Raw genomic sequence first — 72,089 nt, 5'->3', positions numbered from 1 at the left:
ACCCAAATAAAAACTATTGAAATAAAAACCATCATTGATAATAGCATCGTTATCGAAATAATTTGCAAAGTTTCAATCGTTATAAATGCAGAACCCTACAATTGGGCTCAATGCTGCATTCCGGCCTTGCACTGGTGACCCAAAAACACGGGTTCACGGCTACACACCACTCCAGGCCTCGCAGGCAAGTGCAAGCTTTATCGACAGGCATCCCTGTTTGGATGTGAGTGTAGACGACACATAAATAAGGTCGAATTTTCTTTGAACGGTAGATTATTTGCATAAGTTTATTTCAGCCGTTACGAAGCCACTGACAATGCCGTAAGCGTGGTCAGCAAAAATTTAGTTTCGATCGCTATCGACTCGCTAAGAAGAAGAATCCGTTCGAAAAGGTATATATAAAGGTACTATTTCAATTATAAATAATTTACAAAAAAAACATTTCCCAATATCACGCACTTCTTCTGCTATCGTTTATATTGTGAGGTAGAATACCAGCCTCCTCAACCGTCAGGGTTACTATTGAGCCGCCGAAGGCCCCTGACATGGCTCATGTAACGACTACTTACTTACATTAGTAAGTAGTAACCGGGACCAACGGCTTAACGTGTCTTCCGAAGCACGGATCATCTTACTTTCGAACAATCAGGTGATCAGCCTGTAATGTCCTAACCAAACTAGGGCACAAAGTAATTTTTGTGATATGTCCCCACCGGGAATCGAACCCGGGACCTCCGTATCGTGAGCCGAACGCTTAACCACTGGACCATGGAGGCCGTTCGTATTGCCGTAGGGAGAGGTGCTATATCGCAAGATGAACTTAATATACACACTTTTCCTACGAATAAATAATTATTTATAAATAAATAAAAAATAAAAAAAATAATAATTTATAAATAATTATTTATTCGTAGCACTTTTCCGAGTTTTCCGACCGTGTTTCTGTGATCTAGGACTATTTTTTTTTGACGTGACTTATTGTAGATTTGCCGCATATGGCATTCATTACTTGGCCGGACAAATAGGGGGCGCTGAGGGCTCTCACCTGGAACAATATTCTTTATGTTAGTCTCTACTAAGATATACCTAAAAATAGAAATTAATATGAAGGCTCACAAGGGTGTCCACAAAATGATAAAGCCATACGTACAATAGTAATCGTTTTGAGGGAAATAGCATCCAACGGATCTCGAGGAAGATAAACCAGGATTCTGGATGCCTCAATACTAAATTCTTGTAATCCGTTATGAAACCGACGACACGATACGATACGTTACGATACGAGTGACAGGTCATTGCCCTTGGTGCTGGAGCTCCGGCTATGAAGTTAATGCCATTTGCAACAATATACACCTATTAAAGAGCGAAATCAAAGATGACCAACTGTTCTCAGTATTAACGTATAATAAAGAGTAAAAAAACACTTTTTTTTGACGTGATTTATTGTAGGTTTGCTGCAGATTGCATTAGGTCTTAGGTAGGTCTTCGCGGACCCTGTGAGAAACGGGATGATGCTAGGGAGATGATCATGAGGTATCTTGGTAGGTACAAATTGGTCTTATGAAGTAAGTTTTGGATTTTATTGATAACAAGATTGTATTTTTCTTATTCTTAAAAAATAGGATTCAAATATAACTTGGGGTAGGCTCGCCTCCTTTTATCATGTGCTCAGCAGTGAAGGAAAACATCCTGCAATAATCCACATTCCCGAAATATGCGGTTCGGAGGTACGAGTCATTTGTATAAAAATCGTAAGCGGACTCTGTGAAAAACGGAATAACGCTAGGGAAATGATGATAACGATAGCGGTTTAGGCACGAAAGTAATATTCGTGCAAATTAAGTAGACGTTTTAGCTAGTGTAATCCCTTTGACGTGACATGTACATTTTACTCGCACGAGTTACTCTGTTGTTTACATAAAATAGGAATTGGTCGTATAAAAAGTAATGAAATGGCAATATGTAGATTTTATTATTTTATTTGCCGGACGAAGAGGATTCGACTTTATGAGTTCGGATTTCAGTTTGAAACATACATAATTGATATAAACATAACTGAGACGAGTCGGAGTATATACCTCTGTTTACTTCTTCGAGACTACAGGCGTGATGTTATGATACTAAGAAGAAGAAAAAATACATGAAATGCGAAACCCAATGCGAAATACTCGAGGTTTTATATAGGTATACTTAAATCTTTGTAGCTGGCAGTCAACATCATCAGCCTATTAACGTCCCCACTGCTGGGGCACGGGCCTTCCCTATGGATGGATAGGGAGATCGGGCCTTAAACCACCACGCGGGCCCAGTGCGGATTGATGGTTATTAACGACTGCTAATGCAGCCGGGACCAAAAGCTTAACGTGCCTTCCGAACCACGTAGGAGCTCGAGATGAAAACTTTTTTTTGTGGTCACTCATCCTATGACCGGCCTTTGCGAAAGTTGCTTAACTTCAACAATCGCAGACCGAGCGCGTTTACCGCTGCGCCACCGGGCTCCTCAGTAATTCGGGTAAAAAAATCAGCGTCCCTTTATGGTTAAAATTAAATTACCCATATACGAATAGCGTATTAGTTCCACTCATTAATATTGTATACGTTCTTCTTGCTGAATGGGCATGTGTAACTGTCAATCAAGCCCGTTGACGCATGTTAGCATTACATTTATCATTATAAGATTCTCAAGCTCCTGAAAAAACTAAAAAGCAATCAATCACTTCTGCACAATTGCTCGGTAGCTTAGTACAGGCGTCTAGAAGTATCTTTAGATAACTGTTATATGAAGAATCAATTATGAATCGCCTTTGTGCTAGGGGTTTGTCGCCCAGTACATATCAAAACAGAATAATAATCCCCCGGTTCAACGCTTGATAGTTTATCGTCCTGTTTAATACAGATAGCAGAAAAAAATCACTATACATTTTCTTTATGTATTCGCATTACTTAAACGATTACTATTCCTATATCGAGTTATTACAAGACGAAGATTAAAGATACTAGATAGTTCACGCCACGAAAGAAGTGCTGCTGTCGCGGCGCTAGTGTCGCAGATTCTGCATAGAATTTACATAAACAGCCTATATACGTCTCACTGCTGGGCACAGGCCTCCCCTCAATCAACCGGAGGGGGTATGGAGCATACTCCACCACGCTGCTCCAATGCGGGTTGGTGGAGGTGTTTTCACGGCTAATAGCCGGGACCAACGGCTTAACGTGCCTTCCGAAGCACGGAATCATCTTATTTTTTCGGACAATCAGGTGATTCAAGCCTGAAAAGTCCTTACAAACAAAGGACAGTCTCACAAAGTGATTTCGACAATGTCCCCATCGGGAATCGAACCCGGACCTCCAGATCGTGAGCCTAACGCTTTAACCACTAGACCACGGAGGCTATTCTGCATAGAATTTATGACTTGTCAATTAGTTCCATTAAAATTCGTGAATTTTTTATCATTGTAGGCTTTAGCTGAACGTTTCCTTTGTTTTTATTCCCTAGTAATAGTAATATATAAAGCGAAAGTTGATGGTAAGGCTGGCAGAGGAAGACCTAGAAGAACTTAGATTGACCAAATTGGAGAAGTTCTTAGAAAAGGTTTAGTACGATCTACTCTGAACCGGCGTGCGTGTATGAAGCGATTGATGAATGTGGAGGAAGCAAGAGAAGTGTGTCAGGATCGAAGCAAATGGAATTCCATGGTCTATTCTTAGCCCGCTGGGAAATAGGGGTGAGTTTATGTATGTATGTATGTATGTATGTATAGTAGTACAGCAAAGAAGCAAGTTTGTCGTCTAGTCAAGTCAAGGAATAGTCTTACACTATTTTAGTCATCACTAGAGACGCGCCGAGTAACACTTTTGCCGAGTTTTACTCGGCTCAATTTTTTTTCAACCGAGTACTCGGCGGAGTAACTCGGTTCAATCAAATTCGCATTTCGCGCACGTATACAAGTACAAACAGGTTTGCGCCGGTCAAGACGTCGGCTCGCGTTGATACACCCCTCACCCCGCCCACGCCTTTCAACTACTAGTCACTTGATTGTTTGTAAACAAACACATCATGTTGCGCGTTATTTACCAATGGCTGTATACTCGTTACTCGTTATCAAATAACCGAGTTATTCGGCCGAGTACGAGTATCAAAAAACCCGCCGAGTACCGAGTATCAAACGAGTACTCGGCCCATCTCTAGTCATCACTAATTTAAGAGCCACGCTCTAGTCGGTGTAGCATTCTCCATTCTTGACATTATTTTGGTATCGGTACCAAAATAATAATAACAATAGTCAGGACCTTGACATTGGAACACGATCCGGAATTATTAGGGCTGCGCAAACACACATGTTTATGAAGCATGTTGACGCCCCTGATTATTGACTCTGACTTTATAAAAGACTCTCCAGAACATAATAGCCTTAAAGTAAATTGAGAAAGGTAACATAAGGGGCCTTTGGTGGCTCAATAACCCTGACACCAGAGTTGATACCTGGTCATCTTACTTTCGGACAATCAGGTGATCACCTTGTAATGTCCTAACCAAACTAGAGATCACAATGTAATTTTTGTGATATTTCCCCACCGGGATTCGAACCCGGGACCTCCGGATCGTGAGTCAAACGCTCAACCACTGGACCACGGTGGTGTTGAAGGAGGAAGAGAGAGAGAGGGAGAGAGCGAGCTTAAAATTTCCATAATAATAAAAAATATTATTTTATTGTTCGTGTTGCCAACACTCTGCCTACCCTAAATAGACTTATCTAATCTTATGTACGGTCACGAGTCGACGAGTACGGTCGAAGTTGTAGACCAGTACATTTACCTAGGACAAATAATCCAGTTAGGTAAGTCCAACTTCGAGAAAGAGATCTCTCGTCGGATCCAACTCGGATGGGCAGCGTTCGGGAAGCTGCGGAATATCTTCTCGTCCAGAATACCTCAGTGTCTCAAGACGAAAGTCTTTGACCAGTGCGTGTTGCCAGTGATGACCTACGGCAGTGAGACGTGGCCGCTTACTATGGGTCTCGTGAGGAGGCTCGGTGTCGCTCAGCGGGCAATGGAGAGAGCTATGCTCGGTATTTCCCTGCTGGATCGAATCAGAAATGAGGAGATCCGCAGGAGAACTAAAGTCACCGACATAGCTCGGAGAATTGCAAAGCTGAAGTGGCAGTGGGCAGGACACATAGCGAGGAGAACCGATGGCCGATGGGGCGGAAAGGTTCTGGAGTGGCGACCACGTGTCGGACGACGCTCAGTGGGTAGGCCCGCTACAAGGTGGACCGACGATCTGGTGAAGGTCGCGGGAAGCCGCTGGATGCGGGCAGCGCAGGACCGATCGTCGTGGAGATCCTTGGGGGAGGCCTATGCCCAGCAGTGGGCGTCATACGGCTGATGATGATGATGTACGGTCACGAGCATTAATATTGTATACACTTTGGTACCATGTCACATTAACTTTTTTGACAAATTGAACTGTAAGTCTCACTAAATGTCAAATATGTTAGTGCGACAGAGTCCTAAAGTGGGTACATTATATTGCTCATGACTGTATGTATGACACATTAGGCTTTCGACTATTGCGACGCGTTTCGCGTTTCCATTGCTCAGCTAAGGCAAATATTATTGTTTACATTAGGGACAAAAGGTATAGTTTGGTGTACTTTATTTGTTAATAGTTTACTTTATACTCGCATGTGAATGTTGATGAAGGGAGATACAGATTATTCCGAAGCGTACGACGCACTATCAGCACTTACAGTTTAGACTGGGATTATCTAGGCAGCATAATAAAGAATGACTCAAGATATACTTTAGACGTTAAAACCAGAATAGCAATAGAAAAACACGCCTGCCATGACAAGGGGTGCATATTCAAGGCTTATTCTTCTTTTCTGTGGGTTGTGAGGTGAATTACTAACCTCATTAACCCTTACGGGTTATTATTGAGCCGCCAAAGGCCCCTGACATGACCCATATAACGGTTACTTACTTGTATCAGTAAGTAATAACCGGAACCAGCGGATTGACTCGGATTTTACTTTTTAGATAATCAGGTGATCAGCCTGTAATATCTTATCCAAACTAGGGATCACAAAGTGATTTTTGTGATATGTCCCCACCAGGATTCAAAGCCCGGGACCTCCGGAACGCGAGCCCAACGCTCAACCGCGGAGCCCGTTGCTTTTATGAAAATAATAATTTAAATAGGAAGCAAAGTTAACAAATAAAATATCAGTGATGAAGCGATACTAAATCTTGATTTCTTCATTAATTATAGGAAAAGGCTAGGGGAGTAATTAAACGGGGAACAAATGGAACAATAAATATCCTCCGGCGATCTGTGAAATGATTGAGAAAGCAATATTACGTCATCACTTGGGATTCGTAAGCTGCGCTTATGTAAGCTGGACGTACAGTCATGAGCAATATAATGTACCCACTTTAGGACTCCGTCGCACTAACATATTTGACATTTAGTGAGACTTACAGTTCAATTTGTCAAAAAAGTTAATGTGACATGGTACCAAAGTGTATACATATTAATGCTCGTGACCGTACAAGAAGGTCGAGAGTTACTTTGATTTGGAATTGTGAGAAAATCTATTTTATTTTTAACGTGACTTAATGTAGATTTGCCGCAGGTGGCATTAACTACTTGGCCGGACAAATGGGGAGCACTGAAGGCTCTCACCCGGTACAATGTTTTAAGACAACAGGCTTGAGGGTGCCCAGTTGGGCGCGAACCTCGGCTCAGGGCGTCGTCTGAGAGGAAAAATATTTGAAAGAATTAATCGACCCTAGGGGGTCGATAGCGATAAGTGCTGATTGAGTGATGACAGCCTCCTTGGTCTAGTGGTTAGAGCGTTAGGCTCACGACCTGGAGGTCCGGGTTCGATTCCCGATGGGGACATTGTCGAAAACACTTTGTGAGACTGTCCTTTGTTTGGTAAGGATTTTCAGGCTTGAATCACCTGATTGTCGGAAAAAGTAAGAAGATTCCGTGCTTCGGAGGGCACGTTAAGCTGTTAGTCCCGGCTATTAGCCGTAAACACCTCCACCAACCAGCAGTGGAGCAGTGTGGTGGAGTATGCCCAGAGTGGTATGTATATAGGCTGTTTATATACATACATAGTCACACCACCATACCAGGATGGACTGAGCCGAGCACTACCAAGAAGACCAACTGCAGCCTCTTGTGATGGACATAATGACCAGAGTGGTGACAGATAAGCAACCCATCACAAATATAAATATTTATTTTTTCTGTGCAAGTTTTCGATGGGGACATTGGCAATATCACTTTGTGTAACTGCACTTTGCTTGACTCGGACGTTGTAGTCTATATCACCTGATTGTCTGAAAAAGTACAGGATGATTTCGTGCTTCGGATTGGTCCCGGGCTAGTAGCTCGAACAACTTCACCAACCACAGTGAAGCAACCACAGACATACATACATTACATTACAGGTACATGCCTAACATACACGTACACATAAACACAACACATCAACATGACATGACATGTAAACCTAAAGTGCTTAGTGGAATACCCGTGCCCATCGGTGGGACGTATATAGACTGATTGTCTTATAAAGTAAGGGTAAGGATAACAGTAATAAAACGTGAAATATATAAATTTTACATTCATTTAATTTATTTTAAGTACAAGAGTATCTGCATCGTTAGGAAGTGGGTAGCGGCAACTTAATTAGTACGATTTAATTTATTTTCCTACTTTGCACACGTAAACTTCCAAAAATATGTATTTGATACAATATAATGTTGTAAAACTTAATAATTATAAAATAAATCATGTAAAAACAATAACAAATAAATAAAGTCATTAGAATTTATTTTGTAAAATTAAATAAATTCCTTTTTTGTCTAATTTATTTTACATTAGGGAGTTTGCACATTAATGGGACGCCCACGATCCTAAATTATTTGTAAATTTCACGTTTGACCATTTTAACCATTCACTAGCCTTTTATACAGGTTTGTAACATCTGACTGCTGAATATCAAGTGTTGTATATTGGACATTATTTAATAATATCTGGGAAATGTGCAAATCCTCTAACAACAAAATGATAACGAAATTGTAAACATCTGGTACAACAAGATATTTAAAGAACTGAAGTGACTTTGAAAGTAAATAAATAGTTGCTTATAAATTATCATAAACCGTCTGTCTAGTCATGGAATTAAGGAAACATGTAAAATAGTGGTATAAATTAGAGAGCTTAACATTTTCAATGCTGTTTTCTTTTGAATTATGGTGTCACTAAAGTATTTTTGTTTACTTTTCCTAAAAACTGTATACCGTTGTTGTTTTAAATATTTTATTTCTTTACTACCTATACAGGTTAGTTTGGGAAATTAAAAAGACATAATTAGAGTTTCTGAAAAATACATCAAAACGTTGTTGTGACATTTAAACTACAAAATCCATATTTTTTGGTAATTACCATAAGTGTAATTGCGTCTATATGAAGCGAGACACCGCAACAGTGGGACCAGAAATAAAAATGGCAAAGCTTGTATCTTTTTCTTTTATAAAACTTCTGTCTTCTGTAGAAAAATCCAAAAAGTCCATCACAAAACGTACGGGGGCTACTCGTTGATATGTCAGGATGTAGGACATAAAAATTGGGATTGCTTTGTATAATATGTCTGGTCTGAATATTGCAAGGTTGATCTTTGACTGATTCGATTGTGGATAACCGGCCCATGATCCTTAATTTGACAATTTATCTGCTTAATTTCTAAGATCTTTTATCTCGAACCGAAGAGTTTACGGTCTATTACTTCAAATATTTCGAGGAGCATTTTTATTGATTACTGTCTATTTATGTGTAGAGTTTTTAAATTACATTTTTATTCATTGTAGTTTTCTTTTTATTATTGATTAATTATTATTTAAATAAGGAATGAGATGATGAGACCCACAATCGTGCCAGTCAGCCACTAAAAAGCTCACTAAAATTTATTTATTTTTAAATTCCTAGGAATCACCTAACATTGCTTGAAACATTGCACTACTGTATATCGTACATTATAAATGTATAGTACAATTTTTACAGAGTTCACTAACAACCAGAGGGCGACCATGAAGCTATCTGAATATACGACAAGATATCTATACAAATATTGCTTTATTGTGAGGTTTTTCATTCGTGCAAAGGGCAGTGATCGCCAACGCTCAAGAGTCAAGAGTCCTTACTTAAATATACAAATAATAAAATGTGTTATAAAGTGCCGCATACGCAGATCGCTTCATGATTTATTTCAGCTATACTACAAGCATAGACTTAGGTACGTATATTTTACATGTTAGGAAACCTAGACAAGGTAACATGAAACAATAATTATACAGGGTGTAAGGCAAAAGGGCTTTCACTTCAAAAACTTTCATTTCAAAAGGGTTTATTTTCTTTCTTCATGCCGTAAACCCTGTATATCTTCATAGTTGGATTACACGAAGAATAATCTTTGTTAATAATTTTAAAAATGTATTATTAATATCGATTAAAATCAGGTCTCACATTACTGTCACGATTATTATAAATGTAAACATTATCCTAGAACACCAAACACGGCAAATCAAAAACAGCAATATAGTACACAGATGCATTTATATTTAAAATAAAAACTAATGTTAAAACCACTAATTTATTGTTCTATTTAAAATATAGGTTATTTACAAAATGTAATAATATTACAAGTAGAACGTTCCAATTATTATTTTTTGTATAAATATAGAACTTTATATGTATTCCTACAAAACGACTAACTATAAAACCGAAAACGGCATGAATGATTATCATTATAGTAATTATTAAATATTTTTAGTTTGTAATGTATAAAATGACAATGTTAGTCGATACTTCCGTAAACATTCAAATAAGTAAAATAAAAATGGGAAATGTACGATTATAATGTATCAAAATGCTACGTAAAGGGTCATTTTGTACACAAAATAATTTTGCTATTTTACATGTAGTAGTGGACCAAATTCTATGCGACTTCTACTTTCATAGCTAGAAGTAAGTTTCAAATATTGCCTAAATATTGGAAACTCTTATTGCATTTTGCGATAACAAACGAATCATTACTTCTACTTAAATATAATTATTTGCCTTCAAACACTCGTCAACTCTAAAACGCTATACATTATTTCAATATACACAAATATTTGTATTATATACGTATTTTAAGTACAATATTATATTATATATCATCTAAAGCGATTTATACAAGACGATTTTTAGTCAACTAAACAAACGTGGATTCATTTAGTATCTAATTTCTACATCCCTTTAGGGACGAAAAATTTTGGCCATTAATTTTTCTAAGCTGAAAAAATATCACCTTGTATAAAACTCACAACTCAAGTGGTGAAATAAAATACATATTATATTATAATAATGTGCGATGGGATAAGCTTCCTTTGAAAGCCTTAAAGCGTTATGCGCACTTAGGGACGTGATAATTTGGAATTTATTAAGATGATAGAAAAACTCTTTACAAGTGAAGGTGAAAGCACATAGACTCTTCCGCTTAGTGTTTTGTCATAGTGAATCTAATTCCATACAAAATTCTGACAGCGCGTACGTAGCGGAAGAATGGAATGCGCTTTAACCACTGCGCGTCCATTAGAGTGGAATCAGAGTTAAGGATTCAGACTATATCGTTCCGATTCCAATCAAGTGGACGAGAAGTTTTAGTTGCCGATTAAAGATACAAAAAATAAAAAGAAACAAAAATCGAAAACCAAACGCAATCAATGAAATTATCGATTGCAATTTGTGCATTATTTTTCAAGACCTTACCTTGTAATTAATTACTACTTATATAAGTAGGTACGCGTTCTTTTTGTTTATTATTGATCTGTGTCAAACACAAAGTGCGCATAGCCATTTAGAAATATAAAAATAGCTGAATTCAAAATCCACTCGTTTTTAATATCACACAATCCTTTAGAAGGAGACACACTCAGTCTTCCAGGCTTCGACTTTGTCTTCTGATACCACACACATTCCAAAATATGAAAAAGTTGATAGAACCACAGTGAAAAAGATAAAGAGTGAAAGTTGACAAATAATTGGAGGCACTCATAAAGTTATGAAAATACTTACCTACTTAAGAGCCACATGTAATGGCCATATTATATTGTATTTTATATTTTATATTTTAATTTTTTTTATTCATTATTTTGAAAGTTACACCTATGCTATTTAGATATTTACTAAAAAACCTTTTATTTCTGAAGGTCGTGGCTACGATTACTTCTTTATTTTTTTGATATATTTGCGATTACAAAATCATAAAAAAATGCATTTTTGATTTTTAATTTGTCTATAAAATTCACTGTGGTTTATTCTCAGCTTTGTTTTTAAATATTATTAAAAAGCATACTATGTTTGCGCATTTTTTAATATATTAAACTTGCAATAATTGTCTAAAGGTGAGCATAAGATTATATAACACAAAAGAGAGCGGAGCGTAAAATTTTTTGTAGAATAAATATTTATAATATTCAAGTATTCGGTTATTTGTAATCATTTGTACCATTTTTCTGCAAAAACTCCTTGGTTTTTGTAACGTATTCAATATTTAGTTACGAATTATGACTTCTATAGTAGAAAAATATTCACCTCTTTTATTTTTATTCGTTTAAAAACATTTTATTTTAGTTCTAAGAGCGTGTTTAAATTAGCCGCGTTAAATTAGCGCGATTAATTTGAAGGCGCCCTTTGTTCAATTGAGTATAATTGTATCTACAGTAGGATCATCAAATGTTACTATGAATTATTTGGAATAATGACATCACAAAGACTTCAACTTTAGAAAGTTAAGCTTATTTTTAATCTCACTAGGTGGTAGGACATATAAGGTTATACAATACATAACATTGTTACTTTTAAATATTTTAACAGAATTTATTGATTTAAACACTAAACAAAAATGACATACTCAATCAACAAATCAGGCTTCTTTGTATTAAAAATAAGTAGGGTCATGTTAATCGGTCATGTTAAGTTATATCATAATATACTATATTTTTATTTTTGTTAATTTGTATTTATTTACATTTAATTTAATATTTTTTGTGCATCCTAAGCGGCTTTAGCCCGTGCCAGCAGGCATGATGGAAGGACTATTGAAATGAAATGTTCATTTGATATGGCCTGATGTATTTATGTCACTAACAAATACTTTTCAAAATACTTACTTTTGTGAAATAATGTAATAGTGAGTTCGTAAAATGGGTAGAAATTAATAAGGTATTTCGAAAGCTTAAAGTACTTACAGTGTGTGTCTCAAAATTATCATTCAGGTTATTTTCGAATTGATTTTGTATGGGTTATAAAACCGAGTGAATAAGTAATAATATAGGTATCTGTCGACCATTTTAATTATGCATAGTAGAGAATGGCATAATTTTTAAAGGGGGTGTTTTAAAAAAAGACACGTGAAATGCCGAATTCAAACATGAAACAGTTTCATTTCAATGTCCTTCAAATGTTTAAAATTAATCTTAAGTAATCCTAATTTAATTAATCTACTATTATCTAAATAAACAGCTTTTAAGCAAGACGAGGTAGCGGATACAATTGGATAAAATCATTATTAATTTGGGGTAAATTAAAAAATAATTGATTATTTAATTTCAGATACAGTTATTTTGTAAGATCTAAAGTATGATTTGTATTTTTTTTTTGAGAATTATTTATTATATAATAATTTATGAAATATATAATCGTATTATTATGTAGACAACTTTTTTTTAGTTTATTTCTTTTTTTATCTCAAATACAATTGCGAAATACGGTTTAATAATTTTATGATATTAAAATTTAAAAAATCTTATTATCTACAAAATATTTGTTTGTACTGTTATATTTTACTGTTTTTGGTTTCATTATTTTTTATTTATAAAAATACGATCAAATCTTAAAAAAATAATGAAATGAAAATTATTATGAAGCTTATTTTAAATGTATAAATACTTTAAGTAATATTTATGCCAATGATGTTATTAAATAACAAGCGAAATTAATTTAATTATTTAAAGAAATTAATTAATATTATTAAATAAATTCGTTATTTTGAAACACTTAAAAGTTCTTCCGTAAAAACATTTGTGCTTAGTGTGCGCTTCGCTTCGCTATCAAATATTACGTCAGTGAAAAAATAAAATCTCCTTACAACATTAAACGACTTACGTATAAAAGTTACTGTACTAAAAACATTCATTGATTATGTTCACTTATTATGCTAGTTTATTGGTTAATGTAACTCTGCACGAGACAACATCAAACGGTCGAACTAAAAAATGTACTTAGCGTAGAAATTGCCGTGTGTCGATATGCTGAGTCGCGTCAGCCACCCGCGCGAGCGCCGGTGACGTCATTGACAGCCATTGGCTGCGAGAGAACAAGACCACACTAGCCACATAGTTTCTTTAGACCCCCGTATGGTTGAAGATAAAGGATACGGCGTTCTTGTCCATAGGAGGGGATCGGCGCGTGATCGAGGCGTGGTTGTTATTGTTGTAATGCCAGGACTTTCTTGTCGACGTGCTCGATGACTGCAGCGCGATGGTCTCGTAGTAACGAAGCCTCCCGCAGCACTTCCTGCTCTTGATAATCGCGACGAAGCCCTTCCTATACTTCTTGTTGAAGAACGCGTACAGGATTGGATTAATGCAGGAGTTAGACGCCCCTAACCACTGCGCTAGAGGTGTCACCACGGGGAAGATGTTCTCCTCCCATTTCTGAATGGGGCCTCCCAGCTTTATCCTCGCGAAGATGAGGTACAGCGGGAACCAGGACAGGACGAACAAGATGACAACAGCAACAAGCATCTTCATGACCTTGACCTTGGATTTCTGTTGCATCCTCTCCATCTGGGCATCCTGGGTATCTGTGGGGATGCTTCTCCTCCAGACTTTGATCCAAATGAGGATATAGCACATGGTGATGAGGACCATGGGCAGGATGTAGCAAAATATGAGGTTGCCGACGACGAAGTAAAGAATTTCGCTGAGAGGATTGGGCCAGACGTCAAGGCAAAGGCGGATATGAGGGTTGTCTTCGAAAACGACAACCAGGTCGAAAAAGAAGACCCAGGGCGTGGTGACAACTATAGCGAAGATCCAGATGAACACGATCATCATCCTGGCACGGCGCTTTGTAATCTGACATTTCAGCGGCCACCAGATCGCGAGGAATCTGAAACAAGAGAAACTTATATGAATTATTTGATTCAAAGAGGGTTCAATTATTATTTAATACATTCTTGAGGGCAAAATAATTGCTTAGTAAATTCTTAGGAAAAGAAAAAATATCCATTTGTGTTTTAAATGTGTAATAAAATGAAAGTTTAAAATACATTGTTGGACCAGCTGACACACAAAGAGTTTTCTGCCTATCCCTTCAAACACCTCTCTAGGGTATCATTCATTGGAAACAACCTGTCAGTCGACGGTATCGATGTAATCGTAGATTGTTTGTTAGTACTAGAGCACGTGATTCCATTCTCACTATTCCGTTGCTAGGGATTCTCCAATTTATAGGTAGCTTGTTACACTATCACAATTAGATTGTACATTGAGTATTGAGAAACGTGGTTTAGAAACGGGTCTGTTTACGCCCTTCAATAATTAGGTACCTTGAAATATTCACACTGCTATAACATCGGGAGACAATTGGCGATTGTTTCCGGGAAACTTTATTAAGCCGAGCTATTGTCTGGGGGATATAAAGCCTTCGTAAAGCTCACTCAAGCGGTCTCTGGTTATCCGGTCTGCTGGATTGATTGCGAGAAAAAACGACGAAAACAACGGATCCATTCAAGGCATGTAAATAATCTTACAAGATGACGGAATTGCCTCTCTGGGTATAGAGCAAAATAAGAGTGAAACCTGAGGATGTGACAAATTTAGACAAAGGATGGTTGGTGTTGGACCTCAGAAACGTGATTTACGTACAAATGGAGAAATCTGTTTGAAGAGCGGTTTGTTTCTAGGCAAGTATTGGCTTAATATTCATAATCCACACTTAGTCCGCTGTCATGTCAGTTTAGAGAACATTTTCTAAACTGACCTGGGCCTGTTTTTTTTTAACAACGCGCAGTGAAATAACTTGATCGAACATTATTTTTGTGTTTTTTTTTTCAGAATGCAGAATAATATTATATTCTTAGTTCTAAAAATGTTTCCGAGTTATACTGCCTGTTTACATTGTATACGTAGGTATCATAATATGAAGGTTCATTTTATACAGATTTTCAATTCTTTCCATACAATAACACATAGGCCTCTAACTTGCCAGAGACTCTATCTGGTTTCAAAATCATTTGGGTATGTAGTCTCTTTAGAAGAAGGCTTTTTTTACTCTATGTTGATAGCTTTACAAACCATCAATTTCCAGTCAATAAGTGACCGGATATTAAAAACATCAAATAGTATCAAGACTATAAAACATTTTCAACCTTAATAGTTGGGGCTATTTTTATGTAGGTTAGTGGGATTGAAATGGTCAATCCTAACAAACTACATAGAGCTCTCCTATCTCATAAGGCACGGTAATCCAAAAAAATGGGATGTTTCAAAAGTGTTTCAAGGATAGCTATAAAGTCAGACATAACATCATAACATATGAAATAAAAAGCTTCTGCAGCATATAAAATAAAAAAGTCAGTAAAGCATGTTGCTAAGAACTCTTTTAATGTCATTTTTGTCCTTATAGAGGTAGTTATTTTTCTTTGCTTGTTTTTCGCACCAGTCCTTAACTTAGTTTCTCTCCAAGGCCAAGGTCATTTGACAAGTTACTACGTGAGATAAAAAACACTAAAAATCAAATTGTAGATGTTTGGATAACTCTTTTTCCAATATAAGTTTTACCTAAAACTTTCTTGAATTATGATGGAAAATTGAACTAGAGCAGTTATATTATATGTTTTATGTCGTGACTTATTATAAATTTTCCTTATGGTATTATCTACTTGGCTAGACAAATGGGGCGCGATGACGGGTCTCAACCCATACACAAATTTAAGACAGGGTTTTTATTCGGAATCAGAATCATTTATTCAACGTAATTATCGTAGAAAAACTTGTTGAAGGTCAATTTAACACCTTTTTTGAATCTATGTCATTTCGCAAGGTGTTATGGCTGAAGAGAAAAAATAACAAGGAACTACAACAGCTACACATCTTTTGAATCAATGTAGGTATACATTACAAGTTATTTAATAACTAGAAAAACACATTTAATACCAGGCATTTTTATGATTTATGTGATCATTAATCATATAATAAGCTTTTTTACTTAAAGTAAGCATCACATGAGCTTTAAATTAATTTTCTGACAAATTCAAAATACTGTCTGGTTTTTTATTGTAAAAACGTATACATAACCTCAGAAAAGATGAATTTAATTTACTTAGCCTAGAATTGTGCATAGCAATTTTATTTTTGTATTGTACGTATGTTTTTCACAGATTCTCGGAAGGAGAGATACATTTTTACGGACATACATAATGTTCTCATAAATATTAATATTGACTTGCAAAAGTTGTAACGCCTGCCGCGTTTTACTACTGAGTGTAATTGCTCTTGTTTTTCTGTTAGGAACTATCAAAAAGTTATCATTGAAAACACTTAAAAACTACTGCTTAAAACTAAAATATTATTACATAAATAAACTTATACTAATTAATTTAACAAAACATAGCTATTTACAAAATAATTCCGTTAATATTGTACGACTTTAATAATTATCACATTGCGTAGGTAGCCGTACCTACATTCCACAGCCGAGCCGCTACTCTTCCGATCGGATGTTCGACACAATCCTTCTGCCTTTGTAGCGAGAACACCTCGATTACTCGTATATTTTTTAAATAGGTACTTTTTTTTACTAATTTTGTCTACGATATAATAATTTATAGTATTGTGTTATCCCCATTAATTGGGTAAGTGTAGCAATTACTATTTTTATTAGTTTAAATATCAACGTAGACTAGTACATGCTTTCTTTGTTCATTGCATGACTGTCATTTTTCATAATCATCGGGTAAATGTATTTTCACGCTTTAGTGCTTATTTTATATCATAATTAGCAATCTTTTATGTTCAAAACAACATTTAAATTGTCAATTTTTCTAAATTAATTCTACTTAACCAACGTAAAGTTATCTTTGTACCTAAGTACTTTCCTTGTTTAAATAATTCTTAAATGGAACAATAATAATGTACAAAATACGTTTAATATCGTTACTATTAAAATTATTCAGCTTAAAATATTCAATTTTACTATTTTGTTAGATAGTTTTTTAAAAACAACTACCTACCATAAATTTATCTTGTTCTTTGTTCTTTTTCTAAATTTATTTTGCTAAATTCACTTTTATTGTGTGTAATTTGCTGACAGCCACATCTTAGATTGCTAAGCTTGCTTGCTATCCACTTCCCATCTTCAATCAAGCTAAGGAATCGGCATGTGGCAGTCAGACGGGGAATTCGGACAATTCTTGAAATGACTAATTCCGGGTTCCAGGGTTCACCCTTCGAGTTCTACAACCGCAGGACCCACTACCGGTCCTGTACTTACCTCTACCGCTTCACCTTTCGGGTTCTACAACCCGCTGGATCCACTTTCGGTCCTGTACTTACCCCACCGTTTCTGCTGCCCTGCTGCGCGCGCCGGTGTACCCCGTGTCGTCGTGGGAAGAGTTACAGGGAAGTGGTAGTTTTCCTACTGCACCAAGGGTGCTCAGCCAGTATCAAATTACCTGCGACCCAGAGATCCGATCTATGTACTTGCTAGGGATTTAATGTCAATAAACTTGGTTTTATTTCTATATACCGTTTTATTTACCCTAGTAAGTACAACCTATTTGATTCGCGTGATAAGAACGTGACAATGGCGCCCAACTAAGGAAATACTGAGCTGAGTATCCTTTTTGCTGGTTTTAGCATTTTTGGTCATCTTTGGTGTTGGTCTGATTATTTTGTCTAGCTTTAAGTGAATTGTAACTGCAACTTTTGTGTGCTGTGGTTGCTTTGTGGGAATACCTAACTAATTCTCTTTCAAGGTGATTGCATACAATTAAAAACTCAAAATCGAACCTACCACATCGCACAGAAGGAAATATTTGATTTTGCACTGCCAACCTCTGTCTATCCCTGTGTTTTAATTGTTGTGTACTTTTGATAGTAGCATTTGTTTTCTTGTTATTTTCCTTCTGCCGTTTCCTGTGTTTTAGTTATTAAGACTTCAGGTACTTGCAACACTTACTCAAAAAATAACTATAAAACTAAACTAATTACAATTTAAACATAAAGTAATAGAGATGTCTCGTCCAATTAAATATTTATCGCTTCAGAAAGATGAACTCCTTTATGAAGTTCAATTGCGCGGTAAGAGTGGCAGTTCGGTTGTTGAACTTCGCAGGCTAATCGTGGATTTGGCGAAGGAGCAGGCCGCCGAAGACATTTTGGAGTCTCATTTGGAAGCTCCAGAGGATTTGGCTGGTGTCAAGGCTTCTATGATAAAGTCGCAGACGTATTTGGCTAATCTGAAAGCTAAAATGGATAAAACATTATACCTACGAACAGAAAATCTGCTCAATCATATCTACCACCGTCTTAATAGAATTCAAAATGTGCCTGATGAAGTCGATAAAATATATAAATTATGTCACTCAAACCTTTTGGTCCAGTACTCGGAATTTAAAACTCTCGCATCTGCAACTACATCCGATGTATCTGAAATTAAATCCACATCTAGTGCAGTTGTGGTCACTTGTGATAAAACCACAAATGCAGAATTAGCAAATCTAAAATACTCTGGAAAAACCTGTGTCCGCTCCTTCATTCAAAAGGTTAACGAATTTATTCAGGTCAGAAATATTAGCAAAGAAAAATTACTGACATTTGCCTACGAGATTTTTACTGGAGATGCACTGCACTGGTTTCGTTGCGTAAAAGACCGTGTTGAGTCATGGGACGAACTTGTAGTTCTATTGAAAAATGACTTTGGTCAAAAAGATTACGATTACCGTCTTCTTGCTGAAATACGTGCTCGTACGCAAGGCGAACATGAAAATATCACAATTTACTTATCAATAATGCATGGATTATTCGCTAGATTGGATAAAGCGTTATCTCAACAGGACCAATTAGAAATAATTCGCCATAACATTCGTCCCTGTTACGCTAGCACGCTTGCTGCAGTTTCCAATATAACTGATTTGGAGACGTTAAAACAATGTTGTCGCAACTACGAAGACGTTCAATCTTGTTTGAAACAATTTCGTGAACCACCAAAACCAAATTCAAATACTTTAGCACCTGAGTTTGCTTATAATCAGCCTAATACTTCACCTGGGAGCTACATAAGGAATAATTATAATAATCAAAATAGGTACAATAATCAAAATCCACCAACAAACAACAACTACTATCGCAACTGTTATGCTACAAATAATAATAAACACGAAATAAACAAGCACAATGCAGTATCGGTTAACGCAGTTTCTATCGATGTTGACGCGGTGTCTCCCCGCAACGTGTTCTGTCCCAGGTGCCGTAAATCAACTCATAGTCTACGTCAATGTAAGGAACCGCATTTTCCAGTATGTTTTAAATGCGGCAAGAAAGATGTTAGATATCCCGAATGCCCTGTTTGCCACAAATATACCGGAAATTCAAAAAACTAAATACTTGGGATCGTAGTGACCGCGGAGCAACTTCGAAACAATCTAAAGAAGATTGGGATAAATGGTTGGACTACATTTCCAAATATTTTTCCTTCTGCACTGTCACTTCGATCCGAAATATGAATATCAACTCACGGCCTTATGCGACCGTAACTATATCTGATATTACTATAACTGGCTTACTGGATAGTGGATCGTGTGTTTCTATATTAGGACACGACTCCCACTTACATTTTCAGAAATTAGGCTTCAAATTAACTTTACACAATAATCCCTTACATTTTATCTCAGCAAGTGGACATAAACTGAATGCTATTGGCACCATGTATCTTCCTATTACTTTTCAAAACCAACTTCATACACTGCAAATCTACGTCGTTCCAAGCATTCAAAACACGCTTATTCTTGGAATGGACTTCTGGACTGTGTTCGGAATCTTCCCCAAACATCTACATTCTGTCATTCTATCTAAAGAATTGGACTTGACTTCTGCAAATGTGGCCGCTAACCAGGCACACATCTGCCCCTATGATAGTCTCACAGGCGCCCAGAGGGTTACTGCAGATAACATCATCTCTCAGTTTCAGAACATATCTTACGAGGAACGAGGACTAGGTCGTACTTCTTTAATTTGTCATACTATTGATACTGGGGATGCTGCCCCCATTCGTCAAAGATATTACCGTATGTCACCTGAGAAGCAAAAGCTCTTAACAGAGCAACTTGATGAAATGCTGAGGGAGGATGTTGTCGAGCCTTGTGAGAGCCCTTGGTCGTCTCCCGTTTTACTGACTCCTAAAAAGAATGGAGAGCTGCGTTTCTGTCTCGACAGTAGGAAATTAAACGCTGTCACCAAGAAAGACGCTTACAGACTTCCCTACATCTCCGAAATTTTGGACAACCTGCGTGATGCGAAGTATCTTACTAGTTTAGATTTGTCCAAGAGCTTTTGGCAAATTTTAATAAAGGAGGAAGATAGGTGTAAGACGGCATTCTACATACCATCCAGGGGAACCTTTCAATTTAAATCTATGCCATTCGGCCTAACAAATGCACCAGCTACCCAACAACGTTTGGTGGACGTACTCTTCTATGGCCCTGAATTTGAAAATATGGTCTTCGTTTTTGTAGATGACATCATTATTGTCTCACCAACCTTTGAGAAGCATATCTCTCTTCTGCTAAGAGTTCTCGAGAAACTTAAGTCAGCTAATCTGACGATAAATTTTAAGAAAAGCCAATTTTTCAGGAGCCAACTTAAGTACTTGGGCTACGTAGTGGACTCTAACGGCCTTCATCCTGACCCAGAAAAGGTCGAAGCCATTGTGAACCATCCAACACCTACTAATCGCAAGGAAGTTCGGCGATTTATAGGTGCTTCTTCTTGGTACAGGAGGTTCATCCCTGATTTCAGCACTCTCGCAGCCCCTCTTAATAAATTGACTTCGCAGGGAAAGAATGTCCCGCCCTTTGTTTGGTCTTCGGAGGCCAATACAGCTTTCACAAAACTAAAGGGTAGTTTAGTATCTGCCCCTATACTTACCTGCCCTGACTACTCCAAGCCATTCGAGGTCCATACTGACGCAAGCGACTTCGGCATTGGTGCTGTCTTGACTCAGAGACAAGATGGTGAGGAGAAAGTCATAGCTTATATGAGCAAATCCTTATCTAACCAGGAGCGCAACTATAGCGCGACTGAAAGAGAAGCGCTCGCTGTCTTGATAGCCATAGAACATTGGCGATGCTATCTGGAAAACGGAATGAAGTTTACTGTTTTCACAGACCATTCCGCCCTAAAATGGTTTTTAAATCTAAATAACCCTACCGGTAGACTAGCTCGCTGGGGCGTACGTTTATCGGCCTATAATTTTGAAATAAAGCATCGACGTGGCAAGGACAATGTCGTTCCAGATTTTCTTTCCCGTGCTGTACCCATTTCGGCGGTAACAACGGATCCTTCCAGCTCCAACGATCTTGTTCCTGCCACATCGGACAGTTGGTACTTAAATATCTTCAACGGTTGCATAAATACACCATCTTCTTATCTAAATTACAGAGTAACTGATAACAAGCTGTTTCGATTTGTCAAGAGTTTAAACCCTTTGACTAGAGAATTCGAGTGGAAGGAGGTTATTCCTCTGGAACAGCGTAAGGACATCATTAAAAAAAATCATAGCGAACCCACATCTGGACATTTCGGTATCTTCAAGACTAACAAACGTCTCTCGTTAAACTATTTCTGGCCAAATATGCACCGCGACGTCACCAACTTCGTTAACATGTGCGATACATGCAATTCTCACAAACATGCAAATCACGCAACCCTTGGTGTCATGGGTCGACCCAAAGATTGTTCCAGACCTTTTCAGATGATCAGCATGGATCTCGTTGGACCCCTACCCCCAACAAGACGTCAAAACTCTTACTTGTTTGTGGTAACGTGCTGCTTCTCTAAATATACACTCATTTTCCCCATACGTCGTGCTACTGCTGATATTATAACACGGATTCTCGAGGAGCAGGTCTTTCTGGTTCACGGAGTTCCAAGTACTGTCCTTATGGATAATGGTAAACAGTTTGTTAGCAATACTTTGAAACAACTGTTTACTAATTACAAGATACCAAACGTTCAGTACTGCCCTAAGTATACTGCTCAAGTTAATTCTGTCGAGCGGTACAATAAAACGATTATGGTTGCCGTATCAAGCTTTATTGAAAACGACCATCGATATTGGGACCTAAATATTGCAAAAATACAATTTGCCCTAAATAGTTCTGTGAATGAAGTTACCAGATTCACACCTGCATTTCTGGTATACGGGCGAGAACTCGTCACTTGCGGGTCTCATTACTTGGACACAGTCGTTGCGGAAGATTTGATTTTCAGCCCCAGAGACGAGTATGCCGAAAACATAGGTGCGCTTCGTAAAATATTTGAAAAAGTGCAAGCCTCTCTAATAAAAGCACACTCAAGAAATAGTGGCTACTATAATTTACGTCGTAAAAACGTAGAATTCAATGTGGGAGACACCGTATGGAAACGCACCTATTACCAGAGCGACAAGGACAATAGATTTTCCAAAAAACTAGCACCTAAATTCATAAAATGCAAAGTTGTTGCTAAAAGATCTCCGTTGGTCTATGATTTAGAGGACGAACGAGGAGTAAGTTGGGTACATGGCATGTCAAGGATATTAAACTTACAAACTATTCTAAATGATTATATCTAAACTTAATAAACAAAAAAATACCTAACTAAAATAAAACTTTCCATATTTACAAAACTTCCTTGCTGGGATGGAAGTGAGAGAAAAACATAGAATCCCCCAGCTGCTTACTAATTCTCGAGCAGACTGTAAGAGTCAGTCAAGAGATTGATGTGTAATACCATCAAACGCCTTAGGCCTGCCAAAAACTTAAATCTTGAGCATGGCATGCGTCTTCTAATATCTTCTAATATTCTCTAAAAATACCTTACATACTACCTTAAAAAAAAAAAAAAACTAAAACTACACTTACTAAAACTATACTAAAAAATCCAAAACTAGCCTAAAACAATGTCTTACTTACTAAAACTACCTACCGTCTTAAATATATTTACTTATATATAGTATTTCTAATTTTTTTTTTACAAAAAAAAAATATTGAATCTCCAGGCCCTACCCCTAGGACATTCTATTTATTTTATCTTCGGCCCTACCCCGAAGATAAGAAAATTATACTATAAAAAGAAAAAAAAAAAACGGTTACCTTAAATCTCCTATTGATTACGTGTGAGTACTAAGCTGCGGTTAAAAGTCTAGTACTCTTTTTGGAAAGGACGCAGTCACTTAAAACGAAATAAGATAACTGTTTGTGTGTGAAAGGGATGAAAGAAAGTAGGGGGGTGAATGGAAGGGTTGAAATGAATGTGTACCACGTAATTTTTAGAATGGTCAATAGTAAGAAGGACAGACTAGATTACATTTTAGTCAGCGGATTTTCTTAGCGAAAATCCTACCCAAAAAAGGGGGGTATGTAACGCCTGCCGCGTTTTACTACTGAGTGTAATTGCTCTTGTTTTTCTGTTAGGAACTATCAAAAAGTTATCATTGAAAACACTTAAAAACTACTGCTTAAAACTAAAATATTATTACATAAATAAACTTATACTAATTAATTTAACAAAACATAGCTATTTACAAAATAATTCCGTTAATATTGTACGACTTTAATAATTATCACATTGCGTAGGTAGCCGTACCTACATTCCACAGCCGAGCCGCTACTCTTCCGATCGGATGTTCGACACAATCCTTCTGCCTTTGTAGCGAGAACACCTCGATTACTCGTATATTTTTTAAATAGGTACTTTTTTTTACTAATTTTGTCTACGATATAATAATTTATAGTATTGTGTTATCCCCATTAATTGGGTAAGTGTAGCAATTACTATTTTTATTAGTTTAAATATCAACGTAGACTAGTACATGCTTTCTTTGTTCATTGCATGACTGTCATTTTTCATAATCATCGGGTAAATGTATTTTCACGCTTTAGTGCTTATTTTATATCATAATTAGCAATCTTTTATGTTCAAAACAACATTTAAATTGTCAATTTTTCTAAATTAATTCTACTTAACCAACGTAAAGTTATCTTTGTACCTAAGTACTTTCCTTGTTTAAATAATTCTTAAATGGAACAATAATAATGTACAAAATACGTTTAATATCGTTACTATTAAAATTATTCAGCTTAAAATATTCAATTTTACTATTTTGTTAGATAGTTTTTTAAAAACAACTACCTACCATAAATTTATCTTGTTCTTTGTTCTTTTTCTAAATTTATTTTGCTAAATTCACTTTTATTGTGTGTAATTTGCTGACAGCCACATCTTAGATTGCTAAGCTTGCTTGCTATCCACTTCCCATCTTCAATCAAGCTAAGGAATCGGCATGTGGCAGTCAGACGGGGAATTCGGACAATTCTTGAAATGACTAATTCCGGGTTCCAGGGTTCACCCTTCGAGTTCTACAACCGCAGGACCCACTACCGGTCCTGTACTTACCTCTACCGCTTCACCTTTCGGGTTCTACAACCCGCTGGATCCACTTTCGGTCCTGTACTTACCCCACCGTTTCTGCTGCCCTGCTGCGCGCGCCGGTGTACCCCGTGTCGTCGTGGGAAGAGTTACAGGGAAGTGGTAGTTTTCCTACTGCACCAAGGGTGCTCAGCCAGTATCAAATTACCTGCGACCCAGAGATCCGATCTATGTACTTGCTAGGGATTTAATGTCAATAAACTTGGTTTTATTTCTATATACCGTTTTATTTACCCTAGTAAGTACAACCTATTTGATTCGCGTGATAAGAACGTGACAAAGTCAGTATTAGTAGGTTGGGTTGGGTAGGTTGGCGGGTCAGAACCCTACAGGTAAAAAACCGGACCTGTCATGTATTTATATCTAGCGGGGCCCTAGGAGCTAGAGCGATGAAAGTGAGGAGAGCGGTCAGCTTGTTCAATGTACCTATCAAATATAATAAAGTGGTCCAATGTACCTCCGTTGTATCCACAGAAATGACCTCTGAATTCGATTTCCATCCAGCGGGGCCCTCCGTCGTTATCAGGCCGAGATACCTAAAAGTAGTGTCAAACGAAACTTGGCCCAATGTACCTTCCTATTCATTAATTTGTTCTTAAAATTTTTTGATGGTATACCAGAAATTAAGTTTCAAAGTTTTGTCTAGCCAGCGGGGCCCTTTGTTATTTGAATTAACACGTGCGGAAAATGCAGACCATTCTTATGTTTTCCCAATGTACCTCACAATTATTCACTATTTACCAAATTTTTTGTGGTTTTTCTGCCTTAACAAAAAAAAAACAACTTTTCATACAAAATAGTCTGTTTCATAATTAATTTTGTTTGAAAAGTACAATTATCTAAATACGGATTTCGAAGTAGTAAAAGTTGTGCATATTTTTGAGGTAGAAGTCTACCTCAAAAATCCTCTTAGAGGGAAAAGGTGAATTAAAAATAACCTGATAAGTACAGTCTGTCAAGAAAGTCATGACAAAAAATAAACATTAACCTGGTAACATTTTCCTTAAGTGTGAAAGAGACGTCGTTAGTAATGTCCTGCTTAAACTAATGCAAAATGTTACCAGGATAATGCTTATTTTTTGTCAAGACTTTCTTAACAGACTGTACTTATCAGGTTATTTTTAATTCACCTTTTCCCTCTAAGAGGATTTTTGAGGTAGACTTCTACCTCAAAAATATGCACAACTTTTACTACTTCGAAATCCGTATTTAGATAATTGTACTTTTCAAACAAAATTAATTATGAAACAGACTATTTTGTATGAAAAGTTGTTTTTTTTTGTTAAGGCAGAAAAACCACAAAAAATTTGGTAAATAGTGAATAATTGTGAGGTACATTGGGAAAACATAAGAATGGTCTGCATTTTCCGCACGTGTTAATTCAAATAAGAAAGGGCCCCGCTGGCTAGACAAAACTTTGAAACTTAATTTCTGGTATACCATCAAAAAATTTTAAGAACAAATTAATGAATAGGAAGGTACATTGGGCCAAGTTTCGTTTGACACTACTTTTAGGTATCTCGGCCTGATAACGACGGAGGGCCCCGCTGGATGGAAATCGAATTCAGAGGTCATTTCTGTGGATACAACGGAGGTACATTGGACCACTTTATTATATTTGATAGGTACATTGAACAAGCTGACCGCTCTCCTCACTTTCATCGCTCTAGCTCCGAGGGCCCCGCTAGATATAAATACATGGACCTGTCAAATCTTCAGGTTAGGTAAGCGGACCCTGTGAAAAATGGGATAATGCAAGGAGATGAACATCTAACATTACCATGTAACTCACAGACATGACATGATTACTGAATAATTTGCATAAATAGTCAATCAATTGATGTTTTAATGGCAAAATAATTGTTTCAAGCTTCAAGAATATCTTAATTCCCCAGCAGTGGGCGTGGGTAGACTAGCAGGACAAGATTCGGGTGGTCTCTGAACGATAAATAATGGTTTGAACTTGGAACCAAGTATTTTAGTGGAACAATTTGAATTGCTCTAGTTTTTGTAAGAAAACCACATGCGTTCAGTTCAGATCAGTCGCAGAGGGGTCAAGTGTATTATAATTTCAACTATAAGGCTGCGCGTTCACTGAACTGAAATCGGAGCGGACCGTACGGATTGCTATGACAAGGTTATGTGTTATTTATTATTAAAGCAGTTCCAAAATGTTAAACCATCTCTTTAGGAGATGGGCTGATAGTATCCATCGAGACGAGACGAATGGTAGGAGTAGCTGTGTTGTCTTGTTAATAACTTATGACTATGCCCACCTTGATAGAGACACGGACATGATTTTATCTGTATAATTATGTTTCTTTTTATCTTTACCCCGTAACATAACAAATACTTTATTGCAGACACAGGTAATATATGATATATAAATAAAAAGTAGAATATGTGGTCTTATTGCTAAGTAGCATTCTCAATTTTTTACATGACTTATTGTAATTTGCCTGGAATGGCATACACTTCTTGACTAGACAAAGCACAGGCTTAGGAGTTCTTATGCATTATATATACGTATGTGTGAAGGACAAAGCAGTACTGTAGTTATCAGCACCCCCTAAAGGTTGTCGGGAATTGCTACGTATCTACTTTAGTATTAAGGCGGTACCGTGTATTTGTTTGCAATTATTTATGTCATATTTCTGTCCGAGTCAAATTTTTTTCTTTGTGAGTTTCCCTAACCACGGGTAAGTGCTATAAAAACAAAAATCATTTATGTCATATGTTTTTTTTGTGTCTATGAAAGAGTGTATTTTAATTAATAAATCGGAATCGGAAGAATCTTGACGCTCCGATTAATCCGATTCCGGTTAGTGGACGCGCAGCTTAACTCGGAAGTACATAGCGAGCACGTGTGCTCATAATTGAAGGTCTTTGTAACACGGCGTAAATAGTTCAATAGAGTTCATTGATATTATAAAAAAAAAACAACTCGTAGCCTTGTTCACTGTTTAAAGTTAAGCAAATTATGTGAGGTAAGGAAGTGGATGGGTGATCGTTTTGAGTTTTCGGAGGTCATGGTTGGTTCCGGATACTATTGATTTTATTTCGGGATTCGAGTGGACACAAACTTAACGTAATTTTTGTTTGATAGGTCTTAAACTAGTGCCGTCCTTCACTTGCAATAGTTGCAAGAAAGGGTTAGAGCAGTTTTAGTCCTGGAAAATTAAGTAAAAATGAAGTTGATGGAAGTCCGAATTTTAGCTGGGCAGTATGGAGAACTGTCAAAATTGCCGCGTACATTTGAGCTTCTAGATCCTTATTGACATGTCTATATTTCCATGACACCCACTCACAACCCAGTCAAACTAATGAGAGATTAAAAAAAAAAAAAAAAAAACAAGTTCGCAAGAACAAGTTAGATGACGCTTAACCAACTACGTTACTGGGCCATTGCCAAGATGGAAAAAAGCTTTCATATAATTTAAGAAACGAGGCAAAGATTTATTTTCTTATTTTTATTCTCTCGGGACGTTCGACGATTCCGTTTTCTTTCTTTGTTATTTGTAAATTAATTTTATTTTAAAAATATAAAAATTTATGTTTTCCAAAAAGAAAACACAAATAATATAACGTTCCGTCAGCGCCATCTATCCAGCAGCTAGGATAAAAAATAAAAAGATAATGCCTCATTACAGGGCACTTGCAATATTTTATGTCACAATGACTGACTGTCACTATTAATGTCACAGATTAAAGTGCATATTTATGTTAAATGTTACGTCGTCTGTCTGTGCGATAGTTCGTCGACAGGTGACATGATTGATTAATCAGTTAAAAGATCTATACAAAGTACCGTGTGTGTTATAAAAAATGAAACTACTATTTCATTAACTAAAATACTAATTTGTATACCACTCACAGGTTAATCACGAAATTTCATAAACTATAACGGCTACAAACTTGAAATTTAACAGGTACCTTCCTTATAGGGTGTAGACATCTAAGAATTCGGCGGAATGCAGCTGAAATCGGGTCACAAAATGGTTGTTGGCCAATGGTATAGTGTTATTATTAAAGAACTTTTTTTCCTTTAACGGTTTGTACAGGAAAATTTTGTTATCGATTTCCGTCGAAATCGGGACATGACACTTTGACGAAGGATTTCTCAAAAACTATTTGAGTGAGCTGCCTGGGAGTTTTACTCTTGCGTTCAGAATAAAAAGCTTAATCTAATTCATACATAAAAAAGGGATGTCCATTTTTAGGGTCGAAAAAAACACAGTGGATGGTGAGGAGGTTTACTAATAATGTATCTTTAGAAATCAATCCCCTTTATGTGCAAATAATTAATTCCACGCGTGCAAAGTTGCAAACAGCTGGTAGTTACGTAAATAATAACTTAGAACGCTGACATTGAATATTTTCAAAAGTTATTTTTCTTTCATACGTCGAAGAAGCAAGGTTGTTGATCGTAATAATGAAATAATTAATATGCTTAAAAAGGAAGTGATGCAATTTGATTAGATTGTTACACATATGTTTTTATGTTTGAAAATAATAATAAAAAAAAACTGATATACTTATTCTTCAATTCTCTTGAGCAGTTTAAAGAGAAAATTCATAAATATAAAATAAGTGTCGTCCAGCATTTTTTTTTAATTTTTCGATTATCTATTAATTGTATTTGTATAATTTTGTTATGTATCTAAACGATTACATTGCAAAGGTTGTGTGCATCTATATAAATGGCTTGCGTAACAGTCCAAGTCCTGATGTAATTTTTATTTCATTTAATGTGTTATTATATAAGCTGTTGGCGTACCTTTTTTAAATAAATAAATATTTCAAAGCCAATTTGGCACACGGTATTAGATTTCTGTATGGAGTATCGGGGGTGTGTTTATACTAACCCAGCCTATCTATCTATGGTGAGGTCCACGAGTTATTCCCAGTTGGCAATATCTATAGTTCGCACGTCTCAGAGCCTCTGCCTCAATAGATTTCACTTGTTTTTGCGGAATTCCTCGCCTCTTCGTCCGGGCACGTACAACATTATACAAAGGTTTGTACTTATCGACCTTTGGACATAGAGTAAGGAATAATACTATGTACAGAAGGGCAACTCTCCGCCCACAGCGGCTGAGCTATGCAAAATTCAAATTTAAAATATCTTTATTCAGTAGGTAACATAGTTACACTATGCATTGTATTTTTTTACATAAATAACGTCTTGATCGCCTAAAACTATTGCAGCTTCTCACAACCTGTATAGAATTTGCAAGAAAAACCTCGGCACAGCGCCCTAGATATTTAAAAAAAAATACATTAAGTATACTGTTAATGCAGTTTAGTAATTTACTATAGAACAAAGATATTTTGGAATTTGAATGCCATATGCTGCTTTACAGTAAGTCACCTAAAAAGAAGTCAGACGGACATACGTTCTGTAAGTATGTATGTATTATGATTTTTATTTTAATAGCACTGAACACTGCTTAGGGAAACTCATCATCACCAGCCCATTAACGTCCCCACTGCTGGGGCACGGGCCTTCCCTATGGATGGATAGGGAGATCGGGCCTTAAACCACCACGCGGGCCCAGTGCGGATTGGTGGTTATTAACGACTGCTAAAGCAGCCGGGACCAACGGCTTAACGTGCTTTCCGAAGCACGGAGGAACTCGAGATGAAAACTTTTTTTTTGTGGTCACCCATCCTATGACCGGCCTTTGCGAAAGTTGCTTAACTTCAACAATCGCAGACCGAGCGCGTTAAACGCTGCGCCACCGAGCTAGGGAAACAGCAAACAGCGAATTAGGGAAACTCACAAAACAATATTATAGATAGATGGTGGTAGCCTCCGTGGTCTAGTGGTGAGAGCGTTAGGCTCACGATCTGGAGGTCCGGGTTCGATTCCCGATGGGGACATTGTCGAAATCACTTTGTGAGACTGTCCTTTGTTTGGTAAAGACTTTTCAGGCTTGAACCTGAATATTATATAGAAAAAGTAAGATGATTCCGTGCTTCAGAGGGCACGTTAAGCCGTTGGTCCCGGCTATTAGCCGTAAAAACACCTCCACCAACCCGCATTGGAGCAGCGTGGTGGAGTATGCTCCATACCCCCTCCGGTTGGTTGAGGGGAGGCCTGTGCCCAGTAGTAGGACGTATATAGGCTGTTTATGTTATGTGTTATGTATGTGTGGTAGGCTTAATGATGATACTTAGATCGAAAGAATTTCGCATGGACAGGAGGAGGACCCGGTGGTGTAGTGGTTAACACGCTCGTCCCGGCTTGACAAGAGCTGCGGGTTCAAGTCCCGTTCGAGTCAGAATTTCCTTTGATTTAAATGTTCTCAATAGCGTATCAGATAATCATAAAATTATGGCACGAGTTACACAAGCCTTTACAAGATTTTTCTTTTCAGTTATCCTTGTAGAGAATATTTCTCGTGAACATAAATCTTTACATATTAGCATGAATGTTTATGGATGACTTGCCAAAGTGATGTTTAAGTACCAACAGTAACTAACTTAGGTGATAGTGTTGTAACACTGTCGATAGTAGATCCTATTACATAACATAACATTAACAGCGTATATACGTCCTACTGTCGGGTGCAGGCCTCCCCTCAGTCTACTGGAGGAGGAAAAGAGCATGCTCCACCACGTTGCTCCACTGTGTTTTTACGGCTAATAGCCGGGACCAACTTTACGTGCCCTCCGAAGCACGGATCATCTTACTTCTGGACAATCAGGTGATCAGCCTGCAATGTCCTAACCAAACTAGGGATAACAAAGTGATTTTTATGATATGTCCCCACCGGGATTCGAACCCGGGACCTTCGGATCGTGAGCACGACAACCACTGGACTACGGAGGCCGTTAAAAAAACTAGACAGTAATATAGACTAACTAGACAATAATAACTATGTATTATTGTGGTTTTTTTGAGTAGTCTAAGCGGGTTCCAAATGGTGGGACGTGAATTTTTTTGGCGAGTTTGCTGTTCTCATCTCATATAGATATTAATTTGTTATAAAGTCACGCCTGTTCCCCACCGGGGTAAACACAGACTATGGCATTCCATTTGCTTCGGATTACACACACCACCATCGTCATCGATATAAACTGTCGACATGTTAACTATTCAGGCATACATGCAGATGAATATAGATAAATATGGACAAGTACATGTTTACGTAATTATGTTGTTGTTAGAGCGTAGAGCAAATAGTTATGATCATTAGCTTCTTTGATGGATGTAACTAGGTATGATTAAGTACACAAGCTCGATAGATAAATTAGGTGAAACATCCTTCGATCCATCCATCGAGATGCTCGGTGGCGCAGCGGTAAATGCGCTCGGTCTGCGATTGTCGAAGTTAAGCAACTTTCGCAAAGGCCGGTCATAGGATGGGTGACCACAAAAAAAAGTTTTCATCTCGAGCTCCTCCGTGCTTCGGAAGGCACGTTAAGCCGTTGGTCCCGGCTGCATTAGCAGTCGTTAATAACCATCAATCCGCACTGGGCCCGCGTGATGGTTTAAGGCCTGATCTCCCTATCCATCCATAGGGAAGGCCCGTGCCTCAGCAGTGGGGACGTTAATGGGCTGATGTGGATGAAATTTAGATTATAAAATCTTAATACTGTTAATACAAAAACAAACATATAATCCGACTAAAATCCCCGATAAGCTATATTCCAGGCCAGGTTCTCTAAAAAAATATACGGTTCTTGAAAGAGAAAAATTAAATCGAAAAAGTTTCTGACTCGGACTGGACTTGAACTCAGCTCTTGTCAAGACGGGTCGAGCGTGTTAACCATTACACCACCGGGTCCTCCTGTTGTCCATGCGAAATTTTTCGATATAAATTTTGTCTTTGTGGGTTACCGGTGCTTGGATGACATTGTGGGGTATGCCGGAAAGCAATGGATGAGACTTGCACAGGACCGGAAAGGATGGCGTGAAAGAGAGGAGGCCTATACCCAGCGGTGGGTGGATACAGGCTGAGTAGTAGTTTCCCATGGGGAAGTACTATAAAAACAGAAATCAGATGACTCTTCTTTTAGAAATCAAGAAGTTAGTCCAAACGAAAATCCTACACCAGGAACTACGCAGTAATGCTACTAAGCGATAATAATATTGTACTTAAGTAATCCTCTAGGAGTAATTCTAACGATTTGCGCCGACTCCGTTCATAAACGCGCAAAAGCCAGTCTCCAAATAGATGGTAACAAATTAGATTACAACGTGCCTTAACGTTCTTAAGGACATTTAAAACTTTGACTATGAATTTCTTGGAAATTCGATTTCAAGCATTGTTTCAAAGGTGTGAATGAATTTTCAAGACCTCTTGTTGTTTTTAAACTTTAAAAGAATGTTCTCGACTTGTTTTGATTGTAGAAGGTTGTAAATTTTAAATGACTATTTGTCTGTCGCGACAGCTGTTGTCAATAAGTTTAAAAAAATGTTTTTTTTTGACGTGACTTATTGTACCAGCCGCATGACTGAATGACGGAAATCGCCGCCCACGCCGGCACGGTCGGTATTGAGGGAAAAAATTTGGTTGATTTGATGATATTTTTGTACTTACCCAGTATAGAACACAAATGATTTTTTTTCTTTTAGATATTCTAATATTAATACAATTGTAATAGGTACAACAACCAAATCAACTATTTACACTACTCACAAACACATCTATACATACATCTTTTGTTAATCAAGGAACACAATACTATTACTTTTTTATTATTATTATTATATAAACTATATAAGTACCTTTTTGTTTGCATGCCTGCACATAGAATAAGGTTCAATGTTGCTGTTTTATTCCGGGGGAAGGCCTGATGACGTATATTACAAGATTTTAACTTAGTTTAGGCATCAGCCGTTTCACAAAATCTGTCAGTTTAAACTAGTAAATTGTCATGTACAATGTTTTTGTGTGGGGAAATAAATATTTTTCTTTCTTTCTTTCTTTCTGATTTGGGCGATCTGTTATGACTACGATAGTGAGAAATATGTACATACAAGTAAGATGCTACTTAAAAGGAACACATTCAATTACTTGCCTATCGGAATGCGATCTCGACCAGACAACGTAGGATCTATTGTGTCTGGTGTCCCGACAGACAGATGGCATTTATTATTCGGCCGGATAAATAAAGTACGTCTAGGGTTTTCCAAATATTTGTTCAGAAATAGAACAACTAAATATATCAGGTTTATATGGTTTTGGTTTATATCAGGTTTTATCAGATTACTTGTTTGAGGGAATACATAAACAGCTTATATACGTCCCACTGCTGGGCACAGGCCTCCCCTCAATCAACCGGAGGGGGTATGGAGCATACTCCACCACGCTGCTCCACTGCGGGTTGGTGGAGGTGTTTTTTTTACGGCTAATGGCCTAACATGCCCTCCGAAGCACGGAATCATCTTATTTTTTTTTTCAATCAGGTGATTCAGCCTGAAATATACTAGTACCTACACAAAGAATGTTCTCGCAAAGTGATTTTCAACAGTATCTCCGTCGGGAATCGTACTCTGACCTTCAGATCGTGAGCATAAGATTCTAACCATTAAACAAGGTTGTTAAAAGTGGGGGAGAAAAAACTTTTTTATCATTTTTTCTTTAATTAATGTAATATAAAAGCCGAAAAGACGACCTCTTAGCATTTGCACTTTTGACTTATCTCGCTCTTAAAAGCTTGCCAAAAATTATTGCTTACATTAATAAGAATTGCATTATTTCCCTCATTGACATTTACGTCAGCATAATAAGGCGATTCTTCGTTACATGGCCTTTTAAAACATGCCTGTTGCGAAATAAGCCATTTTTAAAATCACGCCTTATGCCAAATATGCATAATTTAATTCAACAGATGGGCAAAAGCATTGCACTGAAACACGAAAAAGTGTAATTTGTATCAATCGTAATTATGGTTTCTTCTGAATCTTGATATTTTAAGGGTATTATGGGTCTCTTGAATTGTGAATTATAGCGCGATAAAGAAAATTACGTCTTATTAATTTTGATCATTTCAAAATTTGCAATCCGATAAAGCAAATTAAAAAGTAGAGTAGCTTTTTTATCACAGCGAATTGTAAGTAGGTATTTACTTGTTTACTTACAATATATCGTTATGTACCGTTCTAGCTGCTTTTATTATTTTATTTTTTATCCTACCCTTTCAGTGATGACAATCATTTACTGGCGGGAACTTGTTATTAGCATCGTATCATGCATATTTAGTTAATTTAATGTATAATAAAATTGTGCGATTGTTGAAGTTAAGCAACTTTCGCAAAGGCCGGTCATAGGATGGGTGACCACAAAAAAAGTTTTCATCTCGAGCTCCTCCGTGTTTCGGAAGGCACGTTAAGGCGTTGGTCCCGGCTGCATTAGCAGTCGTCAATAACCATCAATCCACACTGGGCCCGCGTGATGGTTTAAGGCGCTATCTCCCTATCCATCCATAGGGAAGGCCCGTGCCCCAGCAGTGGGGACGTTAATGGGCTGATGATGATGATAATTAGTCTGTAAGTTCTCCAAATAAATAAAAAATAAAAAAATAAAATTAAAATCGCCGATTAGTCACGGTGATTCTGTGTGGCTTGCTTCTTAAACGGGGAGCGCCGGTTCAAACCCCGGTACCGAACTTGCACCAATGAGTTTTTAATTAATCTCAAGTGCAGTTTTCACTAACACAGTTGGCTCGACCATTAGACGGCGATACGTCTCACCACCTATCATGTTGGTCCAACAGAAAGCTTGGTGGGGTATCTCTGACTACCCCAATCAGGATATAATCGTGAGCTTATGTTATGTGGTAGCATTTTTTATCACGGTATATAATAATAATAATAAATTGATAAATAAATAATAATAAATAAATAATAAAAAATAAAAATAATAATATAAAATAATAATAATTAATAAATTAATATGTGTGTTGTAAGTCGGTATTTTTTTTGACGTAGTATCTTGACAAATTACTTGTCTACAAAATGTTGCCTTAAAATCGATTTTTAATTATACCATTGATGGTTGCTTCTAGATAAGTATATTTATTATAACCTAGTGTACCTTATAAAGTGTTAAAATCAGATATCGAAATTATACAGCCACTGCTTTCCAAGTTTGGAAAATAACCTAGTAATTAACAGCGGCGTCTGATATTTTTCTTGCAAATTGCGAAATATTTTAATAATAATATACTTATGATAAATGAGCTACTTAACTTATCATGTTATAAGTTAAATGAAGTTATTTAAATGAGAATATGACCATATTCTGTGTGTGTGAACTTATTAAAAACTGAAGGGTTCCGCTTATGGTTATTTCAAAGTTATCTTGACTTATGTAAAGTTGTGAAATTGGGGTTTTATCTAAAATTAATATTAACTACCAGGCACAATACACGCTTGTAACTCTATCGGCATGAACAGACCACATACAACCAGTGTAGCATATAAATATTTTTAGAAACTGAGTTTTTAAATGTTCATTTTTATTTCAAATTCTTTGAAAATATGAAATTAGGAAAAATGCGAAAAATCATAAATAGTTTATTTAAAAAGATTGAGATACTACAGAACCCCAAAAGAAATGATATCGTAATGGCCAATTAGCTTACACTCGCAGTGCGCAGGAGTTTTGGCGCCAACTCAGCTGTCACGGCGACAGGTGTCATTGTGACAGCTTTCCGGTGCGCACGTCGCATGCGCCGACGTCTGACATTGACATCAATATGGAACCAGAGCGGAGAGTAAACAAATAGTGGTTGATTGGGTGGTGAGGTGACATGTCACCTTTTGGCAGAACTTTATTTAATTTGCTAATTAAATAAACACGATCTCACACCAGCTATCCGTTGATATGCTTTAATAAGTTTCCTCACTTTATTACGGTTCCGTGGAAGAAAAGGAACAAGTGACAACAGGGTTGTCAATTCTTATTTATAATTATCATAGGGTTAAAAAGGCCACATAGAAGTAATGCATCTAAAAAAGCAATATTGCAATTTGATATTTGCGCATTTAAAAGCAAATGCGCAAAGCAAACCAATGGTAAATAACAATATTGCTTTTTTAGATTAAATACTTCGATGTGGCTTTTTAAACCCCCCCCCCAGCATTTCATATTATACGGCATTAAAAGACCAAATAAATACTTTAAAAACTGTGTTCCGAAATAAAAAGTACTAAGTAATTTGAACAGTCTTGTTTAGCAGACTAAGTTAGGTATTAACAGAAAACATTATAATATTACTGACTATAACACACGCACGCCTCACCGAATTTTCTGTTAGAAAGTTAGAATTCTTTTTGATCATGTGACTTTTTCATACACTTATATATATAAAGACGTCGATTTAGGTTTTTTTTTTAATTATATTGGTTTTTATTAACTGATCCCTTATCACCATAAGGTTCATCATATCCAGCTTACGACATCGTATCAACAGTGGCTGCAAGTTGTCTTTGATTATTTGTGGCTCTGCCCACCCCATTAGGGATTACGGGCGTGAGTTTATGTATGTATGTTTATTAACTGATAATATTTTTTTATTTTTTTTTATTAGGAATGAGTTTTGTTGCTTTTTATGAAACCTGCATTAGATTTTTGTTTTTATAACACTCATCCTACTCAGTGAAACTCACAAAGTTAAATAGAGAAAACATGTCTTAATGACGTTGGCTTAATAAAGATATTATTATAAAGTAAATCGAAAAATTTCGCATGTACTAGGAGGACTCGGTGGTGTAATAGTTAACACGCTCGTCCCGACATGACAAGAGCTGCGGGTTCAAATCCCGTCCGAGTCAGATTTTTTCGACTTAATTTCATTCTGAATTTGGTCGAGGTAATAATTACACGTAACCTTTATAATAACAAATAAATAAGAAGTGACGTTCCGAGAATCATTCTTAATCTCGGTTAACGAGCATAATGCTGTAGTTATTCACATTCATGTCGAAACTGATCTTAAATTATAACAATTACTTCGTTACTTATACAATTATATTCGTGACAAATGAGACATTTTCATGTGTTATTACCAAAGTTATATAATTATAAACTAAAGGAGCAGTCGTTCTTATTTCAAGACATAGTCAATAATAATATTTAGCAGACCACAGATTTTTATACTTATATATTGAACACGATGAGGGATAGTGTTGTAGAGCTAACGAAAGTTTCGATATCCATACTATGGTAGCTTATCATTTAATTATATAATACTTTTTTATTAAGATCATTTTTAAATATTTGACTTTTACAAAATAAGAATGCGTTTTTTTATCTGCGTATTACAAGACTCGAGACACGGGCGGCCATGATGGGCTTCGTGTGACGTCACATTTAAATTTCTTCTTCTTTTGTTAATTTCACAAAATAAACAAAAAATATTTGTCAACTTTTTAGTTATACTGTTTGACAGTTTCTTTGCTTATTGAAATGTGACGTCACTTGACAAAATGTCACGGATTTGAAATTGATGAAGAAAAATATGTTTTTATTTTCTATTAAATAAAGCTTTTTCGAGAAAATAAAATAAGTGTTTGTATTTTTTAAAATACTTATCCGATAACTGTCAAGTAGGCAATTACAACTGAAATTCGTGTAAGTATATAATACTCACATGTCGAATATAATTGACTACAATTACTCTGGAACCATAAACAATAATATTCTCTCTTTCTAATTCAAGTAATAACCTATATTAGTATTATAAAAAAAGTATTGTTTAAAAAGACGACATTTTTGTTTAAAGATACAAATGTCTGCCCGTAGAAAATTATGAATCTACCTACTCCACTCCAATCTCATCAGTCATCCCGTGATCATGGCACTTGCAACAGTGTCGAAATATCGGGAGTCTCATATTCCTACTTTAAACGCGGTAAGAACCCGTTATTCTGTGTTTTTGAATTATTATAATAACCGCGTAAACTTAAACCAATACGTAAAATTATAATTTTCACAGAAAAAAAACATAAGTAATAGAATAAATAACAAAAGCTATCTACAAAAAAAAGTATCGCTATTCATAATATTCATTTTCACTTCATTTTCATATACTAGCTTCACTAGCATGAGTACAGAGAATACCTTATTAACCTTCCGTTTTACGTCAATTTACAGCAAATGTACATTAAAAAAAAATACTCAAAATTACCTCATTATTGCATTAAAAGTAGTGCATAAGGATGTTATTTAAATATTGCATAAAGTCAAGGCTTTGTCACGTCTTGTTATTGAGAACTTTTTATTTTTGGAAAGAAATGCAAATTAAGGCGATTCCATTGAGAAATTATTATTAAAATGTATTAATTAGTACTCGGAATGGCGATGCGGAGATAATTGCTGATCGATAATTATCGATAAAGATTTGAATGAAATTGATCAAGAACGAGTTGGCATTATACTAATTTAATAAGTAAATTGTACTTTTAGTACAATTGAGACATTATTTAAAAAAATATATAAAGTAAGCTCGCGACTATGTTCCCAATATGTCCCTTTGTGATCCCTAGTTTGGTTAGGACAAAAGTAAGATGATCCATGCTTCGGAAGGCACGTTAAGCCGTTGGTCCCGGTTACGTACTTACTGATGTAAGTACGTAGTCATTACATGAGCCATGTCAGTGGCCTATGGCGGCTCAATAATGGGATTGGTAATCCACCTCACAACCTACACGATAGAAGAAGAAGGTCCCTTTATCTTTTTTTTTGGCATGTCTTATTGTAGATTTGCCGCAAATGGCATTAACTACTTGGCCGGACAAATAAGGAGAGCTGAGAGCGAAATATGCCTAGTTGGGCGCGAATCTCGGCTTAAGGCGTCGTCGGAGGTACATTTGTATTGTATCCACGGTTTACCTAGCTTTCTGTTAGACCAAGGAGATAGGTGGCCCGGTTAATGGCAATAGGTTCGTCCCCTATTACATAAAGAGTGGATGTATTTTCTATACACCTCTGCCTACTCGTTCGGAGGTACAGGCGTGATGCTATAATATTATGTTATTGGTTTTTTTTTATTTTTTTTACGTGAATTATTGTTACATTAACAAATATATACGAAAATTACTTAAAAAGTTGTAATCGTTGGGGGTATAAATGATTTATACGAGGCAAGTAATAAACGGTGAAGTCATATTGTAATGAAAATCAAGATTTATGGTCACGCTGTTCGTACATTGCAATAATTAATGTATTCGCGGCTGTGTGTAGTTGCGTTATTGCCGTTTAATTAAATTTATCCAAATGTCACCTTTACACTTACTCAAGTTCGAAGACATGTGTTCGATGAAAAAAAAAACAGCTTGGATAAAAAAGAGGAATGATTTTTTGACGTGATGATATTTTTGCGGATTAACTTATTTATCTTTTGACAGCAATACCAAAAGTGGCTGCAAGTTGACTTTTGATGAATTGCGACTCTGACTAACCCTTGGTAGGTATGATGAGAATTCATTCTCGAGAGAGTCATCTCGTATTCATATTATGACTCCTTGTGTAAGTATATGACATGTATTTAAAGGAGTCGCCATACTGTGAATGCGGTCACCCGGGTCAAACCCTATCTCACATAGTGAACGAGTGCCCTCTACACCAGTTCCCAGCATAGCCGAGCTGCATTGTGTGACGGATGCGGTAGAGACTTGGTTGAGGGAGCTTAAGCTAGATATATGATCCACGCGGGATATTTTTTTGTTTGCCATACGCAATAATACAGCTATAAAGCCGTCGGCCTACTTTGGGTCGCTTCTCTGGAACATAATCTTCTCAGAGAAACCTTTGAGACGAGGTTCGGCTCCACCAGGGGACCTATTGTCAAGTTTCTTATTTTTTCCGTTATTGTTACACATATCAGTCAGAATACCTAGTTAAGTTATGGAATAAGCTCAATATGTGTGATGTGGTTGTACTTTTTTAAATAAATAAATAATAAAAAAAAAATTAAATATAGCTCTCGTTGATGTCTTTTATATGAAGTATTTAATTCGAGCTTTCATTTTTAGGTATCCGTTCTCAAACTTAATATTGTTATTAATATTTTAAGTAACATAATAATTAAATTGATTTAATAATAAATTAAATTAATATTACTTAAATTAAACTAATAATAATAAACTTAGATTTTTTAACGTGATTAAAATTAAAATTTAATTTAATTTAAAATAAATAAATATTAACTTTTTTAAATATTTTATGATGGAACTGTTACTTGTATGGTAGCTACTAGATAATTTATTTACGAGTAAGTATATCTATATACCTGTAACAGTGGGTGGACATAGGCTGAGTATATAGATACCTATACTAGAACAAAGTTCAAGTGAAAGTCATTGAACAATGATTCAAGTTTGTGGTTCGAAGCTTAGAATATTGATGGACTTTCGATTATGTAACTAACTACGGCGATTATCCAGATTCATTGACTTGAGTACTTTCGTAAGTGTAATTATATTTACTATTTATATACAGAGCGATGAAGTATTATAACGTACATATGTTGAGCCATGTTATAATCCCATAAACAAGCGAACCCTGCGGTCCAGTGGTTAAGCGTTGGCCTCACGATCACAAGGTCCCAGGTTTGATTGCCGATGGGGACATAATAACAAAAATCACTTTGTGATCCCTTGGATATCGAAGTTTAATTACCTGCTTCGCAATGCACGTTACGCCCTCGTTGAACCCGGTTACTACTTATTGATGTAAGCTAGTCGTTATATGAGCCATATCAGGGGCCGTTGGCGGCCTCACACCAGGGTTGATAACAATCCGCACAATAGGAGGATATTTGTTTTTTTTTATTTCAACCCTCCCGAACTAGTTGACAATAGAAAAGATGTATTGATATCAATGTCAGCGAAAACTAAAAGACTCTCAAAAAAGAACTGTCAACAGGACTATATGTTTTGTGTCTATAAAATAACCAAAGTATTTGACAAGTTTATGAATAAAAAAACGATGTTTCCACAGAGAGTCATCATACGTAGTAAAAGCAAAATGGGCTCACAATCCGGAGGCCCGGGTTCGAATCCCGATGGGGAGATATCATAAAAATAATTTTGTGATCCCTTGTTTGGTTAGGACATTACAGACTAATCACCTGACAGTCCAAAAAGTAAGATGATCCGTGCTTCGGAAGGCACGTTAAGCCGTTGGTCCCAGTTACTACTTACTGATGTAAGTAAGTAGTCGTTAAAAGAGCCAAGTCAGGGGCCTTTGGCGGCTCAATAATATCCCTGACACCAGGGTTGTTGAGGTTGGTAATTCACCTCACAACCCACACGATAGAAGAAAAAGATTTTATTATAAAGTATCTCCGCAACGAAGCTGAAAGATCTCAATGGTGCTGATTGCAGTACACTCCATCTAAGTTTATTTTAAATCACACCTGTCATTTTCTATATTGAGGTTAACGCGGTTATCATTTTCTTATCCACCGAAAAGGAAAGGGACGGGTAATCAACAGGCTTAAAATTTATGGAACACACGTCAATTTTATGCAGAAAAAAAACGCTAGACTATATGGGCGATATGGCTCACCACCTATCACGTCTGTCTAACAGGAAGCTCGGTGAGATGTGCGTACTTAGTTCATCTTGCGATGGATATACCTCTGTTTACCCTAATTGGGATTTAGTCGTAAGCTTATTTTGTTGTCAATTTGCTGTTATGAAAGAAAAAATACTGAACAAAAATACAGGGTGTTAGTGACATCGTAACGAAAACTTTGAGGGATGATTCAGACCATGATTCTGAGTTGATATCAAGTGGAATTTTCCGTCGCAAAAGTATGGAACGGAAAATAATTTAAATAAGCTCTAAAATTTTCATGACTTCTCCGACAGGAAATTCCACTTGATATCGACTCAGAATCATGGTCTGAATCATCCCCTTTAGTATTCGTTACAGTGTCACTAACACCCATACCTACTTGTATGGCTACTGTATGTGCTTGTATGGGGTGTAAGTGACATCGTAACGAATACTGAGAGGGATGATTCAGCTGATTATTCTGAGTTAATATCCAGTGGATTTTTATCGCAAAAGTATAGAATTGAAAATAATTTAAAAAAAACTAAAAAAAATAACATGAATTTTGCGACGGAAAATTCCACTTGATATTAACTCAGAATCATGGTCTGAATTATCCCTCTGAGTATTCGTTACGATGTCACTAACACCCTGTATATACGTACAAAACCCTAAATAGTTATTTCCCTTGCAGAATCTTATCCAACTTTCCTATCTGCCGAGGTAAGTAATTTGATAAACCTAACTGCGTGATTTACGTATCGTATATTCTACGCAACGTATATTTATCTACGGGAATAACGTCTCGGGTTCGGAGGCTTAGTTGCCAATGAGTTACGTAATAAATAAGGTTTTGGAAAGCCTAAAGTATCAGGGTTTTCTAACTGCGGATGTGTTTGTGTGTGTGTTTTCACAGGGTCCGCTTACTTAAAGATTTGACAGGTCCGGTTTTTTACAGGAACGATTGTTTGACCATCCAATCAGCCTAATATTGGTTAGGACATATACTTCCGAAACGCATTTCTCGGGTATATGGGTTTCTTCGCGATCACGTGAGCACGTGATAATTATTTATGATCCAAACAAGAATTTGAAAAAACGATTTCGACAATCATAGGTTTAGGTCCATGCTGAACGAACGAAAAATTCATCTGAAGCTGCAGTAGTTAATAATAATAATAATAAAAATTTTATTCATCATCTTCTACAAAACTATGTAGTATACAATTATATAAGTTTTTTTGAGCGTTATAAACAAGGTTTTTCCTACCTCCTAAACTAGGTCAACCTGTATTTTAGGAGGCGGAATTCATCCGTGAGCTTATAAATAATAACTTATAAGTTTGTGCAACGAACTATTATTATAAAGATATAGATGAATGAAACATGTGTGTGTAAGTGTCTCTCTCTCTCTCTCTCTCTCTCTCTCTCTGTGTGTGTGTGTGTGTGTGTGTGTGTGTGTATGTGTGTTTTAGGTGGATAAGACGTTCGTTATGTAAAAATTGACGATATTTTTTTTGATCTGCTTATTTTAGATTTGCTACAGGCGGCAACTACTTGGCCGGACAAATGGGGAGCGCTGAAGACTGTCACCCGGTACATTCAAAGTGTAACTATGTTACATACTGAATAAATATATTTTTGAATTTGAATATAGTCGTTAGCTTATGTTATGTTTGGTACATCTGAACATACAGGTATAAGGTGGCATAGTTATATAAACTTATTTCCAATAAAACAATTACAAAACAATTTGCGCCCCGCGGTCTCGCTCGTCACGTCTGATGAACGCGATTGTCATCTGCCCACAGGGCATCGGTCGCATCGCATTATCAAGAGATTTCAAAATTGAAACTACGTACATTAACGAGGTGAAGGTCGCATTTTGTTTGGATGAGATGAAACTAGTGAGGGAATAAAATATCGTGGAGTACAAATAATAATTGTCTTTGATTATTTTACTTGTTAGTCCACTTTGGACAAAAAACATGTTTGTTTTTAAGTGGATAACTTTTTTGGCAAATAACTGTAATCTACTGATTGTACCTAAAAGAAATTATACTGTTGTTATCCCAAATAAAGAAAAATAAATAAATAAATAAAGAGATGATAAAAGAAGAAGAAGAAAGAACTTAAATGTTAGAGTGCTGCTAACAAATTAGTGCGACCAAGTACGTAACCTACAATGAGTTACGTCAAAAAATACGCTAACATCAATGACTAATATGCAGTTATTAGGCTATTTAGCTTTCACTTCTTCCACTCTCATCAAAGACTTAATGCGTGCAAGGTATATACGCCTTCCTTCTCCGACTCTATCAGTTAATTCGCATAACTTATAAAAAATTTTTGTTAATTACTTTTATTTATTCTCTCTACAATACATGTGCTACAAAATTCATGTTTTTGTTGAATGATGCTTTCACTGCTTTTCGTTTAATCAGACATGTAGTGTATGTCGTCCTAGGCTTTTTTTATATGACGTGACTTTTTATAGATTTGTCGCAAATGGCATTATCTATTTTCCCGAACAAATGGGGAGCGCTGAGGGCGGAGGTACAAAATTTAAGACAACAGCCCTGAGGGTGCCCAGTCGGGCGCGAATCTCGGCTCAAAGCGTCGTTTGAGTGTATAATATTTGAATGAGGTATATCGCCAACCACGCCGACGGGGTGTCGGAGTCCTAAAGTGTTTGTTGGATTAATCTGGTCGTCAGGATCGTATATTACGTGAAATTACTTTCTTCGGGCGCTGACAGTTTTCTGTACCGTCCTAAGCGGGAGGTATTCAGAAGCCGCAATTACCAGGTGCTTTGTCGTCCTAGGCAAATATACAGCACTATTCCAAACTTATTGGTACTATAGCTTTTTATATACTTTCCATCTCAAGCCTATAGTGAAGCAATCTCCCTTATCAATCTGTCCATCTGTGTATAGCTACAGAGTCGCAGGTCAGTTTGGCAAACGATGACGCGGCATTTTATTAGTCTATTTTAATGCTAGCATTGTTTGAACGCTTTGGTAATATTTTGTACACGAATTTATTGGTTTTACAGATTACATTTTAATAGAAAATAAATGTAAATATATTCTGAAACTTTCTTCATAAGGTCCATGAATTTATATCAAGAATGTAAGGGATTAACTTGTCAAGTCTTTCTGGTTGAATGCCGACGGACAGACAGCATTATTATAATAAAATCGTTTTTACACTTTTTTCATCGTCACTAATTTAAGTGCCACGCTCTTGTCGGTGTAGCACTTTCCTTTCTTGTCGATGTATGGTACATATCTAAAAGTCTAAATATCCATTTATGGTCAGTCACATTTCTAGCACGAGCAAACCAAGGCGTCTCAATGTTTGGATCTTGTAATTTAATATAAATCAAATCAAATCAAATATACTTTATTGCACACAACATACAAAACAAATTAACACAGATGATGATAGATACAGTACAATCTGGCGGCCTTACTGCTAAGCAGCAATTTCTTCCAGGAAACATTATTTACATGCATATTTGGTGCGGGACAGTGCAACATCTTGTATAAAATAATAAATACTATAAATAAAAAAACAAATAAAAGTAAAATAAATAAATAAAAATAAAATAGAAATATATAAATATAAATACATACATAGATATACCCATTTATATCAGACGTATATAATATCCTAAGTAATACAGTTCATTCAATTATTTGTCTGGGATTTTATTATAATTACCAGCGCACCACAGTCGATTAAAGGCCTATTCTTTAACTTGTTTATAAGACTTATTTAACTAGCTCCATGAAACCTCTTCTTGGTCTTTCTCTTCCTCTCTTTCATTGTAGTTTACCTTATTTATTTTTTTTAAGAAATTCGTCGTGACTTATTAAGTGTCATCTTGCCACTTTTCTCCTCAATAATTCTCTCTCTTACTTATAAGCACTATTTTATCACACTTTTAAATGCGATTTAACTTATTCCAGCCCATTGGATGTTCATAAACGAATAACTTAGTGTTTGACTCTGTAACTCCTAATGAGAGTTAGCTCAGTTTTCAAATTTTCAGGCAATTTACTACAGCACACACAAGTAAACCTAAGGATTTTCTGTTATTACTTAGGTCCTAACTTATTTACAACTTAAGCAATAAAATGCATACGTGCTTCATTCAGGCTCAATAGCGTAATAGGGCCTCGAATGACGAAATACTAAATTTAATTTGACCTTAATTTTGTTACATTGTTTACTAAAAAAAACAACAGAAAAAATCATAGTCCAATTGGATTATGATACTGCTACTAATCATGTAATTGACAGACAACATAATCGCTAACAACCAAGGTTGGTAAAAAAAAACTACACTAACTCATTCAAGTATTAAAAAAAACTCACGTGGTAGATTGTATCTGTAGCCTACACCACGAAGGTAACCACTTACAAATATAAGTAAAGTCATACAAGTGACGGTAACAACTTTTGTGGCGTATCGTACAACAGTCATTGAGAGTTACGACATTAATACGTCTTTTAATTCGCAAATCGCGAGTAAAAGAAAGCCAAGTTCATGCCCCAGAAATGTGAGGATGTGGGGCAATCGATAATTTACAGCCGCATATAAAACGTATTCCCGACGAATACCCATCAGTCTCACAGACGCAGCTGACAAAGCATTTACTTGCAAAAATGAACAAAATTGTAAGTTTAAGCCCCTTACTGTACTTAAAGGGTAGAACTGGTTATTTGGTATAAGGAGGTACCTGATAGAGGATTTCTATGTCAAAAGTGTTTATTCAAAAGATAAATAAATAATGAAATTGTATAAAATAGGAAAAGGCTTTCGTGGGAAAAAATACAGCCTACACAAAAGGTCTTGTTATTTTAATTGTTTCATTAAGTGTACTTATAATTACTTTGTACATAATTATGCCAATAGATGACAAAATTATTTGTAGTTATTAGATAATTTACATGATTTTTAAATCAGATAAGTTTATACAGTTCTACACAGACTAGTTTCTCTTGTTTGTCATAAATTTTCTATATTTCCCTAATTTAAGCATGTTTTCTTCTTCACAGATCATCTTCACCGCTCTCCTAGGCCTCACCGCCGCCGCCCCCGGCCTCTACTTCCATGACAGCCACGTGCCGATACACTCCATTACTTCTCCATCAAAGACCACCATCACTAAGAACAGCCATGCTATCAACCATGGAGGCCATGAGATTGTCCACGTTCCTGTTCACCAAGAAGTACACGCGTTAGTCCACGAGCCCGTTCACACTTTAGTCCACGAGCCTGTTCACACTTTAGTCCACGAGCCCGTTCACACTTTAGTCCATGAGCCTGTACATACTTTAGTCCATGAGCCACTTCACGCCAAGGAACCTGCAAAATCCAGCCAATACTTCAAGATGGAGAACACCGTTTACAAGACTGCCAAAGTCGTCCCCGTCCATAAAGTTGTAGCCCCAGTGGTCCCTGTAGTCCATACCCCAGTGTACCACTCCCTGGTACATGCTCCAGTGGTGACTAGAACTGGAGACTCTGCCGTCTCTCATCAGAGTTCCACTACGCATGAAACTGTGCATGAGGTGAAGCATCTTCCGTTGTACACTCTGCATCATTAAGTCTGACCTATCATCTTGTTAAGGGTTAGTTGTCCCTTGCTGATGACTCTGATTGTCTATCCAAAACGTACTATCTGATAAAAATACTCCTATCAGATGTCTTAAGGCAGATAAGCTCTTAGACAGTGTACCAGCAAGTGGTCAAATATGCCTTAAGTCGTTTAAAATTGGATCTAATTTGTGTATTTGTTAATTCATTTTTGGTTGTGCTGAATATTGTGTCTTTTAACATGTTGATGGCGTATAAAAACTGCTCATGTAACTACAAATAAGCCTTGTCAGTTTGGTTGCAATGCATGAATGATTTGGGAAAATCTTTATTATAATCATCATGTCAACCTAAATTCACTCATTGTTGGATAAGAGAGATGCCATATGGGCGTTTCAGCTTCAATGCGTCGTTGCAATGGACTGTTGAATGTCATACCGAGTTCCACGTCGCATTTTGTGATAGTCGTAGAACTTATCATGTGCTCCGACGTCGCAACGGATTCACAACGCGTCGTGTGGCCTCACTCTTATTTTATTCCAGTAATATACATAGTTACTTATAATTGTTATTGATCGCTTTGGTCCAATTTCACCGTGTGTTTGTAATTGTGTGAACGCTTTAACTCAATTTGTTTGTGTATGTGTACTTTCTTCCTTACTTGTTGTTTGTTTTTAACTTTTCTAGTAATTACATTGTAAATAAATTCTATATTGCTCATGATTGCGTTTATATTTGTGTTACGCTTGATTGCCGATTGCCTATTTCGAATTGCTCATTTCTCCTAAGGTCTAGATTTTTTTCCATGAAAATGAAATGGATAACAAAAGTACTTCTGTAACTGTTTAGGTATGTTTATTTTCCCAATTACCTACCAAAAGGCTTTTCAATTATTTTTAGTTCCATACTTTTGCGACGGAAAATTCCACTTGATAATAATTCAGAACAACAGAACACTTACACAACACAACAACAACAAACAAAAGAACAACAAGTTGTTGTTTGAAGAATATTTATGCAACATAAAATAGAAGGTGTAGGTCGTGTCGTATCAGGAGGTGAAGAAGAGAGGAATGGCGATTACTTCACCGACAAGAGCGCAGCTCTTAAATAAAGAGAGAGAATACTCAGAATCATGGCCTGAATCATCCCCCTCAGTATACGTTACGATGTCACTAACACTCTGTATAATGTAAATATATAATATTACGTAATAAACTTATGTAAGGTTATATTTCTGATTAATCTAAACATAAGTAAGTAAACAAATATTTTTCCCGAAATATACAGCTACATGTATATTCCCTAAATAGTAGATCGATTAGTGCAAATAACTTTGATGCCACGAAGGGAATATTTACAAATAAGTAGGTGTATTTTATGTATATATGGTTATATTATTTGCATTATTAGTACGTAATCCGATTTCAAAAGATATCGGAATAATCTAGAACATGGCAAAAATAACAGATTTATGAAATATCTGTTTACTTTCTCCGCTGGAAAGGGAATAAATAATCATACAATGCGTTAGGGGATCTGAACAGGCCACATTTAAGCAAATTATCTTATTTTTTCCGCATATAAAAGTAAGTCAACAAATTAATGTCAAATATTGCTATTTTAAGATGAATTGCTTCAATGTAAACATTATAATGAGCGTAATGAGCTTATTGTAAAAGTCGACTAATGAGTTCAGGAATGAGGGAGTGAGAAGGCAATAGGCACGCGTGATGTCACATGTTCCTAGTATTACTTGCATACATCATGGCGTCCTTCCTAGACATATAGAGCCCCTAATTGTCTTATGACTACTAATCGATTTACGCACGCCGCCTAAAGTTTACAGGGGTGAGTTGTTTATGTGTGCATGTAATTAGATCCCAGACATGTCTACAGATAATAAATTGCAAACATTAATATACCTATTCCACAGTGTTGTAACAAAAACAAATGCGTGTATAATTTTGTGATTGTCTCGAGATAGTTGTCTGTCTCGAGACAATGTCATCTAAGTTAGGTTTCTCAATAAAATAATTAGAGATTGCAAGCGAGTGCAATAATTATGGAATCGCATGTCGATGTAGTTACAACATTGTTACTCTGTGACGATAAAGGTCGATATTCTGTCGACCACCTACTGTTATTTTTAGTCTGTGATCCGATAAGATACTCGCCGAATACACTTCTTGTTCGCTAATTCGGTATTTTGCAATTATTGGGCAATGAAGTAGAATTACCCCGGAGCAAAACTGAGTTCTATTTTCAAACAGTTCATAGTTGTAAAGAACTTATATTGTTGTGTTTTTTTTATTCTAAACAAGTGACTATCAAACTTTTGCATGTCAGACACGGACATATTTTTTTATTTACTTATGGGTGGGTTTGTACAGTCATGAGCAATATAATGTACCCACTTTAAGACTCTGTCGCACTAACATATTTGACATTTAGTGAGACTTAAAGTTCAATTTGTCAAAAAAGTTAATGTGACATGGTACCAAAGTGTATACATATTAATGCTCGAGACCGTACTTACATAAAACCGACGAGCATGCATGAAGACTTTAATGAGAGTGGAAGAAGCGAAAGTGGTGTGTCCAAACAAAAGTTCCAAATTCAAATTTAATTAAACTTGAAACTCGACCTTTTTGTTGAACAACAATTCGGAAGTGATTCGAGTGAATCATTGTGTGGACTGTTTTAGAATAGTCTGTTGTAGTGTGTACTTCTGCACCTATGTTACATAATAAAATACAGGGTGTTAGTGACATCGTAACGAAAACTTTGAGGGATGATTCAGGCCATGATTCTGAGTTGATATCAAGTGGAATTTTCCGTCGCAAAAGTATAGAACGGAAAATAATTTAAAAAAACATAAAAAAAATCATAAATTTTCCGGCAGGAAATTCCACTTCATATCAACTCAGAATCATGGTCTGAATCATCCCCCTCAGTATTCGTTACGGTGTCACTAACACCCATACCTACTTGTATGGCTACCTGTATGTACTGGTAAGGGGTGTAAGTGACATCGTAACGAATACTGAGGGGGCTGATTTATCTCATTATTCTGAGTTAATATCAAGTGGAATTTTCAATCGTAAAAGTATAGAATTGTAGATAATTAAAAAAATGTAAAAAAAATCATGAATTTTGCGACGGAAAATTCCACTTGATATTAACTCAGAATCATGGTCTGAATCATCCCCCTCAGTATTCGTTACGATGTCACTAACACCCTGTATGCATATCTAAGTATGTTATTTACTATATCCATTGAGCCAGTCAATAAAAGATCGTAGAAATCACACATCTTTTAATTAACTCCACAACTCCCGTGTCTCATCACTATGAGTGAAGTAGTTCATTTGCGAGTCGGTTGCCATAATGAGTATTCACTAATAAGCACTCACTCCGATGTATTGATACACCTATTTGTATATGGTTCACTCTTGAACAGCTTCCGTGGTCTAGTGGTTAGAGCGTTGGGCTTACAAGCTGGAGGTCCGGGTTCGATTCCCGATGGGGACATTGTCGAAATCACTATGTGAGACTGTCTTTTGTTTGGTAAGGACATTGCACGCTTAAATCACCTGATTGTCCGAAAAAATAAGATGATTCCGTGCTTCGGAAGACACGTTGAGCCGTTGGTCCCGAGCTCAAATACCTCCACCAACCCGCAGTGGAGTGGCGTGGTGGAGTATGCTCCATTACCTCTCCGGTTGATTGAGGGATGTGATCAGCAGTGGGACGTATATCGGCTGTTTATGTTATGTTATGTATGGCCCTTGTAGTAAACAAACATCCAAAAGTTACTGAGTTTTTATTTATTATCAAATTCTTTATTAGAGCAACTATGCCCACACTTCTTATCTTATCTAGCCTATACGATCCCACTGCTGGGCAAAGGCCTCCCCTTGATTTTTCCACTCCTCTCGACTTTGCGCGATCTCCGGTCAATCCCTCCGATAAGCATTGAGGTCGTCACACCATCTTTTACGCGGTCTTCCTCGACTTCTATGCCCGCCCTGAGATATCCAGTGAGTAACGACCCGTGCCCATCGCTCCGGATGCTTCCCCCTGTCATGAATACTCCACAACTCCAGGCCCACACATTGAACACTGGTATAAGTTTGGCGAAATTATTTTTTTAATAAAAATCGTACCTTTTTTAGAATAAATAAATAAAAAAAAAAAAAAACATAAAATGTTTCACATAAAATAGCGAGGCAACGTCAAATGTCGCATCATCGGTAGATATAAGGCACTGTGTGGCCACACTCTTATAATATCTTTTTACAGGTCTTGAAAATGACGTGGCTAGAAAATATATTTCAGATTAAGATACTTAATATCTTTCTCCTAAGTAATTCTGTCCCAATTTTCACTTTATCGATCAAGTAATATGTTCGTTTTTAGAGCACCATTTATTTTCTCATGTGTCTATTGTGTGTGACAGATTAAGCGATAAGCACTTATTTACGACCCCACTATTCGAGTCTGCATTTTCTGTTATATCAGCAGCTGTAATTTGTATCGGGACACCGAATAAGAGCCCTCAGAGCTCCCCATTTGTCCGGCCAAGTACCAAAAAAGGCCACCTCCAAAAAGGGTAACATTTTAGAAAGCGAAGCGTGAAGAAGCACCTAGTAGGCCAATATGGTAGTCGCAACTGATTCGAAACTGACTCATTGCGTTGCTTTTCAGTTGCAATTAGGTCTCTCTATGTTAACCATCAGGCATAGTTGAGCCAACATACTTGGCCAATATAAAAAAAGGAAGCGGTCGACGAGTTTCCTCATTCAGCGCTTATTACTATAAACCCACTTGGAATGATTACTTTTTCAAATGTTACGAGACGGCGCCCTGTGCCGAGGCTCAAGCTCAACTGGGCGCCCTTAGCCCCATATTCTTAAATTTTTGTACCGGGTAAGAGCCCTCTGCGCTCCCAATTTGTTCGGCCAAGTAATTAGTACTACCTAAGCCAAACCTAAAATAAGTCAAATCATATCAAATATACTCACTTTACCGTTACTTTACCGTAAGAACATAATAAAATAATTCGACACTATTATGTCTAAATAGAATCTCTAAGTAATAAACTACTTGTCAAGTTAATAATTATAATTACCTTCAAACCAAAAGCACAATCCTTCAAGCCGACATTACCTTCATAATATTAATAACGAAAAATATATTACGTTTTACCTCACATCTGAACTTGACATTCAAATGCGAGTATTATGCGCGTAAGATGCGTCCGCGCACAATAATGGGCGTGTAATATTAATGGCGGTCTCACGGCGATACGTCAAACGAGGTGATTAATTTTATTAGTGGTCATGCGCAACAATTGTTTGATAGATGTGGTTCTGTAGGTATGTTTTAATATAAGTACGTAGTAGTTATTTTATTAATAACACTAGAATGTTGCATAATAAATAAAGAACTCAGTAAGCGGGTTTATTACTATAAGTTATTATTATATACAGTCTATTCTTACAACTTAAACTGAAAGTAAACCTTAATAATAAAAGTCCGGGACTCCATAGTCCCGAGATATGGAAACGACATACAAAAATAAAAAAAATTGTAATAAGGCATCGAACGCGCTGTCAAATTATTTATTTTTTTAATTATCAGTTTTACATGGAATTATAATTTGTATTGCAGAAAAAATAATATACTTTTGGTTTTGCCAATTAGATGAAATCATGGACTAAATTAGGTACTCTGTGATGTTAGGTTAATCAGTTTTACCACAAATGTACCTACTCTGTTTGTTACTTAGGGATTACTACAGTGAATTAATTTGTACCTACATAATTACCCTGTACCTAATTACTTAGGACAGTCTTAAGGACTAATTTATTGGGAACCGACACTGGACTTTGTAAAACATTTCGCCGCAGATCTTGACCTAAAAGTCCTAGGATGTTGCCTATTTTTTAACAAACTAGTTAATTGGCATAATTGGTCCGATTTCTGCAGACACTTCCTAATTTTATTTTAAGTTATTATACCCGTCATTTTCCTATCCGCCGAAAAGGAAAGGGACGGATGATTGACAACTGTTAATATTAAAATGAATAAATAACACGGGTGAATAAAATAGAGTATTCAACCCGTTTGACGTATGCTGTCCACTTGGTTCTGTCGGGTTGTCGACCAATATAAAAATTTCGGAGGGTTTATAAATTTCTAACTAAAATTGACGTGTGTTCAATAACTTGTATGCCTGTCGATTACCCATGTCGATTTCCTTTTCGGCGGATAACAAAATGACAGATATAACTTATTAGATGGTGTCTCCAGAAATTAGTAACAACATGCTCTTACGGATTGCTAAATAATAAAAAACAATTCTCTTTAATTTCGATATCTCTTACATACAATTAAATAAATTATGACAGCATTAAAGGCCGTGTAATGGTAGCGTCATAAAATAAGTAGCTATTAGCGTGAATGAAAAATAATAAATTAAATAATTGTTCATTTTTAATATTACAAAGTAATGAAGTAAAATAATATCGGTACTTCGTCGGTGGCTCGTGCCTAGCAGCGGGACGTATAATAAAGTTAGTCCAGATATAATTTTGTTAGTGTCTAATAAGCCCTAAACTAAACTGTAGTTACACAACTCTACAATATTAGGGTTTAGGCTAAACTAATTATAGAACTATAAAATAGTAGTTACAAAATAACTTTGGTCTAAACCGGCCCTATCTACAAAAACCTATGTTATTAAATATAATATCCTATCTAAATAGCTATCGTATTTTGTACCTAATATTCTAACAATTACAATGTATTATGAACAAAAACATACATAGACTCACGCCTATTTTCCACCGGGACGCAGATACTCGAATCTAAATTCACATTCGAAAATATCTTTATTCAGTAGGTAACATTTATTAATAAATAAAGAAAATAGATAAAAAAATAAAGATATTTAACACTTTGAATCGTCATTTTTTACATAACGAACGTCTTGTAGTAAGACCACGGTAACATGATCATTAACTAACATACGGATACCTGGATATACATAAAGCTGCCTCAGGTACATGCTCTATAAATAAAACAACCATTGAAATTATAAATAATAAGTATATTGGTTACTTACTCTAAATTTCCAAAACGCACGCGTGCTCAAACACAAGTGTACACGTGTTCAAAATGGTACGTCTGCCTTCGATGCGTGCTCGAATCAAAAGAACCCCAATGAAAGACAAACACGCCTTTTTATACCCTTTCTCCTAGTGTTGCCATATGAAGGCAACACAAATTCGCACAAAATTACAGAAAACCTAACATTCGACCATCCTGACGTCGTGCATGTCCTCATGCACGTAGACAAAACGTCTAATGTTCAAACCTAACATTCGGCGGGCCAAGTGATTCCACACTCATCGAGAACAGTTACAAAGCTTCACTTAAAATCTAAAAGTACAACGACATATAATCACATTTACGGGGTGAAACATCAGCTCTTCTTTCTAATCATAATATAAAGCTATTCAAGTTGTCAATAGTTCGCAAACCCTTCCTTCTCACGAACTATTGCAAAGCAATTGAGTGTGAACCTTCTTTCTCACACTTGTAATTATCGTATACAAACCTTCCTTCTTATATACGATAATTAAAATAATCATAATATAAAGCTACTCAAGTTGTCAATAGTTCGCAAACCCTTCCTTCTCACGAACCATTGCAAAGCAATTGAGTGTGAACCTTCTTTCTCACACTTGTAACTATCGTATACAAACCTTTCCTTCTTATATACGATAATTAAAATAATCATAATATTACAAAGCTATTCAAGTTGGCAATAGTTCGCAAACCTTTCTTTCTCACGAACTATTGCAAAGCAATTGAGTGTGAACCTTCTTTCTCACACTTCTAACTATCGTATACAAACCCTTCCTTCTTATATACGATAATTAAAATAATCATAATATTACAAAGCTATTCAAGTTGGCAATAGTTCGCAAACCTTTCTTTCTCACGAACTATTGCAAAGCAATTGAGTGTGAACCTTCTTTCTCACACTTGTAACTATCGTATACAAACCCTTCCTTCTTATATACGATAATTAAAATAATCATAACATTATAAAGCTATTCAAGTTGGCAATAGTTCGCAAACCCTTCTTTCTCACGAACTATTGCAAAGCAATTGAGTGTGAACCTTCTTTCTCACACTTGTAACTATCGTATACAAACCCTTCCTTCTTATATACGATAATTAAAATAATTTTGAACCCTCCTCACAAAATTAAAAGTCACCTTAACTAAATAGCTATGAGCCCTCCTTCTCAAGCTATTACTAAATACACATCTTACAGTTTCATCCAACAAACAGTACCTCTACTTACTTTCTCTTGATTGTATATAATAATGACACAATCAGTCATCTTCATCACTACTTTCTTTATCATCATTAACGTGAATCCAGGGTGACATTCGATTTGTTAAATGAAGTAGTCATCAATCCCAACAAATTCAAACTCAAAAAAAATATGTTTATTCAGTAGGTAACATTGTTACACTTTGAATCGTCAATTTTTACATCTTTAAGGGATTCCCGAACTGACAATAAAGTATAATTTTGCGTTTCGCATACTATTTCGTTCAACATAGGATTAATTTCCGCATCCATCTGAAGTCCAAACATTACCTCAGTCCGTCCCGTTGTCTTCCGACGGGTGTTGTTCATGCCCCATTGGACTCTACCTATCTTGTCATCCCAGACGTTCTTGTCAAAATTAAGATTTTGCGCAGTTAACGACCCTAACATCGTGCGATTACACTGCTCTACTTGTCCATTGGACCTAGGACTTGCAACTGCGTTCAACACGTGTCTAATACCTTTATCCGAGCAAAACGTTTGAACACGTACGAGGTGAAGAAAGTACCGCGGTCGCTAATAATTCGATCTGGGTTTCTGAACGTATAGAAAATATCTTCTAATTCTCGCGTTGTTGTAACTGTTTTTGGTATTTCTGACTGGCCTGATAAATTTAAATTTCGTAAAGGCATCTACGACTACCAATAGGTAAGAGTTTTCCTCTCTTTGATCGCACAAAAAGGTCCAAGGTGATTGATGTACAGGGTGTGAAAAGGCACCTCGACTTTTCGTTTACGTGGAATAGGCCCTCATTTGAATTAGTTTTCTGTTATGTACTTTAACCCATCTGCATCAATATCAGTGGTAAGAAATTCCCGAATGCGACCCAGTTCACTATCACCTAATTGAAGAGTCTACAACCTGTCCCCCTCATTGATTGACATAACCGTCGGGTAAAGACCAGCGTCAATTTCCATTGAACTAAGATCCTCAATTGGGTTCCGAAATAGAAGGTCCACGTGCGTCATTTTCGTGCCAGCACGATATTAAAAAAGCAAAAACAGCCACCAGCGGGCAATACATCTAACCAAATCGCGTTTGGAAAGCATGGAGCGCAACGCACTACAATCGGTCATGATTTTGAAATTCTGACCCAGAAGATACACCCGAAACTTTTGAGCGAACTTACTATAGCAAGAGTCTCAAGTTTATAAACCTTTTCTCTTCTGGAGATGTCTGGCGACTAAAGTACGCTACGGGATGGTAGGTGCCGTTTCCATTACGTCGCTGCATCAATATTCCACTGACGCCCACTTCACTGGCGTCAGTGTGCAACTGTGTTTCGGCGGTCGGGTCGTAAATGGCTAAGATTGGCCTATCTATCAGACTACTCTTGAGATCAACAAATGCGGCTTCTTGTTCCTCAGTCCAACACCATTCCACATCCTTCTTGAGCAACTTATTCAACGGATGTGATAAAGACGCGTAATTCCTTATAAATTTTCCGAAAATATCCTACTAGTCCCAGAAATTGTCGGACGGAATGTGGACTGGTGGGACGAGGAACATCAAACACTGACTGTGTCTTTTTGTCAGCCGGCCGCACCCCAGCAGCGCTAATATCATAACCCAAATAGTTAATAATTCTGCTGTAAGAAATTACATTTTGCCAAATTCAGAGTTAGGCTTGCCTTTTCTATCAACTGTAAAGCCCTTTCTTACCTATCCAAACACTCTTCTACATCCTTTTCGTAAGTTAATACGTCATCGATGTAAGCAGTAGCTTCTGAGAACCTAGCGGAAAAAAAATACCTTATTCATCAGCCTTTGAAATACAGCTGGTTCGTTAGCCAACCCAAACGGCATACGATTAAATTCATATTGGTCGTCTGGGGTGATAAAGGGAGTTAAGGGTTTCGATTCTTCTGCAATAGGCACCTGGTAGTATCCAGATGCCAGATCCAAAGTTATAAAGTAGGCCTGCCCCACTAATCGAGCAATCTCGTCTTCAATCACTGCCATCAGGTACCTTATCTTAACTGTCATTGAATTCAGAAACCTATAATCAACACAGAGCCTTTGTTTACCGTCCTTCTTACGAACCAACATAATTGGACTCGCATATTCCGATACAATTTCTCGTACAATCCCCGCATTCATCATCTCACCAACCATTTCTCTTACTTGTTGTCGTTCCTTGTGCGACAATATGTAAGGTCGGTAAACCACAGGACGCTCAATATTCAATTCAATTTTCATTTCAGTCATATTTGTACATCCCAACTCCTCTAATGATTGCGCGAAGCAATGCTTGTATTCGTTCAAAATGTTAAAATAGACGTCGTTTATGTGGCTCTTCAAGCGTTTTTGCTAAAGTTAACATCTTTAGGCTCTATACCTAAATGCTCGCCAACGAGGTCTGTGGGTGATGTACAAATATGACTGACAATCTGAACTCTATTTCATCCACCCATAATATCACCTTCATCAATATAACAAAAGCTGACAATGGGGTAATATGAACAAAGAGCTGACCTTCCTCTACTTTGTATAACCCGCCGGCTATCATGAATTCTCGGTTTGGCTTCCCCACGACTCTTCCGCTAAGCCTAACATATCAATTAATCACAACATCAGTACGAGCTCTGATAATCGCCTCTCCACTCAATCTTGCGCATGAAGCGGAGACGACCTTTACACTCGCAGTATCACCACTACCAACGTTAGCAAAAGGGAATTCATCATCATAATAAAACCTCAATTCGTTGGCATTCTTGAATACCAGCACCTGATTCTGTTCGGTGAAGGACTGTCCTACTAATATCGGACAATTGAGCAGATTACTGTCAACCACGTGACACAAAACATCCGCACTAACACCGTCGATGCATAAATTAACCTGTGTCCTGCCCATGGACAAAATAAAATCACTACCAAAACTTTTAGTGGAGTCGGGGATTGATCACAAGTCTACCCCAAAATCAGTGTCGTTGTTTGTTTTATGAGCGAAACTTCGCTACCGAAATCTATAAACGATATCCTAGAGGTGTCATTTACCCTAACTGTCTTGAAATATTTTAAGTTTGACTTAGAGGTAAGTATGCGCATGGTTTTAGGAATGTTACCTAGATTATCACGGTTTTCAAAAAGGGACTCTGCAAGTTTCCATTTTATGACCGAACCTACGACATCCTGGACATTGGACCAGAGGTTTGGGGCATTTAAGATACGGGTAACCTTTTTCTATACAGTTAAAACAAAATAATTCGTAACTTGAATTTTTTTTTTTTTTTAAATCTTAACTGATTTATCCCTATTGTCATTATTACTTCCCGCTGTGGATTCAGTCGACTACTTTGCTTTATTAAAATGAAAGCGGTCTACTGAAACTCGTTTCCCTTCGATGTCACACCGGTTCACGATGGCTAATTCTTCATAATAATAAACCTCTAGCGGTTCACCAAACCTACTCTTTCGCCTAAGCGTATCCTCCAGGGATTGGCCATAATCATGTTCAAAAGGAAATGCGTCTAACCACTATAGCTGCCATTCTGCCCAGCTGTACAAAATAGAATTGAAGCTTTCATACCAAACTTTGGCCAACCCCTGCAGTTTCTGCATTGCGAAGTGGATAACGGTTGTTCTCATCCCATCCGTAAACAGTGGCACACTCATTAACTTTCTTTAACCAAGTATCAATCTTTTGACTTTTCGATGAGGGTCCAAATTCGGGTAACATGGTTCATAATACTACTGGAAGGATGTGATGTGGCGACTGCTGTCGGATTAGGTTAAGATCTTAAGTTAACTAATGATTCAACAATATTAAGAACATCTTTAGATGAAAATGTAGGGCTATCTGACCTTTCTATTCCCTTAGCTGCCGACGAACGTCGCACCTCCTGCCCTTCGCCGCGACGTCGTTGGCTGTGTCGCTCGTTGTGCCGACGCGTGAAGCGACGTCTCACTCCGGCTGCACTCCCGGCTCTCTCTCCGGCTGCGCTCCCGGCTTGTATCGGCTCGGCTCGGCTGCGCTCCCGGCTTGTATCGGCTCGGCTCGGCTCGACTCGGCTCGGCTCGGCTCGGCTCGTCTCGGCTCGTTTCGGCTCGTCTCGGCTCGTCTCGGCTCGGCTCGGCTCGTCTCGGCTCGTCTCGGCTCGTCTCGGCTCATCTCGGCTCGTCTCGGCTCGTCTCGGCTCGGCTCGGCTCGTCTCGGCTCGTCTCGGCTCGTCTCGGCTCGGCTCGGCTCGTCTCGGCTCGGCTCGGCTCGGCTCGGCTCGGCTCGGCTCGGCTCGGCTCGGCTCGTCTCGGCTCGTCTCGTCTCGGCTCGTCAGTCGTCTTCGTGGAACGATCTCGTCTTCAAGAGGCATAATCTGGAACTCGAAAACATTGGAACATGTAAATATTCTTCAGATAACCCTATATGTATATATTTATACAGATATATTTCCAAAGTAAAATATCTCAAAAACGGTGTATCCTGATTAACACATATGGATACGATCCCACTTCTGAAATGTAGTAAGACCACGGTAACATGATCATTAACTAACATACGGATACCTGGATATACATAAAGCTGCCTTAGGTACATGCTCTATAAATAAAACAACCATTGAAATAATAAATAATAAGTATATTGGTTACTTACTCTAAATTTCCAAAACGCACGCGTGCTCAAACACAAGTGTACACGTGTTCAAAATGGTACGTCTGCCTTCGATGCGTGCTCGAATCAAAAGAACCCCAATGAAAGACAAACACGCCTTTTTATACCCTTTCTCCTAGTGTTGCCATATGAAGGCAACACAAATTCGCACAAAATTACAGAAAACCTAACAGTCTCATACGCCTAAAACTACTGCAACTTATCACAACCTGGTTAAAAGAAGTTGCAAGAGTAACCTCGGCTCAGGAACCTAGACGTTCCTTTTTAAAAACACAATACTGTTACACAATTTAGTAACTTGGCTGCCAATATCAGTTCCCAGACAGCTAATCCCATGCATTCATATCTTCTAGATAATCCCTAATCTTATAATAACCTTAAGACTATAGACTTCCATTTGTTTCGATCCTGACACACATATCTTGCTTCCTCCACATCCATCACTCGTTTCATACACGCACGTTTAGAGTATATCATATTAAACTTTTCTAAGGACATCTCCAATTTGGTCAATGTACGTCCTTCTAGGTCTTCTTCTGCCAACTCTACCATCAACCTTCGCTTTATTTATACCGCTTTCGTAATCCTAAGATAAACAATCTATATATTAAGCCCAGGCTTAATTTTAGTTAAAAGTTATAGTTTTAATGCGTAGACTAGTGAGTTATGTTAATATCTAGTCCGTGGTCACAGTAAAATTTTACGGTCATTAAGTATTACATAAATTTGATTTACTACCCACATTTTGAATTCTAATTTGTGAAAGAGATTATTATTTTTGAGCATTATGCTATTAAAATTTAATCTGTGTAATGTGTGATAAGTTTTAGTGACATTAAAATTTTACAGCAAAAATAAATGTAAAATTATTTTGTTATTTTCAGAACTTTTTAAACTCACTTATATATGATGATTGATCTTTATTAAATATTATAGAGTGTTAAAAAACTATTCCATTGTCCACTGTAAACATTAACTATATACTTTAAATATATATTTTTTTTGAGCTCGAGGAGCTCGGTGGCGCAGTGGTAAACGCGCTCGGTCTGCGATTGTTGAAGTTAAGCAACTTTCGCAAAGGCCGGTCATAGGATGGGTGACCACAAAAAAAAGTTTTCATCTCGAGCTCCTCCGTGCTTCGGAAGGCACGTTAAGCCGTTGGTCCCGGCTGCATTAGCAGTCGTTAATAACCATCAATTCGCACTGGGCCCACGTGATGGTTTAAGACCCGATCTCCCTATCCATCCATAGGGAAGGCCCGTGCCCCAGCAGTGGGGACGTTAATGGGCTGATGAGGATGATAATATTTTTTTTCTTTTAATTTATCTAGCCTGTTTGATTCTACTGCTAGGCAAAAGCCTCCTCTTGTTTCTTCCACTCTTCTCGACTGCTCAATAATATATATTTTTTTATTATTATTCATTTTAATAGTTTTATTTTTATTCATATTCGCTGCACTATTTAGAAATAAGCTTTCAATCCCCACAAAAAGTAAATAGAAAAATTCAATTTGTTTTGTCGCTCCTTGGGGTTAGTTTCGATAGCTTTTTTATTAACCATTAGATTTTATGGGACGAGAACGAAAAAATACTTGAGCCTTATAGCTATTGTGTGGAAGAATGTGGTTTGCGTCGTCAATCGTATGATGACCTTTGTAGTATAGGTATAGAGGAAGGAGTTTCAAGAAATGACATGTGTATCGACAATACATGGCCAATACACTCATCATCCTTCTGCCCTTATTCCATTCTAAGCGAGGTCGGCACAACATGTATTACTCTTCCATTCATTTCACCTGATTGTCCGAAATAAGACGATCCGTGCTAAGGAAGACACGTAAAGCCGTTGGTCACGGTTACTTCTTACTGATGTAAGTACGTAGTCGTTATGAGTCATGTCAGGGGCCTTTCGGCGGCTCAATAGTAATCTTAACACCAGGGTTGATGAGGTTGATAATCCACCTCACAATCCACACGATAGAAGAAGATTAATTTCTGTCTGTCGCCATCTCAGTACTCACACTTTTCACATTATCCTTCTTTACACAATCCATCCACACTTTCTTGGGTCTTCCCCTGCCCCTATCCCTCCACATTCATACTCAAAGCTTACCTCGTTATATGCCTTTCATTCCTCGTCATTACATGCCCGTACCATGCCAGCACACACAAACAAGGCCAATACAACGAATAAAGAATAAACTTACGTACATTTTCGCGCGATTGCGTTCGCGCTACTATCGTGTCCTTAATGTGATAGAACCCTTAAGCTTGCTTTTTTAACTTTAACGGGAAGCGCTGAGGGCTCTTATTCGGTACAAAATTTAAGACAACAGGCCTGACGGTGCACAGTTGGGCGCGAACCGCGACTCAGAGCGTCGTCAATTATATTTGAAAGAATTAATCGACCCTAGTGCTACAAGCACTGAGGGAACTCATCGATCACGCCAGCGGGCCATAAGCTTGCCTTTATAGGTCACATACATATTTTTTTATTACAATGATCGTTTACATTTTCAGGTAACTAGGATATATAATATTATTAGAGGCGAATATTCCGTTCCCTACAAAATGAATAGGCTTTCACCGAAAGTTTCTCTTCAGATTCATTTAACTAAGATGTTATATTTAATTATTTTCTGCTTAAAATGTACTTAAACATTACCTAATTTGTGTTTTGAAAGATTAATAATTCAGTGGGCAGAATACAGATAGCTTTATTTAATCCATGTTGTAAAGGGAAATATGCGAAAATTACGATATAATTAATATTAATATAGATTTTATGTATATTTTGGATAAGGCTTAGTATAGGTTAAGTTATTATCTTTCAAGAAATATTTACAAAGTATTCATATTTAAAAATATTTTAATTTATGATCTGGAATTAGATATATCATAACTATTAGATGACATAAGTACGAATATAACGACCTCCGTGATCTAGTGGTTGAACGTTAAGCTCACGATCCGGAGGCTCCGGGTCCGATTCCCGGTGGGGACATATCACAAAAATTACCTTGTGGTCCCTAGTTTGGTTAGGATATTACTAGCTGATCGCTAGATTGTCCGAAAGTATAATGATTCGTGCTTCGGAAGGCACGTTAAACCGTTGGTCCCGGTCACTACTTACTGATGTAAGTAAGTAGTCGCTACATGAGCCATGTAAGGGGCCTTTGGCGGCTCAATAGTAACCCTGACACCAGTACTCCAACCTCACAACCCACACGATAGAAGAAGAAGTACGAATTTATAACTTTGATAAGCTTTTGATAAAACCATACAGCGACAAGAGTTGAAGGACTTTTCGGCCGAATTATTCGATAAAAATATTTAAAAATAAAGTAACAAAAAAAAAACAAAAATCTGTACCTATTTTCCATATTAAAACTATAGACACCAATAAAAATGTAATTAAACAAAACAAGTAATTAATTAATACCTTAATTGGAAAAATGTACGAAAATAAAATAAAAATGCGCCCCAAAATAGCACTTACAAATTGGAAAACCAGGTCATAAATTGTGGCAATGTCCAGTTAAAGTCACTTTAGCGTCTTTTATCAGATTCGCGAGAGACTTCGGCCAATAATTAAAACTTTATAAGTATCCTGTGAAGTTTAAAGCGGTCTCTTCAGATTTAAATAATTTTCAAGTTGTATAAGACGAACGCTAAGGGCTCTCTCATAAATAAATAAAAACGTAATTAAGTACATAATTTGAACAAAAGAAAGTCGAATGTAAAAACTGTCTAATAAAACAAATAATAATAATATTTTGTTGAATATCATATTTTTTAAAATTTATTTATTCAAAGTAATAATAAATATTTTACAATCAAAACGGTGTTTCATAAACCTGTCGACAGGTTTTTCTGTACACCGCAACGCAACTCATCGTCTGAAATAATAAATATATATAATAAGATATAATAATATTAGAATCTAAATTCTAAAGTCGGCGCAAACAGCAACCTTCGTTACTTGCAAATTCTGCAGATGCTCCATACTGGTTACTTTACCTATGACAGCCGGTGGAACATGCAGTTCGGCCGTTTCTATAATTGCACAGCCATAAAGTAACATAAACCAATAATGTGCAATTTCAACATTCGATGTGTGGTTAGGGATTTATCCCTAACGACCACACCACGTAATCTCGTTTATCGCTGGGTCTGGGTATCTAACCAAAAGGTTTGACAGGTTTTTTTACAGAAGCGACTGCCTGTCTGACCTTCCAACCCGCGAAGGGAATACCAGCCGAATACAGGCTAGGTCACATAACTCCGAAACACATTTCTTGGGAATGTGGGTTTCCTTACGAAGTGTACAACTTCTACAATATAAATCAGAATCAGAGTTTAATGTAATTTTCATGGATAACCTTGTTTAAGGTCAATTTAGCATTTTTGATACTATATTTCGCAAGGTGTTATGGCTGCCAAGAAGAAATGACAAGAAACTTCAACAGTAACACATCTTAAATCAAAATTACGTACATATCTACGGGTTGAATTGATAACCTCCTTCTTGTTTGAAGTCGGTTAAACTAGTATGTAAAGTCAAGCACGTATCTCTGAGCTGGGTTGGGATTACTTACAGGATACCTTCATTATACGACTCACGGCGTTGTCTGAGAAAATTTTGTTGGAAAAAAACGACGCGAGGAATACAAGAAATAAACGCGACAACCTATAAACTGAGAAAAGTCCCCCATTGTTAACCCTTTTTTACAATCTCATGATATATTCATAAAGAAATAGAATACAATTGAATCATGAAATAAAATGTATCAACATTTATTTTTTTTGAGAAATGTTTGCCTATATACCTACATATTTATTACGATATAAATTTGAACCTTAATATCTGTAAAATGAAATTTATGAGTTTAATAATAATTGCGTTTTACATCGAATTAATTTTGTGACACAGTAAACATTGTTAAACTGGAGCAGTAAAAAGTTAAATTTATGGCCATGTTATTAAAGTTCAACCTTTCGTTATTATTGGGGATCGAAAAAATAATAATTTATTTGTCTATTTCGCAGGACAATAGTCCATTTGTGTAATAATTTGTGTCTTTATTTCATTGTATTTAGTCCAGGTAATTATGACATGCAATAAATGAATATGAATATGAATATGGGCATGCAAAGACCTAATCAAAACAAAGGACAGTCTCACAAAGACATTTTCACAACGTCCCCATCGGGAATCGAATCCGGACCTCGAGATTGTGAACCCAACGCACTAACTACTAGAGGTTGTTATTTATTATCTTCTAAGTCACGCTAAAAATGATAATTAGCATACTGTTTTATTGTTTCTTTCTATCCACGGACCGTATATAAAGACGTAGATATAATAGTTTTAACCGAGTAAAACCCTCATTGTCTTTAACTCCCCCTGTGTAAGGCATGTTTATTTCTCCAGTCAGCCTGTACGTATAAACCTGTCCGAGGGATCTTTACGACTCCCTTTCGAAAACATCGCCACATTCGACCCCTTACTTTTGCTAATATAATAAAACTGAAATACGTACGATTGTAACATATTATACCTATAGTAAAACTTTCAGTACATAAAACAGAATTAAAGTTTTCTTTCTTTATAAAGGGAGTTGGAGAAAGTATTTTTGGGAATTTATTTAATACTCTCCTTCATTAACAGGAGGGGATATGGAGAATTACTCCACGCTGCTCCATTGCTTTTTTTTGACGTGACTTATTGTAGATTTGCCGCAGATAGCATTAACTACTTGGCCGGACAAATGGGGAGCGCTGAAGGCTTTCACCCGGTACAACGTTTAAGACAACAGGCCTGAGGGTGCCCAGTTGGGCGCGAACCTCGGCTCAGGGCGTCGTCTGAGAGGAAAAATATTTGAAAAAATTAATCGACCCTAGTGGGTCGGTAGTGATAACCGCTGATTGTGGGAAATCGTCGACCACGCCGGCGGGGTCGGTATCGAGGTACTGCTCCATAGCGGGATGGTGGGGATACTATTTAGTTTGCCATCGACACGATAAGAAGACAGAAAATGTTTTTTTTCTTTATTCCCAGTCCACTAGAGAAGTATTATTGACACCAATGTACTTCATCTATTAAAACACCTATAATACGCATTGCATTCTGATATTGAAATAAGCTTATATTCAAACCAACATTCAAGGCAATATCGAAGTACAGCTGCCAGTTTAATATAAACCAGTAAATACTATAAGGTTTCTATCTCTGACCTCCCCGCAAGGATACATCTACTAACAAAGCTACATAAATTATGTATTTATGCATATTCCATACAACCTTCGCCAAGCCAAACGCTGTAGGACCATTGATTTACAAGTAAACACAAGCGCAATTGATATTGTGTAACGTTTGTTTGCATATTAATTAGTTATTATTTTATAATAAAATATAGATAGTAATTTGAATTTTTGTATTTAAAATAATGTTTGGATCATAGATTATTGATGTCACATGGTTTCCAGCGTTTAGGGTGCCTTTCTACCAGAGATGTGCTATGCAGCTATGTTGCGAAGATGTATAAGCTGCGCTACAAAACTATGTGACCCTTTCCACCAATACTAAGCTATGTAGCTGTACGAGGACGATGCGCTGCGAAGATGCGCCTCCGCAAAGTAGCTGTGTTACGAGCTATGCGGGCATACTGTAGGTACTCTGCTCGGAAAATAGCTAAAGTACGCATCCACAGCACGCATCCATAGCACGCATCCATAGCACGCATCCACAGCACGCATCCATAGCACGCATCCATAGCACGCATCCATAGCACGCATCCATAGCACGCATCCATAGCACGCATCCATAGCACGCATCCATAGCACGCATCCATAGCACGCATCCATAGCACGCATCCATAGCACGCATCCATAGCACGCATCCATAGCACGCATCCTTCCGTATAAAAAACATACATACATAAATAAACTCACGCCTATTTCCCACCGGGGTAAGCAGAGACTATAGAATTCCATTTGACACACTTCTCTTGCTTCCTCCACATTCATCAATCGCTTCATACACGCACGCCGGTTCAGAGTAGATCGTACTGAACCTTTTCTAAGGACATCTCCAATAAAAATAAAAAACATATCTTAGTTGAATCCGTTTCCACCGGTGTTATGCCATGTGCAGCAATGAATATGATTGGTGGATATCAAACGCATCCGTAGCATAGTAGCATAGCACATCTCTGGTGAAAAGGCACCCTTAGGCCCGGTTAATTTCAACGGATTCGCCCCCTATTACGTAGGACTTAAACATAGCTGGCAAGGAGTGGGTTTATATTCATATTACTCGTCTGCCTGGAGGAGCTCAGTGGCGCAGCGGTAAACGCGCTCGGTTTACGATTGTTGAAGTTAAGCGACTTTCGCAAAGGCCGGTCATAGGATGGGTGACTACAAAAAAAAAGTTTTCATATCGAGCTCCTCCGTGCTTCGGAAGGCACGTTAAGCCGTTGGTCCCGGCTGCATTAGCAGTCGTTAATACCCACCAATCCGGACTGGGCCCGCGTGGTGGTTTAAGGCCCGATCTCCCTATCCATCCATAGGGAAGGCCCGTGCCCCAGCAGTGGGGACGTTAATGGGCTGATGATGATAATAATAATAATAAGTTTTTTTGATGATGAGTTACTTAACTTCAAGTTAACTAAGCAGTTTATGTATGTTATGTATTGCAAAACGGAAAATATGTACCAACCAAGTTATAGATTGGAACTCCAAATCAAAGCGGCCATTGAGAAACTTTGAATAAGTTTATTGTTTAGTGTAGTTAAATGTCAGAGGTCTATTTAAAGTTGGTCGTAAGTTACCGTCACTACTAAATTGATGTCGTAAACCTCGGAAGGGATCGATTGATAAGCTACTGTAAAGTTATGAAGATTAAACTACACGGATTGCAAAATTGCAGTTATGTTGCAGTAGGCAATATTGACTTTAGTTCTATTGCGATTTGCATGCACGTAATATTAGTTACCAGTTGATATCAGAAAAGCATCTAGCAATTTGATTAGGTATAATAATGTAAATAGACATGCAAAAAGAGAAACTGAATGACGTAGAGAATTTAATATCAGTTTTTTTTGACGTAAGTAATTTATTTGGCCGGACAAATGGGTCTCGCGCAGTGATGTGCTGTTTTTTTTGGCCGTTTTTTGATATGACGTTTTTTACTTGTTTTTTTTAATTGTTCCTTTTTCACTCTGAAACTAAATGCCTAAAGGTTAGGTAATAAAGCTCTCTTTTACATAACATAACTTTGCAGTAGCAAAAGAGATTCCACGTGCGATAAAAGTGCCATAATATTGTACATACATAAACTACAATCCGCAATACCTAATGGGGTGGGCAGAGCCACAAGAAGTGCCAAAGTGTCAGGAGAAGCAAATGGAATTCCATAGTCTCTACGCCGGTGGAAAGTTAACGTGAGTTTATGTACCATAATTATGTATGCAGGTACGAAGTCCTAAGATAGATATGATGAATCTTATGATAACAGGGATCAGCCTACCGCCCATAATAATTATTCATCACATATTATTAGAAAAAACATGATCCTGAAATATTTCCTGTATTTTGAAGTCGCTTGAAACACTTTCATAGATTGCAATATAAATTGATAAATCGATGAGCAATACTGTGAAGTATGATTGACATGATGGTCCACGCCTCTCGTTCCACCTACATAATTACCTATCTTCATTGATGTAGACACGTGAACTGTCTAAGACAGTGGTTCCTAAACTTTACTGACAAGTTCCCATAACATTGTTTTATTGTTTTACTTTATATACTTTTTATTCAATTTTTTTCTCTATCTTCTAGCTTTAAGTTAACTCAAACACGTGTGCGTGTTGTTTTATTATTTGTTTAAAAGTAACTTGAATGTTGTATACGCCTGTAATGGTATAACATACGGTCATTGTCCGTTGAATTTTATTCATGTAATTTTTATGTATATACCGATGGTGTATCTTAAATAAATAAATAAATAAAGCTCGCAATAGACAGGCTAGTTTCAATAGTTTGTTGTCTCAATATTTACCCGAATTGTAATTAATCGAAAGATATCACATCAGAAATGATTTTTCATGAAGGCGTTTACATGGTTTTCATTATAACGACTTTTTATTCGGGTAACTTATAATTGTTTTTACAGTTTTTAAGCCTTAGGACACTGAAGTTAATTTAATATTTTCAAATATATAATAATATATTTATATTATATATTTATTTTTTATTTTTTTATAATATATTTTTAACAACTTACAAAAATGCACACGGAGATGATAAAAAGGGACATGTGTGGGTTTTCTACATATAAAACAGTAAAACAAAACTATTTCGAAATGCAACGCCATCTTATTATTATTTCTTTATTTATTGAATAGTTTATTGTACACAGAACAGGATAAAAAAATAATTAGACTTACTCAAGACAGACGTACAGTTCAGCTTATTTCTAGTAGAAATATCTTCTAGCAGACCGGGAAAGAGTCATTACACTGGCAATGTACAGCGAGAAAGGCAGCGTTTTTCGTAATAGTTTCCTATTTGGCTAAGGCCCGTGGCCCACTTGTCGTAATTTTCCGGCTGTGCTTACCGTAGGCTGACAGCAAATTTTAATTGTTTATACCTAGTCAAACAGTTATAGCGGACCCCTAATGGTCTACAGGCGGCACAGTTTAGGAACCACTGGTCTAGTAGAACTTATTGTCTATCTGATCTTTAAGACAGATATTAATTATACTTTAGTCTCTACGATGTTGAGTAAATATATCGTTTCTTTTGCAACGAAACACTGTTGCGAAATTATTTCGCTGTAATGAATTTTGGGTAACGTCAACAGCTCTTTATGAGTCTCATGAGTCAGGACGTCTTCTCATCAATTGGAGGAGGTCTCAGCTCCGGAAACATGCTTATCCAGCTTCAACAAGATGGATGCATGTCACCAGATCAGTTCGAGAAATCTTTATGTAATAAAATTGAAAGTCTTTTATTTACTAAGTATGTCAAATGTATGTCGTAAGTGGAATTCCCTAGTCTCTGCCTACCCCACCGGGAAATTGGCGTGATCTTATGTATGAATTGTGAGAAATATTTCTGTCTTTGGCTTTGTACACTCTAATGACGAATAAAACGCATGAATTTTGTCCTACGAATTAGTAATTAGTGCTATAAATCAATATGACAAGACGTAATAACAGAATACCTACGTGACTAAACATAACATACTGATTTCGACTTTATAAGTTTGAATTTCTGTTTCGATCATAAATAATTGATACCACGTGCTTTCCTTGGTTTGTGCCGATTAATGGCAATAGACTCGCCTCCTATTAACAACCTCCGTGGTCTAGTGGTTAGAGCGTTAGGCTCACGATCTGGAGGTCCGGGTTCTATTCCCGATGGAGACATTGTCGAAATCACTTTGTGAGACTGTCCTTTGTTTGGTAAGGATTTTTCAGGCTCGAAGCATCTGATTGTCCGAAAAAGTAAGATGATTCCGTGCTTCGGAGGGCACGTTAAGCCGTTAGTCCCGGCTATTAGCCGTAAAAACACCTCCACCAAACCGCAGTGGAGCAGCGTGGTGGAGTATGGTCCATACCCCCTCCGGTTGATTGAGGGGAGGCCTAAGCCCAGCAGTGGGACGTATATAGGCGGTTTATGTAAACATAGCTGGCGAGGTGTGGGCGTATATATTATTCACTCAGAACAACTCTATGGTGGTATTAGCAAACTCAATATAACTTAGCATACAATGCTACAAGTAACTCAAGTTACATAAGTAGGTAAAGTTTAAGCTGTGAACTTGGCATCAACCTACTTTTGTGAGGTCTGCCCAATACTGGTTTTATAGATTTATACGTTCGTTATAACAAGTTGACTTAAAGTGAAGTTATAAATTGTGAAAGTAATATGGATATGGTATGTGAGCGCACTCGGAGTATTATGAGCATAGTTAAGAAGTGATGTAGTTTTTGCAGATGGGAAGGTGTTTTAATTTGAATGCTTGATTTAATTCCACAAAATGACTTAGACGTTAAAACAATTATTTTTTTTATATTGAAGGTCATATTCTGAGGACCTAGTAAAAGTTTTATTTTACT

At 36.9% G+C, this 72,089-nt stretch overlaps 1 protein-coding gene across 2 annotated transcripts; it reads right to left on the bottom strand.

The window, feature by feature from the left end:
* Positions 1 to 13,305: 13,305 nt before the first annotated feature.
* LOC126370294 (neuropeptide SIFamide receptor) lies at positions 13,306 to 61,021 on the bottom strand. Of its 2 annotated transcripts, none has more exons than XM_050015142.1 (2): positions 60,944 to 61,021; positions 13,306 to 14,230 (listed from the first exon to the last, which is right to left on the bottom strand). In XM_050015142.1, the coding sequence occupies exon 2, from the start codon at positions 14,173 to 14,175 to the stop codon at positions 13,462 to 13,464; it is 714 nt and encodes a 237-aa protein (XP_049871099.1). In that variant the 5' UTR covers positions 14,176 to 14,230; positions 60,944 to 61,021; the 3' UTR covers positions 13,306 to 13,461. The 2 variants fall into 2 exon arrangements, with proteins under 2 accessions (XP_049871099.1, XP_049871100.1); XM_050015143.1 differs by lacking the exon at positions 60,944 to 61,021 and adding an exon at positions 55,070 to 55,147.
* Between the last annotated feature and the right edge of the window lie 11,068 nt (positions 61,022 to 72,089).

This window comes from Pectinophora gossypiella, chromosome 10 (genome assembly GCF_024362695.1).
Source record: "Pectinophora gossypiella chromosome 10, ilPecGoss1.1, whole genome shotgun sequence".
Classification (NCBI taxonomy): domain Eukaryota; kingdom Metazoa; phylum Arthropoda; class Insecta; order Lepidoptera; family Gelechiidae; genus Pectinophora; species Pectinophora gossypiella.
The sequence above is the reverse complement of the archived record's forward strand: the minus strand, read 5'-3'. Positions and strand labels throughout refer to the sequence as shown.

Bases quoted from the DNA above. Each gene is read 5' to 3' on its own strand.
- LOC126370294 (XM_050015142.1), bottom strand. From the start codon at position 14,175: ATGATGATCGTGTTCATCTGGATCTTCGCTATAGTTGTCACCACGCCC.